General features: G+C 39.2%; 4 protein-coding genes across 9 annotated transcripts in view; 1 reads left to right on the top strand and 3 right to left on the bottom strand.

The window, feature by feature from the left end:
• The window catches only part of LOC149812276 (F-box protein FBW2-like), a 2,722-nt gene extending 134 nt beyond the window's left edge, over positions 1-2,588 (bottom strand). The window contains exons 1-3 of one of the 3 annotated variants that reach the window (XR_016428521.1): positions 1,506-2,588; positions 1,314-1,355; positions 162-902 (exon numbers count right to left, since the gene is read on the bottom strand). Coding sequence is in view for 2 of the 3 variants with exons in the window: in XM_089993139.1 (XP_089849265.1) it covers positions 212-902; positions 1,314-1,355; positions 1,506-1,822 (1,050 nt within the window). In the remaining variant the exon portion in view is untranslated. Of the gene's footprint in view, positions 1-70; positions 903-1,313; positions 1,356-1,505 lie in introns of those variants that run through there. The other 2 variants (XM_089993139.1, XM_089993140.1) reach the window with 2 other exon arrangements.
• A 10,589-nt stretch (positions 2,589-13,177) lies between these two features.
• Positions 13,178-28,030, bottom strand: LOC149812275 (uncharacterized). Of its 2 annotated transcripts, none has more exons than XM_089993345.1 (2): positions 26,800-28,030; positions 13,178-13,591 (listed from the first exon to the last, which is right to left on the bottom strand). In XM_089993345.1, the coding sequence occupies exons 1-2, from the start codon at positions 27,975-27,977 to the stop codon at positions 13,582-13,584; spliced, it is 1,188 nt and encodes a 395-aa protein (XP_089849471.1). In that variant the 5' UTR covers positions 27,978-28,030; the 3' UTR covers positions 13,178-13,581. The 2 variants fall into 2 exon arrangements, with proteins under 2 accessions (XP_089849471.1, XP_089849470.1); XM_089993344.1 differs by lacking the exon at positions 13,178-13,591 and adding an exon at positions 13,839-14,358.
• A 15,682-nt stretch (positions 28,031-43,712) lies between these two features.
• Positions 43,713-45,921, bottom strand: LOC149812274 (plant cysteine oxidase 1-like). Its single transcript, XM_089993016.1, has 5 exons — positions 45,816-45,921; positions 45,603-45,742; positions 45,352-45,514; positions 44,105-44,302; positions 43,713-43,813 (listed from the first exon to the last, which is right to left on the bottom strand). The coding sequence occupies exons 1-5, from the start codon at positions 45,919-45,921 to the stop codon at positions 43,713-43,715; spliced, it is 708 nt and encodes a 235-aa protein (XP_089849142.1).
• Positions 45,922-66,811: 20,890 nt separating this feature from the next.
• Positions 66,812-70,391, top strand: LOC149812273 (uncharacterized). Of its 3 annotated transcripts, none has more exons than XM_089993630.1 (2): positions 66,812-67,662; positions 70,136-70,391. In XM_089993630.1, the coding sequence occupies exon 1, from the start codon at positions 66,907-66,909 to the stop codon at positions 67,657-67,659; it is 753 nt and encodes a 250-aa protein (XP_089849756.1). In that variant the 5' UTR covers positions 66,812-66,906; the 3' UTR covers positions 67,660-67,662; positions 70,136-70,391. The 3 variants fall into 3 exon arrangements, with proteins under 3 accessions (XP_089849756.1, XP_089849757.1, XP_089849758.1); XM_089993631.1 differs by lacking the exon at positions 70,136-70,391 and adding an exon at positions 69,583-69,921; XM_089993632.1 differs by lacking the exon at positions 70,136-70,391 and adding an exon at positions 69,177-69,562.
• The last annotated feature ends 1,323 nt before the right edge of the window (positions 70,392-71,714 follow it).

The following is a 71,714-nucleotide window of genomic DNA, read 5'->3' as shown; positions in this document are numbered from 1 at the left end:
ATTTGAATTAGAACGAGGAGCAAGAGAAGCATTTGTTGCATAAAAACAATGAAATAAGAAGAATAACAAATTGTAAGAAAGACCAACCAGATTCTCATACAGAAGTGTATACAAACAGCAGAACAAACAGATATGCTACATATATTTATAGCCAAGACTACCTTCCAGGATGAAACAAAGAAGCAGCAGAAGAAAGAGAAACACAGACGGATCATGGTGATGCAGGCCAACCAATTCCATCATTCGTATCATCCGAGGCAACGTAGAGCCTCAGCTCCAGGCCTTCCAGCCCTTGATCATCATCCCACATATCATCAGAGCTCCCATCGTAATTCTCCAGCATTATATCTGCATCATCATAGAGGTCCCAGTCAAGACGATAATCTTCGTCGCCAATTGAGCCCCATTCGTCGTCCTCATCATCGCTGCAACCCTCCAGATAATGCAGATCATAGCGATCCACCACCTCTGGCCCCAAAACCTTCAAACCTTTTTCCTGTCTCTTGGCCAGCCACTCCTCCCCCTCCAATTTCACATCCCAACAGCCCCTCACATCCAGGAACTCAAGTTCCCGGCAAGCTGCGAGTATTGTTCGAACTCCGGTGGTCGTCAGCAGAACATATGCCATCTCCAAATGCTTGAGCTGAGGCATGGTCTTTGCAATCGCCAAGGCTTCATCATCCTGGCAGCTTCTATCCAATACCCCCAGTGGGTGCATTGCCCTCTTCAGAGATACTAGAGATTTGCAGTGTCTGCCAATGGCTTCTAGAGCTTGAGCTCCCATACTCTCGCAGTAACTCACGTCCAAGAACGTCAATTTCTGGAACTTCTCTGCAACTTGATCAAAAATGGCATCACCCAATCGGCTTTTTGGGACTCGGAGGCTCTCCAAAGAAGCCCCGCTAACAAATCCAGCAGAATCAATCAATCAATCTCTAACAGGGCAGAAATGGGCAGCAACAGAAACAAAAGAAACTGAAGAAAAGCACAAAAAATAGACTGAAGAGACATAAAGCAGGAAAATGCCAAGAAAGAAAGAGTGGTTGGTCCGGTTGGAGAAGAAAATATCGACATACCCAAGGGGGCAGAGACCAAGAAGACAAAGAAATAGAACAAACTCGATGGTGGGCAAGAAGACATCTCCAAAAGATGAACGTCAACATCGAAAGGTAGAAATGATAGAAAAGGGAGAACATATTGAAGAAAAACCAGACCCTTCTGCAGAGAAAAAGGTTGACACAAACAAGGATCTGTGAACGGACAGAAACAGGAAAAAAGATGAAACTGAACAAGAGAGAGAGAGAGAGACTAACCAAACATGTGCAGGCAGAAAGCGGCCAAAAAAGCAAGAGGGGCTGAATCCTTATGAGCTCCACACAACGAAAAGCGGGAGCAAAAAACGACCAGAAACAGAAGGAATTGAAGGAGACCAAAATCAATCCACAGAACCATCAAAAAAAGGCTATCAGAAAGAGCAGAGAGAAGATGAAAAGAATGGGACTCACTGGTCTGCTATCAGGGACAAGATGGCGTCGTCCGGGACGGCGTAAACGGAGAGCTTGCGGAGAGAGCCCGAGCTCCTGGAGAGGAGCAATTGAAGCATCCTACGCATCTGGTTGGGCTTGCAGTGCATGCACCACTCCTCGATATCGATCTCCTGCCAACAGTAGGGTCCAGCGACCACCTTCCCCCATGATTTGCAGACCCGGGGCATCACCGCCAGTGTCTCTTGCAGGGACAGCTTGCTGAAGATCAGGCCGAGAGCGTCGGGAAGGAGTTCCTCCCAACACCTGAGCTCCTCAGCCTCTCCAACACCGTCCATCCCTCTCTCTCTCTCTCTCTCTCTCTCTCTCTCTCTCTCTCTTTGAGATAGAGATGTCTACGACCAAAAAGAGAAGATGGAGAAAAAGATGGCAATAAAACAAAAGAAGATTGTAAGAATAAAGGAGGTGGGTTTCTTGCACTCTTCAGAAACTCGAAGATATATATTCCCCTTCCCTCTCTTTTGATTTGTAGGTGTATCCTGCTTCAATAGAAATGTCGAGAGAGAGAGAGAGAGAGAGAGAGAGAGAGAGAGAGAGAGAGATGGGTAGGCGTAGAATTTGATGGGGGAGGAGATTAAAAAAAGACTGAAAAAAAAGAGGTGGTAGAGGGAGGAACAAGCGGAAAAAAGCAGAGGTTTTGGGGTATTAACAAAACCGAGTTCTCCGCCTCGGAAGGTGTAAATTTCAGAAAAAAGCAACAAGAGAAAATCTGAGAGTAAAACGGGGGGATAAAATCGTGGGGAAGCATGCAAAAGTATCCCAACCAGCGTTTTGATTTGTTAGCAACAGAATCTCAAATTACCAATCCCTCCCCAATGCTGGATGTTGAAGACAGCCAACAGCAGTACACCCTCCATTATGAGTAGGATTGAAGCCAATCTAAAAGAACAGGATTGAAACCTTTTAATAATTTCAAAATCAAGCGAACGAATACAATGCTTAGGGGGCTGATTTGTCTTGAGATGAAGGCACATCTCAAGTTCAAAACTCATGGAAAGGCCTCGATTGTTTCATTCTCCTGCTCAGCCTATGTAAAAGCTTTCCATGTGAAAACTTTCTAAAAAAGTTTGAGACCCAAAATGCACAGACCATTGCATGGACTTGTTTTCAGCACAACCATGTGGTCAATTCAATACCATCATAAATCACCATGAACTGAGACGTCCATCAAGAGCGAATTTGGAGGGTTATCTTTGTAACTTGGTAAACTTTCAGAAGAAAACAGAGCGGTGAAAAAAAAGAAAAAGAAAGAGTGCATGAATCATGACAGCAGGGAGAGGGGCTCACCACTAAAGACGTGGGGGTGGGGGAGAAAGGGAGAGCCTGTTATTCACAGCAGACGGCCTTTTTTGTTTTCTTGTCCTTTTTTTAAGAACCTTCACGTGTCACCAATGGACAGTACGGTCGAGTAGGCGACCCCCATGTGATGGCCAGTTGGCCCACAGCCACAGGGTATTAACCCCACACGACGAGAGGTATGCTTTTCACTACTTACCACTGATACCAGCCGTTGATTTCATGTGATGGACGCACATTAAAGCATCAGCTCAGTGGGCCTCTTTTAGAGATGAACATTTGTGAAAACCTCTCTCTCTCTCTCTCTCTCTCTCATAACAGTGAAGATGGTAGTGCCTAAACAAACTGACTTTGAGCTGAATCTGTTAAAAGAAAGATTAAACAAGATTTTTACATGCTAAAAATGTATGACAGGAATTTAATCTGAACCTGAATTAGATCCAACAAAAGCTACAAATCTAAATATGACCCAAATATTAAAGGCTAAGATTTAGCAATTTCGAATTATATCCCAAAACATATTTGGATCCTACTTTAAGGATCCTAATCAGGCCAAATGCATATAAAAAACAAGCCATCGCTGTAGGAAGTATACAGCTTCGACCTTGTGGCAAAGGATGTTCCTCGTGGGTTTCTGATTGTGGTCGTCCCATGTTAAGTAACATACTACAAAAGCTAGAAACAGGACTTGATGATCGTGGGGTGTCAATGGATTGGATCTGGTTCAGATCTAGGTAGCTTCAAGCCTAGATCTGACTTTGAGGTCCTGTATCAGATACAGACCCGGGTTCAATAGGTCCACCATAAGAAAAACCATACTCTGGTTGTATAAGGATTACATCGGCCACATACCATAAAATAATATTTTCTAACCTTTTCACATTGAAAAAACACAGATCTTAATTGAAACTCGGACCGAGTCTGCTATGAAATTTCACAAACCATACCTTGCTCCATATACTAGTAAGACCCTTTGGATCTGACCCAAATCCTAATCGGGCCTCCTTTATTACCAATCCCTGACCCTATAAGCTATATTACGAGTGGACTCGTCCTAGTCTAACCCGACCCATTGACACCCCTTGAAGTAAAATTAGAAAATGAAAGTCAGATAATTTTTGGGTAATGTAGAAGCAAGGGTACCCAAGTAACTAATAAGAGTTATGAGGTTAGAGATTGCAGGAACCAAAGGACTTCTCCTCAGTTTTAGGTTTAGGGCCTGTTTCGTATCCCTAGCTGGGATGGGCGTTTATGGAATTTATGCATTTGAGGAGGTAGCAGCTGCCAAATCCATCCATTAGTGTAAATACAAAGGAGAAAGGGCCTCACTTTCTATCCCAAACGCATAAACGCCCATCCTAACGCCATGATTCCAAACATGGCCCTTAATGTGGGTGAGATGAGAGTTTGCAATTCAGTCATGGTCAGACCCTGTCAAGGCCGGTTTGGGTTGAATGTACATATAGCCAAAGACCATTAATTTTTCGGACCTTTTCACTTGAGCATTGAATGTATTGTCAGGCATCTAGCATAGACTGACTTGAATATCACAGTTTGAGAGAGAGAGAGAGAGAGAGAGAGAGTACAATCTTTTCCTAGATTAACACCTATGACAACCTATGGCCAGGGTGTCAACGGGTCGGGTTTACCCGGACCCGACCCATACACAAACCCCATAGGGTCCGGGTACGGTGATAAATAAGAAGACCTGATAAAGACGCACGTCAGGACCCAAAAGTCTGATTAATACATGGACCCAGGTATAGTTTGTGAAATTTTATACAAGACCTGGGCCCGACCGGAGTTCGGATTAAAACCTGTAAATTTTCAATGTAAAAATGATAAAAAAATATTGTTTTACCGAGTATGGCTCAAGTCTGGTTCATGTAGTTCTTATCTTGTGTGGGTATGATTTCTCTTAGGATGGGTCTGATTAAATTCAGGTTCGGACCCGATACCATACCCAAAAATTTGAGCTGGTTTCACCTGGGTCAGAACCAAACCGGACAGGTTGACACCCCTGCATGTAATAACCCAAGTCCCCCAACAACTTCTACTGAAACATGTTGGTTATAAGCCTTCTATTTATATTTACTGCTTTCCTATCTTAAAATGTAACAGAGAGAGAGAGAGAGAGAGAGAGAGAAATAAAAGCTAAGAGCAGAGGGATATTATTATAACTTAGCTGGTGTGGCTTAGTCCACCTCTCCCTTGTCACATTCTCATATAAGAATTTTTGGGTGCCTGGCTCTGTTCTGACCGATCAGGCAAACTGAGAACGCAGTTATAGCTGATTTCATATCAATTCCACGCCTACCATTGAGTATATTTCATATCAATGGTGCTATCAATTCCCTCCCACTCCCCCCCCCCCCCCTATTATAAAAAAATAAAAATTGATTCATGGTGGGTGTCGTGCAATCGAATGGGGACCAAGCCTAACAGGCCCTCCAGCAGTTCTCTAGGGTTTTCAACCTAGGTTTGAGCCCGAACCCACCCTGGGTCAACGTCTCAATGAGGAATCGGATGCCCTCGAGCTTGCCGCGCATTAGCCAGGTCTGGCAGTAGTCGTCGCCAAAGTCAATATCGTTGGAGTTTCCGTATTGGCGCTTCAGATCGACCCTTAATCTCACTGGCAGTTGTCTAATCGTCATCAAACAACAGACATTTTAAACATAACATCTGAGTATGGTCCAAACAAACATTGAACTTGAAACAATTGTTACGGAAGATCAGAGCCAATGTTTTATTCCATCTTTTTTGTTCATTTCTTGGAACTTTGAATAAGCCATCAAACATACCTTAAAGAAACCATTGAAGTTGATCATTTGTGGTACATAGCCACTTGTTTAAAATATATGGGTAAATATTTGGTGTTAATATTAGTCAAAAGAAAATATTTGGTACTAATAAAGATATGATTTTTTTGTTAAGGATGCATGATCATGTCTTTTCAACATAAGAATACAATATTTTGAGTCATAAAGTTTTGGTACATTTTGGGCCATTGATTTTTTGAAATCTTTGAAAAACTTGCATTATAAATCACATGATTTAAAACCTTTTTTCTACTTAACAAACTATGTAGATTATATATGTTGAGTCCTTTTTGCAAAAACAACTTCATTTTTATTCAATAGTTTTGTACCTTCATTTGTACCAAATATTTACCCATACACATGCAAGCTTTATGCTAGTGTACCTCAATTTATAAAATAATTTTCCCAGAAAATGCTACTACCATGTGGAGAAATTGTTAGCTTCTAAACTGTACTTGCTTAATCCAAACTTTAAATATATTTATTATGCACTAAAAAACATGCTTTGGATTGAATCAATTTAACAAGAATTTTTTATTTTTAATTAATCAAGTTTTGTGTGTAATATGAACTGGTAATTTTCTTTTAAGCTAAAAACACATTTAAATGTGAAAATTATTTAAACTAATACATGTTTTCTATAAATCAAAGCATAGATATCACATCTATGAATTTAGATTAAGCGAAAAACACGTTTAAGTATTTTTTTAAAAGGGTTTAAGACGGCCTTTGAGATAAGCGGACTGAAAGCTACACATTTCTCCTAGCATGTGTACTAAATTGAAAGTTTTATTGCACAAGAGTTTACATATTAATCTCATATGCGCAAGAATTGACAAGTACTATTGGTACCATAGTATCTAGTAGACTGCATCAATTTTTTTGAATGTAGTAAATCAAGCCTAGAGATATTACATGTTTGATTTATTTAATAAAAAAAAGGCTGTGTGGATCTAGAGATGGCAGAGGATCGAGGGAAACTAGGCCCTGCCCCTCCTCATCCAGTTTCGACTCTAGATGGAGGTTAAAATCAAAACCTGTGGGGGGATGGAGGCGAGGATAGACTTACCTTTTCTCCCGCTCTGCCCTGTCCCTGTCCCGATCCCCACCTTGCCCCAACCCCATCCCCAATCCTTCTTTAGAGATGGCAGTGGACTGAAGAGAAACAAGCCCTGCCCAGTGGGAATGAAGGACATGAACAGGGCCGTACTTGTGTTTTATAGGGCCTGAGGCGGAGGGAAAAAATGGGCCCCTTATTAATAATAGGAGTTCGGGGGCAGGGCTTTGAAATTTTTTTAGCCCCTATTAAAAATGAACTCCCTAAAAATAGGCCCCCTATTAATAGTAGGAGTTCGAGGGCAGCGCTTCATAATTTTTTGAGCCCCCTATTAATAGTAGAAGTTTGAGGGCAGCGCCTCCAATTTTTTTGGGGTCTCTATTGAAAATGGAATCCCCATTAAAAATAGCCCCCTAATTTTTTTTTTGGCCCAGGGGCCCTAAGGCTCAGGTCCGGCTCTGGACATGAAACGGGGATAGAGGTCAAAATCAAAACCGATACAGGGATGGAGGGCAGGATTTTGAGAGGGGGTGGGGGTGTAGACCTTGTCCCTCACCCCTGCCCTGGTTCACTGCCATCCCTACGTGAATAATGTAGTTGTGACGTGTAAACATGGTTTTTTAAGAATTTTAAACATCAAACATAATGCACCAAGTTTTTAAAATTGAAAGGTCCAAACTTTCAATTAAAACAAGTCAATCCAAAGTGATTTTCCTAATTAACAAGTACTAAATACATCTATTGGATCCTATTGAGCCGATAAAGCTCACAATTAATATTTTGTTTTAGATAGCATAGTACTAATTATGACACCATAAATTAACCCCTTTCATTTTCCCATCTAGTTGAAAATCATACATGCAAGATTTGTCTATCCAATCCATCTCTATAAATGTGTTCACCATGGTTTGTTTTTTAAGACATACTCGATCACTTTATTTCAACTTAAAAAAAAAACTTTTTGAATCGTTTACTTTGTGTACCTCTTGGACCGTGGTTTTAAAAAACCTTGAAAACATATTTACAATTACACGTTACAATCACATGATTAGGAATGGCAGTGGATAGGGAAAAAACGGCCCCACCTCGCCCCGCTTGGATTGGGATGGACGACATGAAACAGAGATGAAGGCCGGGATGAAGGTAAAAATTAAAACCCGTGTGGGGATGGAGGCAGGGATGAACTTACGCTTTTCCCCGCCCCGCCTTGCCCTACCAGTCTCGTTCTCGATCCTTCTTTAAGGATGATAGTGGACCGAGGGGAAACAGTGCCACTCTCTGCCTTGCCCCGTTTGAACTGGGGATGGAGGTTAAAATCAAAATCCATGTGGGGGATGGAGGTCAGGATTTTAAGATGGAGCAAGGGTGGAGTCCTTGTCCCCCGCCCCCACCCGGGTCCACTGCCGCGGTTTCTGGTAAGATCCGTTAGTGCAGGTGGCCTTGTAGGTTCAAAACCCAATGATATAATTGCTAGAATCCAGCTTGGGTACAAGTTTTTTTGGTGACACAAAAATCAACGGCTTTAAATGCACCTATTTTTTTTCAATATAAGAAAAAACATGGTTTTTTTTATTAAAAAAATCATAATGCAAGGATTGTTTCTCACTGAACCCAGCATGTTAAACACATTTATGAGGTTAGATTGAAACAAAACAACTTGCATCATGAGATCCAATTAGATTGTACCTGCAATTGATTGTATTAAGTATAAAACCGTCGTATTAGCGCAGACATTGCATTGAATACTCTATGGGTAATTGGGTCCCAGGCTGGGATTGGGTGATAGTGCAGCCCCAAAGCCCAAAAGGTCTCTGGGACAACCCAACTCAAGCAGTAAACACTACTAGACAGGTTGGGTTACGTGTACGGGCAAACAAAAGTTTCAATTGTGCCTGACCTGCCAAGCCTGGTAATAACTATGTTTGAAAGAGCCCGACTAGGCTCAACCGGATCCAAACCCAATAAGACTCGTGCCAAGCCCTAACCCGTAAAGGTTGGATCAGGTTTTCAGCAGGTCAGGGCTTGGGTCCAGCATTGGGTCGGATCTAGTCAGGCTCGTCCAATGTTTATCTTGTCATATCTGTAGGTTTGATCTACAAACACATTCCAAAAAAAAGAAAAAAAAATATTTTCTACTAAGGTAAACTGGGTAGAATATCACTTTGTACCTACCTATAACATAGTTATCCATTAGCCTGGTTAGTTTGATTTCAATGTAAAGAAAAGGCTTTACCTGAGAATTGGCCCACATTTTTAAGAAGCCACATGGGAAAGTTTTTTATGCAAAAGTTTTCATTAGAGCCATGAATGAGTTTACATATAAAAAATGGAAAGTGGTGGCGCAAACTGAGACCCACTTGTACCGACATGACACTTTCTCACGATGATGATTTCATGTTTATTTATTTCATAGCTCAGCACTTTCCTATGTAAGTTGCTACGAGGAGGCCAGTTTAGGCAAACTGGTTTTCCCATTAAAAAATGAACCAACGGGGGGATCAGGCCAGAGGTGCTCTTAGACGGTTAAATCTTAAGATGAACGGCATCCAAAACCTCAAATATGAAATGCCCATCACATAGTTAGGGTCTTCTTCATTCATTCCAATACACCCACCCGGTCACCCAAATAGCAGCTGGCTTGGGGGAGAAGGTGCTGACCCCTTCGTCGCAGGTTTTACTCTCAGTGGGTGTTGTTAGAAAAGTTTTAAAATTAAAATTGTGATGATTTTGTTTACTACCAAAAGTGCCTTGAAAAAGTTTAGTCTCATATCTAAGAGAGAAAAGTTTTTCAAGAGGTTTAAATAGAGAGTTTGTTATTTATTCTTTACTTTGATAAGCCTTGAGTCTTTAGGTGATTGACAGTTAAAGGTGGGTAACCGTTCACAGACATTTTCGTCTTATTTTCAAACCGTTAGGATTATGGTTATTAATCTCATTTATCTCAAAACATTTTAGCCTGAGTAGTCTATAAATCTCTTCTTTTTCCATCTTTTGGATTATCAGAATTTTTGACTCTCCAGTTTTCTCCTTTTTTTCTTCCTGGTTTGGCTTGTAGAGTTCATGTGTGGGAAATGTCATCTCTTCTTGCGAAGCAGTGACACTCTTAATGTTCAAGACTAGTTGTATCCTGAGAACTCAGTCGTAACAAAACTCTTTTTCACATCTTCGGAATTTCCGAAGTGGAGTGATTGAAGTTCTAAAGATAACGATCTTAAAAACGTGCCTCTAGGCTTGAGATCGCTTTTCTGAAATACATTCTATCACAAGGTTGGAATAACAGGTGTTTGGGTGCCTTTAACTGGTGGGTTCCATAAGAGCTTGGGTGTGGATGATCCCATAGAGAGCTTTACCTCCCAGGGGGCAGACCCATTAAGTGACTCGGAAGGTTCTTTGTCATAAAACAAATATTGTAGATGGACAACATGGTATAGTTTGAATGGCTCAATGCCAAGGACAGGGGTTGCCTTTTAGCTAGGGGTGGACATAAGGTCGGATACCTGATGGGTAATCAGGTACTGACTTTGTTGGGTCAAGTTTGAGCTGTCATGTGCCAAAGTATGTGTGGGATACATGTTTAAGATGTGAAGGGAGAAAAACAACCGGAGAGAGAGCCGAAAGAACAGTATGGTTTGGCTCAGGTTGAGGGTTAAATGATTAAAAGATACGTTAGAAGGGTATTTAAGTAATTTCATTATACCAGACCATGGTAAAGCCAGCTCAGTTAGGAGAAGCGTGCCTTTGAGAATTAGTTTCTTAACTGAGGCAGCTCTAAAATTTCAAAGGTTAAGTGTGCTTTTGTAAAGTAGGTGGATCGGGTGGGGGCAGGGACGGGGGACAAGGTCTTCACCTCCGCCCCGTGTCAAAATCCTGCCCTTCATCCCCGACTCCATCCTCGCACGGGTTTTGATTTTAACCTCCATCCCCGGTTCAAACGGGGGCAAGGCAGAGTGGAGCCCCGTTTCTCCTCGATCCATTGTCATCCCTAAAGAAGGATTGAGGATGGAGTGGGACGGGGATTGGGATGGGGCGGGAGAAAGCATAAGTTCATTCCTGCACGGGTTTTGATTTTAAACTTTATCCCCACCTCCATTCCTGTTTCATGTTCTTCATTCCCGTTCAAATGGGGCGGGACCCATTTCCTCCCAATCCATTGCCATCCTTATTCTAAATAGGTCGGAAATCAAGCCTGTTTTTATGAATTTTTCTATTTCTAAATGTGATGAAAAAATGGCAGAAAGTCAATGAACCTTACTGACCTGGGTACCTAGAGAGGCTAAAGTAAGATTCACAAAGTAGCTAGCTTAACCATCACAGCATACATCTTAAGTCGAAACTCAAGCCTTTTTCTTCCATGACCATTTACCATGTTTAGAAAATACAAAATCCAACAATAAAACACACATTTTAGAAGATACATAGTTGGCCAATTTGGCTAAACATGTGAGCCTCTAGATCTAGAGAGAAGGGTAGGTGCATCCATCCAAACAAGGGCATTTGATAAACTTCAACGTCCCCACATGCACAGGGATGGCAGTGCACCAGGGCGGGGGACAAGGTCTCCACCCCTGCTCCGTTTCAAAATCCAAACCCCCATCCTCGCACCGGGATGAATTTTAACCTCCACCCTGCCTCCATCCCCGATCCAAATGGGGGCGAGACAGAGCGGGGCCCTGTTTCCCCTTAGTCTATAGTCATCCCTTGAAGGATTAGGGATGGGGCGAGGCAAGAGAAAGTAGGGATTGAGACGGGGACGAGGTGGGATAGGGAAAAGTGTAAGTCCATCCCCGCATGAGGATAGATTTTAACCTTCATCCCCGCCTCCATCCCCGATCCAAACAGAGCGAGACGGGGCGGGGCCCCGTTGTCCCCCGCCATCCCTACACACGCATGTTTGTTAGAAAGCAAACTCTGAGAGGTGTGATGATGCCTCACATACCGATAATTATTGCAGTTGGAAGATGGTGAGAAGGTACTACTAGTCCAAGGCAGTCACGGATAGCTGTTGATTGAAAGAGATTGGATAGACAGCCTGTGATGCATATCTTGACAAGACAAATCATGGGGATGAATAATATAATCTCAGTTTGAGATTCTTCACCCTGTATAAAGGAAAACAGGAAACTTTAAGCTTCTCCGAGTTCTGAGCTCCACTCTTCACAGGACATCAGGACACTGTTTCAGGGTGGTCAGTACTCAGAGAACCCCTGTAATCCTTTTGTAGCACTGATGGCAAAGATAGTGATGGCTGTTCATGCAGTACAACCCTCATCAATGAGTTCATCATATAATAATAATTTTTTTTCTGGCAGAACCGTATTTTTATCGACAATTAATTAGGGAAATATTTTTGCAATTTCATGGAGGATCAAACATGACTCTTGCATTAACAAATTTCATCTGTTGCAACTTTTTTTTGATAAAAACATGAAAGCCATTTTAAATTTTCTCTCTCTCAAAGGGGTAAAAGGTAAAAAATAGTGAACAGAACTGTGAAAAACACTAGGTTCCACCAATACCGGACATAATACAACCAACGACATTTATGAGGCTTTTGATTGTGCGGACAGGACTGTGTAGAACGGACCGGGCTGAACACTGCTGGATGGGCATGGAGGTGTCCTAGACAAATTGATTTTTTGTCCCAAGAGTTCTGCTCCTTTTTTTTTCTTAAATGCCTCGGAACCACTGCTCCAATGGGAGGGGTGGAACACTGAGACACCACCGCTGGCCGTACAAGACACCATGTTTCAGGCATCCCACACGTCAGCCGTTTGTACCGGGCAGCAGCAACCTATAGACCACATCAACAACACGTTCAGATTAGGGATGGCAGTGGACCGGGGTGAGGGCAGGGCAGGGAAGAAGGTCTCCACCCCCCCCCCCCCCATCTCAAAATCAGGACCTCCATCCCTGCACGGGTTTGGATTTTAACCTCCATCTCTGGTGCAAACAGGGCAAGGCAAGGTGGGGGCCCATTTTCCCTCGGTCCATTGCCATCTCTAAAGAAGGATCGGGGATCGGGATGGGGCAGGCAAAAGCGTAAGTCCATCCCTGCACGGGTTTTGATTTTAACCTCCATCCCCGTTTCATGTCCTCCATCCCCAGTCCAAACGGGGGAGGCAGGGCTGGGCCCAGTTTCTCCCCGGTCCACTGCCATCCCTAGTTCGGATTGTTGTTGCTTGGGATACTCGGGGTGCGTCACTTTTTCAATTACATAAGTTGCCACCATTCGCACAATCTGGTAACCCAACGTTTTAGACTTGCCCAAAGAAACAAAATTTCAACTTTCACCACCGTGGCCTTCCATGCTTGATAGCCTTGATGCTCCCAAAGATCAAACATTTGTAGGACAAATAACGTTTCCATGATACCCTGTGTATTATGCATAAAAAATCACAACCAACCTCCACCAAATTAATGTGTACATTATTGCTTAGATTAGAAACCATGAGACAGGAAGAGAGAGGAAAGTGAAACTCTCATAAAGCAAATATTGAAAAATAAAAAGAAGCAATCAAAGTTTGAAAATTAGGACCATACAACACTCGGTTATTTTTCAATAGTCTACAAGTGAGTTCTAAGCATGTGAGCAAACGACGATGGTTAAGATTCCGATGTAAAGGCACACTTCATCTCTTCTTGAGGGTATCTATACAAAACCGAAGGAAAGGATTCAAGAAATGTGATTCCAAGCAGGTGGACAACAAACAAAACCACATTTCAAGTGTGAAAGTATTGAGAAATAAGAATGTCATTCTTTGATAACAAAGCTAAGGGCACTTCGATAAAGAGTGGACATGAAACAAAGGAGCCTGCTGCATGTTCCAGGATTTCTCTGCCACTGAAGGAAAATGATAAGCAAAGCTCATTCATCCCTGAAAGTTAACAAGCACCACATCATTATATGTTGTAGAAAGTAGAAACTGCTAGTCATACTACGAAAGGTAATCTTCCAAGTATGGGAATTGCACCTATAAGACGCACCACAGCCAATATGGAGCAACAAATATAGCACAGCAAATCCAAGTCCCAGGAAAGATCAGAAATTTTTTCTTGGAATTCCACAATAAAAGGAACTTACTCAACAATAATACATACATCAACGTCTATAACAAAAGCCAGAAATTACACTTGAAATCTACTAACAAAAGCCTCCCAAGATCCTCAAGCATGTTATCAATGCTAACAATTTCGAAACACAGAGCTGTTAGGCTGGCAGCCTATGGATGATGAGACCCTGGGCTGGGATTCTGTTGTTTGATGCGTGTGAACACCTAAAGAAGTTACAGAAAGCATTCTCATATTGAAAATACTACATAGAGAACTTTTGCAAAAAGGAAACAGCTCTTGTAACCTTCAACTGCAGTTCAGTTGTGTGTGTGTGTGTAAGTAAAGCTAAAAATCATGCATACTTTTACTCTCTTGAAACTTCAAGCCAGACCATAGGTTCCAGGTCATACAATTTAATAAATATGAACTAATAGGCCAAAGACAACCAATGATTTGGGATGACGGTCACAGTCCCAGCCATGCATTTAGCTTTTCAATATACTTCATCTGCTCAATATCTGTTCTTTCTTTGCATCCCTTCTATCCAATGTTGTGAAAAGTGTTGAGGCGTAGCGAGGCGCTCCACCAAAAACTGAGGCAAGGCGTAAAGCGTAAGCCTCAATTTTTTTTTTTGAAAACTTACAAAAACTATAAATAAAATATCTAAAAATACAAATAAATACACAACCAATAAGAAATAGAAAATCTCAAATAAATACTAAAAAATATGAGATTAACACGTAAAAGTAACTGATAAACTGATTATATCATTGAGAAACTAATTATATAACTTAGAAACAAATTATATAGCTGTGAAAAAAACTACACAGCATAACAGGATTAACAGCAAAATATAATGTCCTAACGCATATGCATATCTGTTTTCCACACAAATACACACAGATTTATATAATTAATTAAATATATAACATATATAATTGAAAAACTGATTATATAACTGAGAAACTGATTATATAATTGAAAAACTAATTATATAACTTAGAAACAGATTACATAGCTGTGAGAAAAATTACACAGCATAACAGGATTGACAGCAAAATATACAACATAACAGGAAAAACAGGATTATGTACAGGATTGGCAGGATTAAATACACAGCATAACAAGATTAACAGGATTGAAAAAAACTACACAGCATAACAGGATTGGAAGCATAACTGAAAATAGAAAAAAGAAAAAAGGAAGGAAAAAAAAGAAGAAAAAGAAAAACAAAGAGAGTGGCGGGCGAGAGCTCAAAGGAAGAGGAGAAAACATAACATGAAAAAAATGGAAAGGAGAAAGAAAAAGGGGAAAAGAGAAGAAGATGAAGAGGAAGAGATAAAAAGAGGAAAAAAGGAAAAAAACTGTGTACCTCTCTTCTTCTTCTTCTTGTCGAGAGAGAGAGAGAGAGAGAGAGAGAGAGAGAGCAGGGACAGCGAGAGAGACGAGAGAGCAGGGAGCAAGGAGAGTGAGAGAGACGAGAGACAAGAGAGAAAAAAGGGAGGCCCCCGACCCTAATTAGGGTCGGGGGCCTCCTTATTTGCCTCCAAAAATTGGTCAAATTGGGGCTTTGACCCCATTTGGCCATTTTAAAAAAATGGATGCACCTCGCCTTGAGGCGTACACCTAAAGGGCCTTGTGCTTTTTGCATGCGCCTCAAGGGACAAGGAGCCTCACCTTGAGCGGAGGTGCGCTTTTTTGCGCCTTGAGGCGTGTTTTTAACAACACTGCTTCCATCTGAATGATTCCTGAAAGAGAGTTATCATGTCCTTCTGTGGAAGGCCCTAAGCCACTTCTTTTCCCTTCATTTCCCCTAGGAATAATCCCCTGATAAGCAACAAACCTGCCTGGCAGGGGTATTATTGACATCCAAGTTAGAATATTGAGTACAATCACGTTATTTGTGGTGTGTCAATGCAGGTGGCAAGAAGGTTTTTGGTTGTATTCAAACAGCTAATTTTTATCAGCCTATTTTGGCTATGTTTGGTGAATATTTGAAATAGCGAGGTAGAGTCATGCATTTGGGATCTTATTTCTGAGCATTTATGTTCGAAGAGTTGAGTTGAATTAGTCTTCTTTGTGTGTTGCTACATAGTGTGCTTTGTTAAAATATATGTACTCAATACCTGATAGGGGTATTTTAGTCATTCCACAGTTGTTTTAGAAACAACTGTTTTCATTAAATAAGTTATTTTTTATTTATTTAATTTTTATTTTTTCCTTTTTTGTAATTGCTCTTTTATCAAAGCATTGGGGGTCCCACATGTAGTCGTTGGACCCACAACGATCATAAATATGACCGTTGGGGGCTCCAACGACCATATGTGGGAGCCCCCAATGGCTCTCACTTCCTCTCCTTTTTTGTATAAATAGGGGGTTTCCCCTCTCTTGTATTTCATGGCTTGTCAAGCCCTTATTCAATAAATTTCATATATTTTTTATGTGTTGCCTCTTTGAAGGCTTCTAGTGTTGTCCCTTGGTGGACTATTTTTATATTCCCCATCGTGGGTTTGTGCTTGTCCATTCATTGGACCGTGTGAATTCATTAAGCATTCTTGTTATATCTTTCTGCATATTTTCTAACATGGTATCAACGCCACAGAAATTTTTAGATTTTGAAAAGCTTCCACCTCGATTTTCATGCTTCATTTGTAAAGGTGTGTTATCACCTTGTTCTTGCAAGGAGTGTTTCCTTACTTGGCTAGGTGTGTTTCATCACTTGCCAAAAGAGTGTTTTATCATGTCTCTATCGGCTACAAGAGGATTTGGTTGGAAAGAAGGACTTGAGCAACATCGTTGTATTGTATTCTCTCTCTTCTCCTTGGAGTTACTTGGTATGTATTTTTACATTTTCAAGTATTTAGCCCATGCATTACACATGAGAAAAACACTTGTTTTTCTTTATCATTATATATATATATATATATATATATATATATATATATATATTGTATGATTAAAATAAAAAACAAAATGTATGTTTTTTTGAATTTTTTAGTATTTTAATCATCATTGAACATGTTTTAAGGAAACAAAATATATGTATCATGTTTGAATCTCAAAGCTTTTTCGAAAATAACTCGAATATATATGTATATATATACATATATATATATATATATAATCATGAATTATTAATTCTAGATGGTTCGTCAATCATATTCTTATCTTAAAATAATTTGATAATGATGTCTTATTTCATAAAATATATACATGCTTAAACTTGCATACATACTTAAACTTATTGGAAGCATGTCTTTTGTATGAGACATGTGGCTTTAATTTTTGCATGAGTGCTTTTGATCTCTCTATGAGAATGTATGCATTTGGTCTCTCATATGATTTCTTTTATCTATTCATATGCTTCGGTTAAACTCTCTTGTGTTATCTTTTGTAATGAGTATTTTTGTATATTTCATTACAATAACTTTAAGATGTTTTTTCATAATACAAAACTAATTCTTAGATTAATAATGCTTGAGAATGATCCTAGATTTTTGTTCATCTCTAGTTTGATTTTTGGATGTCTTGAATACATTTTATAATGTTAACTCAATTTTCTCTAAAAATGTGTCATAATCACACAAAATAGATTGCATTATGAATAAATGATTGGCATAATTTAATAGCCTCTATATAAATTGTTGGATTATCTTTCAAGTATTCATGATTAGTAATAATTGTGTCATGAAAGGTCATTCTAAAAACTTTATATGCATTATTTGCTTAATATTTCTTGTTGTGTTTGTCTCATAATATACTTTTTTAAACTTCATTTTGAAGAATTGATTATGTTAAGCATGATCCGTGTTTATGCAAAATTGTTGTCATATTGTTGTGCATATGATTGCACTTTATCTAAAATTGATTATCTAACATTATTGGATCTTTGATTTGACTTTTTCAAATCGGCTCTCTTTATAAAATCACCTATTTGAAAAATGATTTTCGTAAGTGCTTATTGCCTTCTTATGGCATTTGTATTGTCCATCACAAACTTTATATAATGCATCAATTTTCTTGGCCTTGTTATTATTACAGAGATGTTTGTTGGGGTGAGTTATGTGCACCTCGTGTTATGTCTTTTTAGATTGTCAACTTGTACTTTGAATCTAAAAGACATGTTATGTGATCTCTGATTGTGAGTGTGGTATCACTCGTTTATTCTTTGGCCATTGAATTTATTATGGATGCTCTTAATTATATGTACCTCTGATGGATGTCTAACTTTTGAAACCATAGCGTTTCTTGATATATTGAAAAATTGATATTTTTTACAAGCCTTCTTGCCTCGATTGACTCTCCTTTTATGCCCCTCATCTAAGTGTCATCATATGTAGACAATAATTGTTTGTTCATTGTGTATGTTTTTAGCTCATTGTTGGTTGTTTGCTCTTGCTCTAGTAGCTGATACACTTATTTTAAGTGTCATTATATGTAGACAAGAGATGTTTAGTCACACCTTCGTGTGTGCTTTTTGCCCATTGGTGGCTTTGTACTCTTGTTTTAGTCGTTGAACATACTTGATTTTGAGCGTCATTATATGTAGACGAGATGTTTATTCACACTTTCATGTATGATTTTTAGTCCATGATTGGCTTTTGTACCTTGTTCTAGTCGTTGATACACTCATTTCAAGTATCATTATATGTATAGACAAGAGGTGTTTATCCACACCTTCGTGTGTGTATTTGGCTCTTTAGTGACATTATATTTATATTTTTGTTCTAGTCGCTTATACACATGATTTGTGGGTTTTTGAGGTCTAATGAGGTGATTGCTTGTAGTAGGATGAACTATTGTTGAGATTTGCATGTATCATTCCATTTATCATATGGGATTTCTTTCTAAATTTTAATCCTTACTACTTATTTCTTCCTTGCATAGAAAAATATTTATCGATAAAAGTTCATATCATTGATATGCATATTTGGAAATCACTTTTACATTTTGGCATTTACCCTATAAGGAATTTGGGTATGTTGCACATTAAGTGTTTGTGGTTCTTCGGCCTTCTAGTGGGTTTTTGTATTTTCCCAATATTTCATTCTAAGATATGTGAGTCATTATTAACTTATTTATTGATAAAATTAATTCTTTCTTCATTATTGATTTATGTGTATTGAACATGCTTTAACTATATAATGTGTGGTCTCTTTTGTGCCCTTGTGCATATGGTCTCTTTAAAGACTTACTCATATTTGTACTCCTTTGCGAGTATTTTTTTGTGCCTTTATGCACTTAGCCCCCTTGTGATTCTTGTGGGTTAATCAAGTCATCTTTGGACTTGATCTTATTAAAAATATTTTCACAAAGTCATCTTTCGAACTTGATGTTCTTTTAGTCTTGATGACATTTTCACAATTATGCATAAAAGTTATGTATAATGTATGTATTAGCATGGAGTTAAGTAGCTCTTTCTTATGCATGGAGCTTATTGCTCTTCTTCTTTTAATAAGGATTCATTGTTTTATGCCTTTGTGCACATATCTCTTTGTGGAAGTTGGTGCCCTTCGTATGCATTGTCTCTTTGAAGACATTATACATTGCTTTTTTTTTAAGACTTTTTCACATAGTATTAAAATGCTTAAGTAGTTTTTGATAAATAAAGATTCATTATCCTATTATGATCTTCCATTTAGATATTTTTATGAGATTTGTTTGAAATATCTCTTTATAGACATTTTTTTTGAGAAATTAGTATGTTTATTTCATCTTAGTGGATCATGTCCTTTAAAATAAGATAATTATGATTTACCGTCGTCCTTGAGGAATGCTGCCTTTTATCTAATGATTTGAAAAATTGTTACTATCTTATTTAAACCACTCTTGCTTTTCAATATATTATTGTTGCCACTCTTGGGTTAGAATATTTTTTTTCTTGTATACTTTGAGTCTTCCTTTGGTTTGTTCTTTCTGTGCAGGATCTTTAAGATATGATACCCTCAGCATAGAGATAACCAATGAAGAGACTTGGGGATGATCACCAATAAAGGCCTTTTTGAAGACTTAGAGTTGTACGAATTTTCTGAAATACCATAAAGAAGTAGTTTTTCTTTGAAGACTGGGACTTCTTCACTAAAGCTCTCCGTCTTTTTTTCCTACTTCACAAACTTTTGGTCATCTCCCCGTAAAGTTTGAGGGGGGTATATATATATAATGTGCAATACCCGATAGGGGTATTTTAGTCATTCCACAGTTGTTTTAGAAACAACTATTTTCATTAAATAAGTTATTTTTTATTTATTTAATTTTTAATTTTTCCTTTTTTGTAATTGCTCTTTTATCAAAGCATTGGGGGTCCCACATGTAGTCGTTGGACCCCCAACGGTCATAAATATGACCGTTGGGGGCTCCAACGACCATATGTGGGAGCCCCCAATGGCTCTCACTTCCTCTCCTTTTTTGTATAAATAGGGGGTTCCCCCTCTCTTGTATTTCATGGCTTTTCAAGCCCTTATTCAATAAATTTCATATATTTTTGTGTTGCCTCTTTGAAAGCTGCTTGTATTGTCCCTTAGTGGACTATTTTTATATTCCCCATCGTGGGTTTGTGCTTGTCCATTCATTGAACCGTGTAAATGCATTAAGCATTCTTGTTATACCTTTCCGCATACTTTCTAACATGCTGTTGGAAGAAGGCTGCTTGCATTTGTTAGGTGAAAAGATAAGAGAAATATGGTCAAATATGAATCTGTTCAGCTGATCAGAGTAAAGTTGTGGAATGAACTATACATATTGGGATTTCAGTTTATGAAAAGCGTGAATAGAAGGGGCTTGGAGATACAAAGATGGAACCAAGCATAAGCCAACTACGGGATTTGCAAATTATGCAAATGCTACTGTTGAAAAGTAAACAATGCACATTGCAGAATCATGGTTGTTGGTTTCAGTTGAACAAATCATAGATATCAATTTGACTAAATAGAAACGAAAGATGCTTGGAAGCTTTTGAAGGAAGCATATCATCATGCCAAGTAAACGAGGAAATAAAGTATCAGTTGGTCTAGGAGTTGATAGGATTTATACAAGAAAATAGATCTTTTCAAGAGTTCTATTCCTTGATTCAGCAGAAATGGAATTGTATACACCTTATGGAGTCTCCTTGTTCTTCCTGCAGTGTATGGAGTAAAACTTGCATAGGAGAAAACAACATTAGAGAAGAAGCAAAAATTGTAGAGTTTCTTATGGTGTCACGACCAGAGTTTGATGGTGAAGAAATGCTATATCTCATAGGGTAACCTTGCCTTTGCACAAGCGTTAGCTTTGCTGAAGAAATTGTGTGAAGTTTGGTCAAAGATTGTGAGAGTAGTAAGTAGGGAAAAGTTATGCTTTGCTACTGATCTATGCATCCTTCTTGGTACATCTCTCATTTCATGAAAAAGCAAGAAGTGACAAAGGATATCACAGTTTGAAATAGCTGAGGGCATTGTGCTGTGACACAGACCACTGCAGAGGTTGTATGGATATGTTTACTGCTTACAGATTAACATATTCTAATCTACTGCATGGATCTCTTTGAGATGCATTGAAAGTAGGGCTGTCAACAGGTCGGGTACCCGACCCACCAGGGTGTACCTGGACCCGCTCAAATAACAAATTGTCAAGTTTGGGTTTTGCTGGGTCACGAAAATGAAATCCCAAACCTGGATTCATATAATTTCAGAAGCTTACTTTTACTAAAAATACATATAAAACACTCGGGTTGAATTGGATACCCGGCAAAAAATATAACTGAAACACGGCCCACATATTGCTCGGGTCTGGTTCAGGTTGACCCGAATATTATTTGGGTCAGCACTATGATTTCAAAATATGACTTATCCAAAAGATCCACATGAACATTCACATAAGGGACTCGTCAAAAAAGAGTCAATCCTCAAGCACTAAAGGCAATATGAAAAAGTCAATGAAAATTATACAGTCTTCCAGAAAAACAATGATACTGTCTGTGATACATGTTTTCAATAGGCAAGTTAATGATAGCCCTTGGTGAAATCTGAAACCAAGAACCCTAAAGTTGGTTTTTTACTTATCCAACCACAAATTTTGAAACCAAGTGATGCCTGCAGTAAACAATAACAAAAATAGCAGCAGCAACAACAACAAATTCCACTACAAACCAGTGGACTAAGAATGCTTTCATGTAGGGTTCCATACCATTCATAGTCACACTTCAAAGCAATGTTGTATGTATCGTTATTTTTTAGAAAAACGATACGATACACACTCATATTGTGATACTAGTGTGTATTGTATCTGTACGATACAGGCCTGTATTAGGGATGCACAACGAACCAAGCCGACTCGGTGAAGCTCGTGCCCATAAATGAGCCGAGCTTGTACAAAGCTTTGAGGCTCAGTCTAGTATACAAGCTGAGCTTGATCAGCCTCTCGAACTTGATAAGCTCGAGTAGGCTCGATAAGGCTCGATAGCACAAATCGGGCATTTCGGACCCGACCCGACCCACCCCTCCACTTTACGGTGCCACAGACCCAAATAAAGAGCTCTCTCTCATTTAAAATGCTAAAATGCTGCACAACCAAACTCTCTCTCTCTCCCCCCTTTAAGGGCGGTGACCCCTCCCTCTCCCTCTACTTCCCAACAACAAGCGAAATAAGAGAGAGAGAGAGAGAGGAGTGTCGCTGCTGAGCGTCACCGGAGGTCATGTACCACAATGTTGAGCATTACCGGAGGCCGATCTATGTCAGACACTCACTAAAGGCCGACGCCCTCTGGTCTGCCCCTTTCCCTTTCTCTGCAACCCGATCTCTCTCTCTCTCTCTCTCTCTCTCTCTCTCTCTCTCCCTAGATCAATCAATTGAGCTCGTCGAAGATCTATGCCCTCTGATTTGCCTTTTCCCCTTTCTCTACAACCCGATCTCTCTCTAGATCAATCGATTGATCTCGCTAGAGGCCGATGCCCAGTGGTCTGCCCTTTCTCCTTTCACTGCAACCTGATCTCTCTCTCTAGACCAATTGGTTGGTTAGGGTTTGATAGTTTTTTTTAGGTTGTTTTTTAGCTTGGGACAGCTCGGTCGGCTGCGCTCATAACGAGCTTAACAAATCAAGCTCCACTCGGCTCAATACTCGACAAAAGCTGAGCTTGTACACGTAGTTACTTGGGTGAGCTGAGCTTGTACACGCCAAGCTTGTCTTGTGTGTATCCCTAGTATGTATCGTACGATACATATTGTTACTTTTTAGAAAAATGATACAATGCACACTCGTATCGTGATCCGAGCATGTGTCGTATCTGTATCGTGCAATACACCTTCAATGCACTTTAAAAAGATCTTAATCACAATTTTTTCTTTATGAGTTTTAAAGACCTCTTGAGGGTCGATTCCCTCATTTGTGTAGAGGTTATTAGAGAGGTATCCACGCACCCTAGGAGTTGTGAGAGCGATTTGTGGGTCAATCCGTGCACAAGGGAAAGGATTTTTGCGATTTCATCAAGAGTGCATTTCCACCATTTTTCCACTCAAAGAAGTGGGTTAACATAAAGAACCTTATTTTTTGTTTCTTATTGAGTTTTTTTGGGAAGATGACATCAAATGATTCAACATGGCAATAGAGCACTCGAGTAATGAGTGAAATATACTTTATGGTTTCATTTTGTCCATTTCATCATTGTTTCATGTTTTATGATTTTTAGAATTTTTGCTATTTTTTATTTTTAAAATTTTTTATTTTTTTCAAAATGTAAGTTTTTTACAAATATTTTAAATTTTTTGCTATTTTTTTATTTTTTAGATTTTTTTGTTTTTTTCAAAATTTAAGATTTTTTACGAAATGATACGATAAGTATCTTATTTTGGGTCTCACCGATTCGGGTTGCGTTACAATACTTACAACCTTGTTTCAAAGGTGTTTTTGCCGAAAATGTACAATCAACAAAAGGATATGACAATAAATTGCCTACAATATCAATGTTGTATGTATCGTACATACGCTACGATATGTATCGTATCGATGCAAGGGCACGATACAATACACACATGTATCTCGATATGAGTGTATATTGTACATGTATTGTATGTATCACACGATATGGGGTCGTATCATACCGCATCGTACGATACAATACCGGTGGGCTTTAAAAAAGGAAAAACCAGGGTTTTAAGTTTTTGGGTTTTAAAGGGCTTTTGAGGATTGAAACCAGGGTTACCGGAAGCGCCTAGCTAAAAGGGGAAGCGCGCTTTGGAAGGGCGAAACGTCGCTCTTCCGAAGCGTGGGGGGAAGCGTCCCCCTTTTTTGGGAAGCGCGCTTCCCTTTAATGGGGGACGCGCTTCCCTTTAATGGGAAGCGCGCTTCCCATCATGCTTCCCCCACGCTTCCCCTGTTTTTTTTTTTTGTATTTTTTATTTTTTTTTATTTTTTCGCTTCCCCCTCGCTTCCGAGACGCTTCCTAGGTCGCTTCCGAGACGCTTCCCGAATCGGTCCTAAGTGGTCCCACGCTTCCCCGCTTCCTAAAATTTTGAAAGTGCCTCGCTTCTCGCTCCCGCTTCCCGTATCGCTTCCCGCTCCCGCTTCCCGCTCCCGCTTCCCGTATCGCTTCCCGCTCCCGCTTCCTCAACTGGCAACCATGATTGAAACCCTCATTCGTATAGCAATACTAGACAGCTTCCCACGCACCCTAGGAGCCGTGAGACCGTTTTAGGGGGCGATATTTGCGTCGGGGAGATCTTTCGTGATTTCGTCAAGAAAAAGTATATTTTCACAATTTTTTCACCCCAAAGAAGTGGGTTCAAGAAAAAGAAAACCTCTTGAATAAAGAAAACATTCAATCAATAAATGTAGAGGGAGCTCAAGACGTAGATGACGAAGACCCCACGTATATTGGAGATGATTTGAATGTCGGAGGAGAAGAAGAAGATGATGAAGAACAAGAAGAAGATAATGATGATGATTGATGGTATACTTCTTAAAAATTTGGTTATGTATTGTAATTTGTAACTGTTAAGTATTCATAAACTTGATTTTTTTTGTTTTTTGATGAATCTTGTGGCATGTTCTTAATTGAAGATATCACTATTTTGCATTGTTCTTGTGAGATTTGATGATTGATAATGTGTTATGTAGCTCATGGAGAAATCAATGTTTCACATGTGATTTTATGGTTGCATTTTGTGCATTTCATCATTGTTTTGTGTGTTACAATTTTTTTTTTCATTTTTTACAATTTTTTTAAATTTTATTTTTTCAAAATTTACAATTTTACGATATGATACAATTCGCATCTTATTTTGGGCCCGACCGATACGATACCTACAACCTTTTATAGTATAACAAAATAATTCAAAGATATTATTAGAAATTCCATTGCTGAAACAATAGCATTTTCTCTACCACTAAAGACTATATTAGCAACTCCTTTTATACCATCAACTTAATTGAACAGTATAGATTTAGCAATATAAATAACTCCCAAGGGAAGCGACCTTATGGAAACTAATTGCCACAAACAGCAACAATTGAAAAATGTTGAAGAGAATCAAGATAAAAGATGAAGAAACCATTATAAGTGTAGATTGTTAATGGCAAACCTTTGAAGGACATGTTGACATGTATTACAAGAGAGAAAATGGGCCTTCCAAGTTGCCAGATATGACAACCATAGGATACCAACAAACGATGCTAGAAGAAAAACACATATGAAGAGTAGCAAATATATAAACCAGAGCATAAATTCACTTCTACTTCTACATGGAGAATACTAGTCAGATATATACACGTATGACTCATTAGAGGCATGAAGCAGCTTGAACAACAATAGCGTATACTTGGTGGTTCAAATTTGTGTCAGCAAACCTTCGCCAAAGAAAACTGTTGTTGATTCATCAATAAATAGTAAATGCCCAGTCCTTTCATCAGAGGCTTTAACAGAAGAAAAATGGTTGCATCATCAAAATTTTCAGATTCTGAAACATCAGATACACCCAGCTGCTTCAAGAAAGAGGGTTACAAAATTACTGGTGAAAATCTTTGTAAGGATGGACCTGTCTACCGGCATTCTTCAATTGAGACTCTTTTTCAGAAAGAAAAGAAAAAATTAGTTTCTTTCACTGCAAAATTTGTTTCCTGTCTCGTCTATATGTTACACGTAAATGAGTATCTACTGGTAGACTTACGGGTCATATTACCAGTCTCTTGAATAAGCACTTAATTCCTGGTTTTCCATTAATGGAACAACACCAGGAACCTCCATTGATGAATCTACCATAAACTTTCCGCTGGCTTCAGACCAACTGTCCATGACCACAACGTGATCTCCAGAGTGCTCTCCCGGACACCAAGCCGATAAACTCAAGCATGCTTTTTTACCAAATGAATAATGAAAACTGTTCAAAGCATGACAAACCAACACCAAATTGAGAACCAGTATTCTCTTTGCTGGGGTGCACATCATAGCCAGCTGCAGCGGGATTCTATGGGCGACAAGAATTTCTTTTTGGTGATATCGAGGAACTGTCTTTTTTTTCTTTTCTAAACCCAATAAATAAAGTCAGGTATAAAAGTTTGTTTTCGCAGCACTTACCACTCGACTTGTTTGCTGAACCAAGCCACACGTCCAAGGTCAATAAATTCCAACCCGTACTTACTGATAACAAATTTTCCTCAAATGCCAGGAAAGAACACTCTAGCAATCCAGAACAAAAATACCATCAAGTTTCCATAGTCCTAACCAAATTTCATTCAGCTCGAACAAATAAAAACACCACCATTAAAGAGAAGAGAGAGGGAAAAGAGAACACTGAAATTTCAAACTGCAACACTAAATCAAATTACTGCATCCTACATCTTTCAACTCAAAAACCAAACCAACGAAAGTGTATCTGGCTCTCTGATGTTCCTCACTAGCAACAAAATATTTCGACACACATCATAGAATACAGTCAAACAAATCATGTACATTTAAATGAGTTTGAAGTTTAACCCATCCAAGATTGTTAAACAGCAACCAGATTGTCGTAAATGGAACCAAAACATTCAAATCTACACAAATGTATCAATTTAATGAAGACTTACCACTTAATGATCCAACCAAAGAGAAAATGCTGCATGATCGGCACCTTCTCCAGAACCTCCGCCTTGTACATCTTAAGCATCCCACTATTCACCTTGTTCCACATTGGCACCCCACTGATATCGTCCAGCATTGGCGAGTGCTCCGCCAACACCCCCTTCTTCACCTTCTTCACGAATGCCACGCACGCGAGGTACATGTACTCGTGGGAGAAATTATCCAGGATATCCTGATTGTGGATCGACTTCGGCTTCATGTACTTGTGATCGATCAACTGCGACGAGCCGAATATGAATGGGAGGAAATGGTAGTCGTCGAGCCCCCAAACCCCATGCGACCCAGCCGGTTCCAGCCAGTAAACCGTCTGCAGCTTCCTCATCAACTCAAGGTACTTCACGAAAACTCTGGAGACAAGAGCCTGGTAATCCTCCTCTGCAACCACGCCCAGCCGCGCCAGGCAGTAGAGCCACGCCATGAAGTTTGTCTCGTGCCCGGTCCCATAGTCGATCCTCGTCGAATTCCCGAAACTATCAGCGAAATAAGGGAAGATCTCCACCGCGCCCGATCCGAGATCCTGGGGGAGGACCCTCACCATCAAACCCTCGCTCTCGGTAAGCCGGCGATGCCAATCTCTGTAGGCGAGGTTCCCGTAACGGGACGGCTGGTCCACCGGGGGGATCTCGTCGACCCAGCCGATCATGGAGTTGAGGATGTCGACGATGGCATTGATGACAGGCGATTCGCGGCAGGGGTCGGAGGTCTTTCGCCCGCGGATGGACTCGCTCAGGCCGACAACGAAGCCGAGGAAGTTCCTGCCGGATTCGGAGGCGTGGAAGCGACTGATGTCGTCGGGGGACTGGATGCGCTTGACGGGCGGCTGGAAGAGGAAGGGAGGGGGGAGGACGGGGACCTTCTGGGCTTGGGGAACCGGGGAGAGGATGATGGATTGGGTGTTCGGGGAGGAGAGAACGGCCGGGGCTCTGATCGGCCTGTACTGGTTCTGGGGCGGCGGGGAGGCCCACCGCGCAATGGGTCGGCCGCAAGAGAAGCAGGCACCGCCGTCGCCGGCGCCGGCGCCGGAGGAGCAAGGAGTATGGGGGATTTGCGAGTGGGAGGTGTGCTCTAGGGTTAGGGTTTCGTCCGACCGGCGCCGATCGTCTTCCCCTCGTTCGTCCGCCATTTTATTTTTCTTTCTGTGTAGAGAATCGGTGGAAAGGAAGGAGCAAAAGAAACGGCTTGAAGTAAAAGCTGAAGAGTGAGGAAGAGCTGGGTGCTTTGCTTTCTAATCGAGCTTTGCGCAGGATACCATCTGAGCCGTTTGCTTTTGAGTATGGACGGCTAGGATCTACTTTTGCCAACCCCTTCGTGATGATGGAGTCATCGTGAGGACGGAGCTTATGACTACTGGGGGCCATGAAAGGAGGCATGAACCCATTTTAACAGTAAAGCTTGTGTCCTACCACATATTTCTCATGGATATGTTTGTTTCATCTCTTTCAAGAAAGAGGCTCTGTTTCTTATGAAAGTGAGTCTTTTTCTTAGGAAAGGACATGAAACAAATGCCTCCCAAGAGTGTTACCAACTGAATGTCTGTCAATGTGTAGCTAGCGAGGAGTGTTTTTCTTTGACCTAACAAAAAAATAAGTATGATGTTGTTGGCAATGAAACCTTAGGGCTCTTATAATTGCAGTTATTATTTCATTCTAATTGGACCCAATTACCATCATTCAATACGATATTTATAAAATATCGTGGTGTATTCAACAAACGATATAATCTCGATAATATTGAAAAAACAAAAAATATCACAAATTTATTGCAAGCTTATCACACTATTATTTTTTATTTGTTAATTTCAATTATATTATATATATTTCTTTTTAAAATTCTATCTATGTCAATATCTTTACAAAAAAACAAATTTTTTAGAAAAATATTAGAATTTTTTTCCATAAAATTCCTAACACTTGATATTGGGCACAATTAATATTCCTTGCCGAAATCACATTGTAAGGTTTGTAAAATCACATTATGTGGGTGTGGAGATTCAAATGGGTAAGAATTCCAACTTGGATCAAAAGCGAGACACTATCGGTTTCATAGGGTTTATTTGAATTCATCAGGATTATTTGTGTTTTTTTATAATTATTTAGCTGGATATGGGTTTTTGGATCATGTTTTGGATCTTATTTTAGTATTGGATCTATCTTAAGTCCATAATATGATTAGAGTTTTTTAGGATTTATCTTTATTTACTATAAATATTCATGTAGAAACAGAGAAAGGAAATTGATGAATGAATTAGTGATGAATTTTAGTGAACAAAGATAAACCCTAATCCTGCTATACTAAATAATTATAAAAAACACAAATAATCAAGATGGATCCAAAAGGATCCTATGAACCCGGTAATATCCAGCTCCCGCTCCCGCTCCGGGATCATTTATGGGTTAGCTAGGAGAGCACACTGTACCCACATTTCTTTATGTCATTAAAATGCCTTAATTAATAATTATGTTGACTCTTTAAGAAGTATTCATATTCTATTACTAATGGTCATATTTACTTGGTTGACCCGTGACCACCAACAAGCAGATACACAATTGTAGAATCACTATAATATGAGAACTAAATGTATGAGCCACAATTTTTATGATTTTTTTGTTCTTTTCTCTTGAATCTAATAGTACAAAAGTGATATGCATGCTTGGTTTTATAAGAACCTGCTCTTGAATCATCCAATTTTGATGCATAAATAAATTTTTTTTAAGACTTTAAAACAATGGCTCATAATTTTCATAAATATTAAGCATTCAAAAATTGCATTTTTTTATCAAAAATACACAATCCAATGGTTGATTCCTAGCAAATTCACCATGCCAAGCACATCCACATGGTTGGATTTGAAAAAAAGTATTGGAAATGCTTATATTTCTAGTTCTCATATTCTAGTGACCCTACAATTGTATGATATCAATTAATTGTCATATATTTATTTGGTTGATTGGCGACCAAAAACAAGAAGATATATAATCACATACCCTTCTCTCAATTCACATCATTCATGACATGCACAATTCATCAGTGCAGCCTACAAAGGCAAATGACATAGATGAGATGTGGTCGATCCTCCTTTGAGCTCATCATTTTTGACGTTAGCCCCTTCACTCGACTCTGCCCTTCCCCGTGTCTCAGTATGCTTGGTAAGCTCGTAAAATGTATGATTGCACATCACACTATTATTATCACAACACATCTTGGTGGAAGAAGAAACGAGGATGCCCATGTCACATAAGAGACTTCTAAACCACACAATTTTAATAGTTGTCATCGTCATGACCCAATATTCAGCTTCAGTGGATGATAGAGAAATTTTTTGCTACTTCTTATATCTCCACGAAATGAGGGATTCACCTAAAAAAATGCAAAAATCAGTAGTTGAGATTCGATCATTGGGATTTAGAAAATTTGTCTAGCTAAATCTTTTTGGGTATACATACCCTTAAGGAAGAACCATGCTTTATTGGCTCTCCTAAATTTTACAATGTTGGCATAATTTTTAATATCAACATTGTTCATGTGGCATATGAAATGAAATGAGGATCTTCCAAACACGGACTTAAATCCGCAGGAGAAGGTGTCTAAAAAGACACTAAAGCATAACCCTTAAAAAAGGGTACAATGGGAAACAAAAGAAATAAAATATTCTTTTTATTGATATGAAAAACATCAAATGCTTAAGAAGGACAAAGTAGTGTGAATGGGCTAACGTCAAAAATGATGAGCTCAAAGGAGGATCGGTCACATCTCATCTATGTCATTTGCCTTTGTAGGCTGCACTGATGAATTGTGCATGTCATGGATGACTTGAATTGAGAGAAGGGTATGCGATTATATATCTTCTTATTTTTGGTCGCCAATCAACCAAATAAATATATGACAATTAATTGATACCATACAATTGTAGGGTCACTAGAATATAAGAACTAGAAATATAAGCATTTTCAATACGTTTGGCGTTCTCCTCATCCAGACGACACCCATGATGAGCTCAGGCTTTAGGTCAACGGTGAGCAAAACCTTATACAACGTAAACTGAATGTTAAATTTGGGCAGGCTTGCCATTACGAATCTCTGATCACTTTCTTTATATAATAGGGGAAAGCGGCTGTTACGCACGTAACTTTCATCCACCACTAATGATGTCAAACCGGGTCACCCAATGGGTTGGACCCAGATTCGTTATGTCCAACAGCCTCAACTCCTAAGAGAAGCAAATTTATATGTTGATAATTGGAGAAAGGATATTGGAACTGATAATTGGTGATTGCCATTGTCGAATCTGAGTTAGAACAAATTGACTCCTCTTGGGCAAATTTTATTTGACGAGGCTGCAACTTCACTTTCAAGCCTTCAGTTGGGCTTCGTGTGGAATTGTCATATTGTGGGGTCACGATTGGCGGAGTGGCTCAAGTCGGTTTTGACGTCCCTAATTTCTCTTAGCTAATCCGCCTTCCTCAAGGGATGATTGCTTCATGACGACGCCCTCATTTTAAATGAACTGGTTCACTCTTTGGAACGAACAGGTAGTGTTCTTTTCATTCTTAAGCTTGACATCTCAATATCTTCATGACATGGCCCTCCCAACTCATTTTATAAAAATGAATTGCGGAGCCCGTTACTACTGCCCAAATTGTCAATGGAGAACGTGGTGCTTACTTTGCCGATGAAGCACGGTTTGGGACAAGGCTGCCCTCTCTCCCCCCTATTGTTTAAGTGAGGCACTTGGTGTTATCTTTAAGAAGGCAGATGCCTCTAATTTTATTGATTAGCTTCCAATTGTTGATTTAGATTGCCCTTCGCTACTTCAATATGAGGACAATGTCTTGTTGTTTGGTGTTGCCAGCCCCTCCCAAATGATAAGTTAGTTATTATCATCAACACACCTCCTCATCATGTGCGTCTGACAGAAATTTTATTTGGGTGTAGAGACTCTTGGCTTCAGTTAGACTATTTGGGACTCAAAGTTTTGCAAAAGAGACCCCCACATGAGATGTGGTTGGCTTTGGAAGAGAAAGTTCATGCTCGAATGAAATCTTGGCACGGGTTATATCTCTCTAAACCCGGTAATGTTATCCTTATTCGTCATGTTCTAAGTTGTCTTACAATGCATCATCTAGTTAATTTTCATTTGCCCAAGAATTTTAAGTCAAGATTGAATATGATTTTCTCAAACTTTCTTTTGTGGGGGAGAGAGGAGGATAAGGTATAGAAAAGAAAGAGCAGAAGAGAGAACACAAGAAATAACGTGGTTCAGTTCAATAAGAACCTACATCCACGTCCCAAACAATCCTTGCTCCTCATATTTTTATTGAAAGCCAAGAACAACTTAAATACAAGGTAAGTTAGGCACAACCAGAAAGTAGCCTAAATCTTAACGATAGATTTGCATAGCTCAATCCCGTCGGATTCGTCGATACTCATTTGATTACTTTCAGTTTTGATATTCTTGAAATCGTGGATCTGATTTTGCTTGACAATTTCCTTGGGATGGGGGATACGGTTGTTATTCCCAGGATGACAAGGCTGATCGTGATCTGTCTTGTTACTATCTTTAGCATAACTAATCTTTCTAACAGCCTCCCTCAAATCAAGTCGTCTGCACAAGCCAAGATTATTTCTGAGTTGTTCAAATTGCCTTTTGCCAAGAGATTTAGTAAAGACGTCTGCTAATTGATATTGAGATCTGATAAACTTTATAGCTAGTTGCCCTTCAGCTACCTTTTCTCGCACATAGTGAAAATCAATCTGTATGTGCTTGGATCTGTTGTGAAAAACAGGGTTGATTGTCATATGAAGTGCACTCATATTGTCACAATGAAGTATAGGAACTTTTAAAATTCGAACTCCAAGGTCTTTAAGAATAAGCTGCAACCATGTCATTTATGCTGCTGTCAAGGCCATGGCTCGATACTCAGCCTCGGCACTTGATCGAGCCACGGTCCTTTGCTTTTTGGCGCTCCAAGACACACAGTTGGACCCTAAGAAGACACAGAATCCAGACGTAGATCTCCTTGTAGTTTGACACCCAGCCCAATCAGAATCAGAGAAGCCATATAACTCGAGAGAACTTTGAGATATTATATGCAACCCAAAATCAATAGTTCCTTTAACATATCGAAGGATTCTCTTAACAATGTGATAATGGCTCTCAAGAGGTTCATGCATGAATTGACTGACATAGTTAACAACGAAGGACAATTCTGAATTTGTGAGTGTTAAGTATTGCAAGGATCCAACAAATTTTCCTTAAAAGGTGGGATCACAAAAGGGATCTCCTTGTTTAATATCCTTATATTTCTCACTCATAGGAGTTCGACAAGGCTTGCAATCAAGCATTTTTGCCTTTTCAAGAATGTCGGTAGCATATTTTGTTTGACTTAAAAGAAGTCCACTCTCCTTCCAATTGACCTCTATCCCAAGAAAGTAGTGAAGCTTTCCAAGGTTTTTGACAGGAAATTCTTGTTGAAGACTTTTGACAAACTTTTCTAAGAGGTTAGAATCACTCTCAGTTAAGACCATATCATCAACATAAATTAAGAGAACCAAAATAGCTTCGGATTCATAATATATGAACATGGAGGGATTAGCTTGACTCACACGAAATCCATGATCCAGAAGAAATGTGCTTAGTCGGGAAAACCAGGCTCGTGAAGCCTGCTTGAGCCCATAGATGGCTCGAGATAATTTGCAAACATAATTGGGATGAATAGCATCCTCATATCCAGTTGGTTGTCTCATGAAAACCACTTATGAGAGAAAACCATGCAAGAATGCATTTTTAATGTCGAGTTGTCGAATACTCCATCTTTTAACTGTAGCAACTGAGAGAACTATCTGAATACTATTGGGTCGGATAACAGAGGAGAAAGTATCATGGAAATCGATGCCATCTACCTGAGTGAAACCCTTGGCGACAAGACGTGCCTTCAGTTTTTCAAGAGTCTTGTCGGCCTTCAATTTTGTTTTAAAGACCCAACGATATTCATATCTGGGGGTTGATTGAACAAGCTCCCAGGTGTTATTGGACCAGAGGGCTTGCATTTCCTCGTCCATGGCTCTTTTTCACCCAGGGTGAGATAATGCCTCTTGAACACTCATGGGTTCTTTGGGTATATTTGGATAAAGTTCATGCAAGTTGGCATATTTAGGACTGGGCTTAGAAATGCCTGTCATAGATCTAGTTATCATGCTTCGAGGAGGGGTGACATAATTTTCATGAGTAACGATGGACTGACTACTTTGGTTCGGTTCTTTAATGGACCCTTGAGTGGGTAAGTTTTCATTCTCATCTGGAATGGAAGGAACTAATAGTTGAAAGTATGCTGAGTTGATCTTTCATTTTCGAAGTTGGTCTCATCGTCAGGTCGTGATCCTTGATCAACGATAGGCTCAATATCTTCAACAATATTGCGAGCTTGAAAAATCGATCGACTTATGTGGTCATTGGAAGCTTCAACATCTCCACGGTTGGTACGCCGAGGATTAGTATAGCTGATGTCCGCCTCGCATGAAGATGAATCATAAATCTGCCAACAATCCATATCTTTGAAAGTACAATAATTTGTCTCAATGGTACTTGTATCATAAAGAGAGGAAGGAAAAGTGCTTTCATCAAACACAACATGTCGAGAGATACAAAATCGTCCAGTTCCAGGATACAAACAATATATCCTTTGTGATAAGCACTATAGCCATGAAAAAAAAGCCAGAAATCTCGGGTCAAATTTATTCTTGGTGTAGTCCCTTAAATAAGGAAAACACCTGCACCCAAAAACCCAGAGAAAAGAGTAATCCGGTTGCTTATGATTCAACTTCTGAAAAGGTGAAATCATTTGAAGAGTTGATGAGGGTAATCGATTGATTAGGGAAACAACTGAACTAAAAGCTTCAAACCAAAATCTCTTAGGGACGTGAGCATGAATAAGCATGGTCAATCCAAGTTCAACTATATTTCTATGTTTCCTTTCGGCCACCCCATTTTGTGATTGAATGTGGGGGCAGAAAACTGTTGTTTGACACCCATGCTTCCAAGAAGAGTAGAAAATCTTTGAATAGTGAATTCGCCACCTCTATCTGATTGAAATATTTTAATGTGTTTGCCATACTGCCTTTCAACATAGGAATTAAAGTGAGAGAAGCATTAAAAAAAATCTGACTTCTTTTTCATCGGATAAAGCCAAGTAAATCTACTGAAATCATCAACGAAGATAACATAAAACTTATATTTGAGATGAGAGATCACTAGGGTAGGTCCCCACATGTCAGAATGAATTTTTTCAAAAGGTTCTTGACTAACATGATCATGATCCATGAAGGGAAGTCTACACGATTTTCCCATTTGGCAACTAAAACAAAAGAAATGGTTATCTATTTGAGAAATAACATCAATATAATTATTCTTGTGAAGGTGTTGCACGATTCCCACGTGCGGATGCCCGAGGCGCTCATGCCAAGCTTTAGCTGAAACACACTTAAATCGATGAGAAAATAAAGCTACTGCTTCTCCATGAAGAGAATATAGTCCTTCGCTTTTACTCCCCTGCGCTATTATCTGCAATGTTTTCCTATCCTTTATGACACAACCAATAGCAGAAAATTCAAAGTTATAAGGCATATCGCTAGTGAGTTGACTAACTGATAGTAAATCCTTCTTTAACTCAGGAACATAAAGAACATTGTTCAGAGGAATAGGCATTTTTGAAGTACCGATGGAGGTTTCTCTGACATGCGAAATGCACATATATTCACCATTGCCGATCATAACAACATATTTATCATGATAGGGGTGTAAGTTTCGAATTTTACCTTGATTGCTTGTCATGTGAGCTGATGCTTCTGTATCGGTGAACCACTCGGTATCCTGATTATCAGCAAGGGTCATGACAGCAAGAGCCGTATGAGAGGATTCAGCTTGATAGGAGTGGTTGAATTGTTCAAAATATTTGATAGTCGAGTGGTATCGCTTTCCACAAATCTGGCAGACAATGATTTCCTTACTTTTCTTGTCATCATTAGGCTTAGAAGATTGCTCAGAATTGATTGAATCCTCGCCCGCGTGTAAAAAATTGGCCACCACGGCCGCGCCGGCTACTTCCTCTTTGATTGATCATGGCCATATAGGGAGGATTGGCTTGAATCTTATGTCGAGCATCGAAACTCTGAAGAAGAGGAACAACATCCCTATATAAAGGAACCAGTGGTTTTAACATACTGGTGACAAAGGATTCATATCCTTCTCCTAATCCTTGAAGAAGCCAAAAGACACAAGCTCTATCTTGAACGGGTTTTCCAATAGCAGAGAGGTCGTCACATATGCTCTTGAATTTTCTGACATATTCAGAAAGAGGATCATCATTTTTCTTCAAGGAGGTTAAGAGCTGAGTTAGGTGAAACTCACGCTCTTGAGATTCTTGAGCAAAAGACTCAAGAAGAGCATTCCAAATATCTCGAGACGTGTCTAATCCAACGACAAGTCCCAATACACTTTCAAATAGGGTGCTAGTTATCCACCCTTTAAGGAGACGATCAGATTTCCGCCATGCAACAAAACTGGGGTTGACATAACCTTTGGACGACGTTCCATTGTCTTCAAGAAGGAACTGTGATGGAGTTTGAACTTCTTCTGTTATAAAACCTTGAAGGTCCTGGCTTTTAATGAGTGCCAAGATCTGCGTCTTCCACAAAAGATAGTTGTCCTGATTCAATTTCAAAGAAACAAAGTTCGACACATTAAGAGTCGAAGGATAAGGAAACTGGTTTGAAGATGACATAATGAAAAATCAGAGAATTTGCTCTGATACCATATAGAAAAGAAAGAGCAGAAGAGAGAACACAAGAAATAACGTGGTTCAGTTCAATAAGAACCTACATCCACGTCCCAAACAATCCTTGCTCCTCATATTTTTATTGAAAGCCAAAAACAACTTAAATACAAGGTAAGTTAGGCACAATCAGAAAGTAGCCTAAATCTTAACGATAGATTTGCATAGCTCAATCCTGCCAGATTCGTCGATACTCATTTGATTACTTTCAGTTTTGATATTCCTGAAATCGTGGATCCGATTTTGCTTGACAATTTCCTTGGGATGGGGGATACGGTTGTTATTCCCAGGATGACAAGGTTGATCGTGATCTGTCTTGTTACTATCTTTAGCATAACTAATCTTTCTAACATAAGGGACCAACCAAGTGGGGATGGCAGTGGACCGAGGGCGGGGGGAACGGGAGCCCACCCTGCCTCACCCCCATTTGGACTGGGGATGCAAGTAGAGATTGAGGTTAAAATCAAAACCTGTGTAGGAATAGAGGCGAGGATGAACTTACGCTTTCATCTACGCCGCCCCGTGTCCATCCCGATCCCCGCCCTGCCCTGGCCCATCTCCATCCCCATCCCCATCCCCAATCTTTCTTTAGTGATGACAATGGATAGAAGGGAAATGGGGTCCCGCCCCATCTCGCTGCGTTTGGATCGAGGATAGAGGACGTGAAACGAGGATGGAGGTTAAAGTCAAAACCCATGTGGGGATGGACTTACGCTTTCACGTGCCCCGCCCCGTCTCGCTCTGTTTGGACCGGGGATGGAGGACATGAAATAAGGATGGAGGTTAAAATCAAAACCCGTGTGGGGATGAAGGCGGGGATAGACTTACGCTTTCTCCTGCCCCATCTTGACCCCCACCCTGTCTTGTCCCATTTCATCCCCAATCCTTCTTTAGGGATGGCAATGGACCGAGGGAAAACGGGGTCCCGGCCCGCCTCACCCTGTTTGGATTGGGGATTAAGGCGGGGATGGAGGTTAAAATCCAAACTCGTGTGTTGATGAAGGGCAAGATTTTGAGACAGAGCGGGGTGAAGACCTTGTCCGATGTCCCCAGCCCGGTCCACTGCCATTCCTGCAACCAAGGTACTTGTCAATTAGAATGAAGTCACACGCCCCTTGCAGTGTGGTGGTTTGGCTATTAAATGTTATCCCTCTTCAATATTGCACTTCTATGTCGATGGTGGTGAAGGTTTGCGAGAGGCATCTTTCCTTGGCTGATTTTCTCAAACGCAAATATTGATTGAATAAGCCACCTTCCCAATGAAGTAATTACTGCACTTGGAAAAGAGGCTCTCAAGTTTGGAAGGCTATTTTCTATTTTCAAGATTTTTAAAACTTATTCCTCGTAGTTGGCCCATTCTGATGACAATAACTCTTGTTCTCAGGCATTGACATAAAGTGATTCATTTTCTGTGGCGTCTTGTTATGCGACCCACGATGACTTTTGGTATGGATTGAATGCCTAAAAGATCTTTTTTAGGTAAGGGACCATCATTCCGAGCTCAAATTTTTGGCATGGCTGGGCATGTGAACACTATTGATCGCATTAAAAAAATGGACAATTCAGATTGCCAACCCATGTTGTTTGTGCGAACAAGCACTCGAAACTGCTGAACATATTTTTTTGGTCTTGTCTATTCTTTCAGTCAGTTTTTAAGTTGGCTTGGAGTAATTTACATATTCAGTTGGATTGGGAGAATTGCCTTAAAAAGTTAATTTCTATTTTTAATCGATATGATTCATCCTTGAATCAACAATTTTTAATAAATATTAAAATACTTAAATTTAAAATTTTAATATTATTTTAAAAGCTTTAACATGTGTCACGTTCTGATTGACACATAATAATTTTAATTATTTTTGACTGATTCAAAACAATTCACTTGAGCATGGGTATAGGCCGATTCACCTGGATCCTTGGCCAAACGATAAAGGGCCGATACCGATACTGACAACATTGGGAAAGGGCATCCACTGACGTGCCATGGTATAAAGAATTTGGCCTCGATCACTGGATATGCCTTATAGTACAGAGTCCATAGACATGTCCAATTGTGTGAATGGCAAAGTTATCTGTGTAAAGAGAAAATGAATGAATATAGGAGAGCAGATTAGGCCCAACGAAGGAACCATGGATGCCGTTCATCTAAAAGATGAATGGCACCCAAAACCCATCAAACAAGATGGTTTCCACCAAAGATGGGACTCAAGAAATTTTTTGATGCCATCAATTTTCTAGATGAACAATATCAATTGTAGAAAAATGAAGGGTTGGAATTCATCCAAAACATTCACCTTTTAGTATATTTTTGGGCACCATTCATTTTTTTGATGGACAACATCCGAGAGGCCTTGGACGCTTTTCTGTCCAAGGCCCCTTACACCTGATTTGCTTTCATGATCAATTATAATTAAACCAAAGTATCAGCCCTGTCACATGCATACAATTTTTAACAAACCCGCAACCTGCTAAACTACCTAGTCTGGCCAGTTTAGCAGTCAAAGGCTGAGCACCAATATTTTTTCATGTAGTGAATCATTTCATTGGCTCTGTGCATCACCTCATACACAAATGCCTAACGAAGCTGATCAAATGCTTTTTCAAATACATATTTTATCTTGTCCATGTCACTTATATGCATATTCATCACATACCTACTAGCAAGCGTCTAAATGTCTTAGCTTCGTGTACCATAGAATATATTGTGACTCCATTGGCATGCCCAAGCATAACCTTGTTACATAAGGAACAGGGCCTTGTGACCCCCAGTCCGAATATCAATTAATGATTGTATGTCATATAAAGAGCACCACCCAGACTCATTCGTCGACTCTTAGGCATTCTCTTACCTAGTCTCGAGTTACCATATTTTGTTGAAACCACTTAAGGTGATTCTTGAAAGAATTAGCTCTGACCCACACACAGTCTAGTGAATCCAAACGCTACACGTGGAAAACTCATCCAAATTGAGAGGTCCTTTACAAAATCCCCAAAGACAACATCCTCTGATATACTAACACTGCTTGACCAAATAATATTCTACGTCTGTGTCGCCACACACCATCGCACCAATGACAATATCGTTGTCTATCACATGTCATGCTACCACCGCACATTACCAATCAAGCTAACACATACCACATATTTCTACACTCAATGCATTTTTCACTCAATAAAGCTCCACACTGCACATGCCCCATTCCGAAAGCTCGATTCAAGACAAATCCACACCCTGTGTATAAATCAAGAGCAAATCAAGTGATATGCCAAATCACCAACATTTGGTGTTCTAAGATCATCACCATTGTTTGAAGAGATGAATAATGGCTAGTGGAACCACTGCTATTGATGTCATGTGAGCCATTATAGCAACTCAGAATGTCACCAAGTTGATAAGATTTCATGAGTTAGAAACGTAATGCCTAAACTGGATATGCTTTCTGATGAGCAAGGGGAACCAAGGTGGTATCTCATGTGGTAAGCGGGGTTCTGTTCCAAGCTGAAGGCATATTCTAATACCTCTGCCACATGGGGCTTAAGAGATATCTGGTAGGGGTCTGCCTAACCCCAGCTTTTCTTTTTAAAAAAATGATGAATTCACTGAGCAAGGCGGTTTTTCTCTGGTACATATGATGGATTAGCAATTTTGCTATATCTTTTTCATTTTCAAACTAAAATTGAAAAAAAAAATCCCTTGTTAAGATCACTACTTCCCCAATCCCCCAGAAAATCAAGATCCAACCAATGTATTTTTTTCTATAAACAAGTCAGCTCCAACTTAGCTCGTTTAACTAGAACTCATTATGAGCTCGCCACGAGAATGAACCAAGCTTAAACAATTCAAGGTTTATTTTAAAAAAAGTTGTGAATTCATGCTGGTATCGTATCCCCTTTATCAAATTTGTGTCTTGTTTACATCAATGTGATGCAAAATCTATGTGGCCTGCCCTCATTGCCACTGGTTCTTACAACTGAAAAACCTCTCTCTCTATCTCATGCGAGTGATGATAGTTCATCGATTTTCTTCCCCCAATTGTGTCTGACCATGATCAGGTGATCGTGCAATGGGGAGGAGGCTTTAGATGAGTTCATCGATTTTCTTTCGAGCAGTGGTGGTTAACTGAACCAGAGTTTCATTCAATGGTTGAGGGGTCGTGGACTTTGAGGGATCATGAAGACATGGCTGCTATCCGATATCAAAAGAAGCTTTTGCGCCTAACTAAGGATATTAAACTTTGGTTGCAAAGGCGGTCAACCAGTAAGTTTCATGAGATGGCTGAATGAGAGGTAGAGATCTCATCATTGTTCACCCTATTATCTTCCACAGAAGGATTGTCGGACGCGCAGTTGAAGGGGTTGCAAAGTAGACTTGCTGATCGGACGACGTTATTGAAACATTGGAGGATAAAAGAGGAGTTGAAATGGAAGCAGCGTGCTCGGGTGAAATGGTTGGCAGCAGTGAATGAAAATACTCATTTTTTTCATTCATTTGCTTTCGATCGGTTTAGATGAAGTATCCTTCAATCGATCACAATTGACGGGGTGTTATAAGAAGGGCAGAATCTTGTGCCAGCGGTCTCTAACTATTTTGAGAAGCTTTATTCTATTCTGCCAAAGACGGGGGGTAATATTGGGCATGAGTTATTTTCTTCTTTTCAACCAAATCAGGTCTTAACCTTGCAACGTAGGTTTTCGGAAGCAGAAATCATGAATGCAATTAAAGATTTGTCGGGTGGGAAGGCACCGGGAGTAGATGGTTTCCCTGTAGATTTTTTTAAAGTTTTTTAGAGAGTAGTGAAGAGTGATTTGTGTACAATGTTTGATGAGTTTCATCATAACTCTAGACTTCATGTCGGATTAATCTCCCTTATTCCAAAAGAAAGTGTCACCACAAATATTATGCGCTTCTATCCCATTTCCATAATGGGAGTCTTGTACTGTATAGTCGCAAAGGTCTTAGAATCAAGACTAAAATTGGTGGCATCTAATCTATTTTTTGATTTTCAGTTTGCTTTTATTTCAAATAGGAGAGTTCAACAAGCATTTATCTCGGCTTCAGAGGTCATTCATTCCATGCATGCGAGTCATACTCCTTACTTCGTGTTGAAGCTTGATTTTAATAAAGCATATGATTCTGTGTACTGGCCTTTTCTTTTGCAAGTGGTGAATCACATGAGATTCGACAACCATTTTTTCAGATGGGTGTCAAAGCTCGTTACCAATGCACAAGCCATGGTGTCCATTAACAGAGTAAAGGGTGATCAATTTTCATTGCGGTGCGTTCTACGACAAGGATGTCCGTTTTCTTCATTTTTGTTTAATACAGTGGCAGAAGGACTTGCGGTGGTTCTTAGACGAGTGCAAACAAGGGGTTTCATACAGTCGTTGGATATCTAAGGTTTTTCTGGGCATATTATACAATATGCAGACGATATGCTAGTCTTTTGAAGGGCTTCACTGCAGCAGATGCTTCACGTAAGGCTTATTCTCATGTTTTTTTAGCTTTGTTCGGGCTAAGGCTCATTGAAAATAAGTGTTCGGTCAAGCTTCTAAATGGCGATCTGACCAGTCAAAACGCGGCGAAAAAAAATTGCAACTGCGCTTTAGGGCCGTTGCCGATCAAGTACTTGGGGCTCCCTCTACAAGTCAAGCCAACCTCTAAAACATCTTGGGCACGAGTTGTTGACAAGGTGTGTCTTAAGCTTCAGTCTTGGCGTGATAGATATTTGTCTCTTGCAGGCAGAATTACTTTGATCAGACATGTTTTGTCAGCGATTTTGAAATTCTTCATGTCGGTTTGTGTCATGCCAATCAACGTTGAGCAACAACTTAAGCGCAACCTGTCAAGTTTTTTGTGGCGTGGTGTAAATGAACCTTATAAGAGGCACTTGGTGGGATGAGACTCCATCATTATGCCAAGGACTATAGCTGGCTTAGGAATTTTTGCTTTGCGTAAAAGAAGTGTGGCATTGGTTGTGAAGGAGTGTTGGTTGACTCATACTTCATAGGATGCATGTGCAAACTTCTTCCGGCTGAAACATAGTCTAATCGATTCGCTTGTTGTTCTTCGGGGAGCTCGTGGACCATACACATTGCATTTGAGGAAAATGTGGTTTAGGGCATCGCGTTTGTTTCTTAACAGGGATTTGAATGTGGGGGTAGACAGATCTTGGCTTCAATGGGCAGTCTCAAATGCGAGAGTTTTCCAAGTCCACAAGGTCTACCATTCTCTTTTACCTCCAGGTCTGGGCTGGATCTCCAAAAATGCTTTATGGGCGAAGGGACCATCTCCGAGGACCAAGGTATTTGCTTGGTTGATTCTTCATGTCCGAATACAAACCCATAACAATATCAAGAGGATGGGGTTTCAGTTTCCCAGTTGGTGTGTGCTTTGTCGACAGGCTGAAGAAACCACACAACGTCTTTTTTGGTCGTGTGAAGTGTTTCGAGAACTGTTTTCTATAACTTGAAGGGCTCCATCAGTTGTTGTGCGGGAGGGCTGCTTTGCATTAGATCTTATCCTTGGCTCTGCTATAATTAGACGCGACAAAAAGTTAAGGACTATTTGGAGAGTTTGGTTATTTACAGTGTGGTGGTTCATATGGATGGCCAGAAATGATGCTACTTTTCGAAATGTCCCGTTCAACCTTAATCGTTTGACTCATAAGGTCTTGACTGATGTGTATGTTATCTTACGCATATATCTCAAAGACCTGACTCTGCCTCCAACCGATCCTCATCTAGATGTCTGTGGTCCTTGATGAGTTTTCTGTTTTGTGTTCGGGTTTTTCTGTTTTTGTGTAGATGGTGTTTTCATGTTTTGCTGCTTGTGGGACTCAACTCTTTGTTGAGTTTCACTTTTAAGTAATGTTGATCACTTTTCAGCTCATGCGAGTGAAAAGAGGAGTGCATATTATAAGATGAACGAGGAAGCCTCTCGGTGTAAAATTTAGAAACTAGATATATACTCTATGGAAAATATCAAACAAAGATATGTACACATACAACACATTCCCATCTCCCCCCTTTCATCACTCATCATCAATGACGCCCATGAGTTTAGGCCCAAGATATGGCGCGCCTTCCACCGTCAATTCTTCAGGCAACTCCCTCTCTTCCAACACTGCATACCCTGCAAGAACAACAAAACAAAACCATCTATCAATCAGCCGATTAACTTATGAGAGAGAAACCAATATCATGAACCAAATCAATCAACCAACTTGACATCACTAAGCAACCACACTTACAACTGTTAAATACCTTAGTACAGTTTTGAAAGGGTTAACAATAACTATAGTTACTGTAAATATCACTTTTTAGTTAAAAACCTTGCACAGCTAGAGAGAGGAAGAATGAGGGTGGTCTTCTTCATTATCAAAGAAAAGAGAAAAAATGACATGAGGGAGGGAAAGAAGCCTACCGGGTAGGGTTGGGATGGGGAGGTCGAAGAAGTAGGTGGAGGGCCTGTCGTGGGAGTAGGGTGGAGAGAGCACGTCAAGGAAGGCGGTCGGCGTTAATGCGGTGAAGGAGTGAATGTTGCCGCCGCTGCGTGGAAACAATACACTGGGCTCGCACGGCGCTTCCAACACCTCGTTCACTGCCAACCCAGCCAACCCAACTGCACCCATTTAATAAAACGTCATTCTTTGGTTCATAATTTTCACATGGTAACAGATAAAGACGAAACGGAGGAAAAAAATTACTTTTTCGAGAATAGATAATTAAAAGTTTTCTGACATCATTTTAGTTTCAGTCACACTCACTTCATTAAGTCGACACCAAATATGTTTGCTGGTATGAACAGAGATGTTCATAAAGTATCAATTAGGATATATAAAGATCTTTTAAGGGTTAAAAATGAATGACTTAGAATTTTTATAAATATTTAAGCATAAAAAATAGTATTTTTTAAACCGATTATGATGTTCCAATAGATTCTTAGCAAGTGGATCACGCTGAATGCTATAGGGTTAGATTTGTAAAAACCTATAAAAATTTATTTTCATAATGCATTTGTAAAAAACCTATAGAAATTTTTGTTGATACCAGTAAAATTGGTAAATATATTTTAGTTACCGTATATATATATTCAAAATTGGACCACAAATGTGAACTCTGTAGTTTATTAGTATGTATTAGATAGAAGTTTTTTATGTTTATACATGTCCCCAAATTAAGGTATTTAAAAGTCAATGGTTCATAATATATCTAAACTGGACAAGAATTTATTTGTTCTCATCAAAATAGTTCAATCCAAATTCCAAGCCAGTGTTTGATTAAGGTTTCAAAAATCAATAACCTACAAATATTAATTTTTTTTTAAGGTCCAAATACAAATTTTCATCCAAAATGCATCATCTAAGTGTCTATTTTTAGTAAATCAATCATGTTGGGATCAAAATAAAATAAAAAAACCCAAAATTTAAATCAATCATGTTGGGATCAAAATAAAAAAAAAAACCCAAAATTCATTAACATGCTCCATTTAGCACCGTGCCCATTTTGCAGGTCTTCATTTCATATATATATATATATATATATATATATATATATATATATATATATATATATAGAGAGAGAGAGAGAGAGAGAGAGAGAGAGAGAGAGTGATCCTATATGTACTTGACATCTCCCAATCTTTTGAAGTCTAGTGCAGCGAAGACTGACCTGTTCTAGTGTGACGATCTTCCATATGAGCGATTTTGGTGGGAAGAACCCAATCGTAGGCCTTGAGATACATGGAACCATAGAGCATTTTGCTAAGCACGGTCATGCCCGGATGATCATGCAAGGGTAGGGTTGCTCCCGCCGGGAAGCAGAACACTCCCATCTGACAACACAATCATACACCCCCGTCAACTTTCTACCATTCCTCACTTTACAAACACACAACCAGCTCAACATCCAAAACAACTCACCGAGAAATACTCTGATTCAAAGATATGAATATACGTGATGCTCGTCAAGGATAGACCATCTACCAATCTCTCGTAACCAGTCGACTCTGGTGATCGGTCACCAAACTCATTGATCCCAACGTCAGATGCTTCTATTGAATCTGCACAGTAGAATGACACAGTTTTAGAGAGAGAGAGAGAGAGAGAGAGAGATGATGGTTTTAGTTTTGTTACCTAAGAGGTGTCTTAGCCACTGGATCTGTCTGTAAGAAGGAGGCTCTTGGTCTGTGAAAACGTCGTTGCAGGCATCAAAGAGACGCTGTATTTTGGTGGTATCCATGATTGCCATTTCTTGTGCTGTATAAACTAAAGATATTGGTTCGATCTTTTTAATTTCGAGGCGTTGAAGGGTTAATTATATATACGCTACGCCGCTGCTTGCAAAAAACCCGTGGTTTTGGATTTTAACTGCTCAACGGAATTTCGAAACCGGGGGGCGACTACTCCCTTTAACACTTTAACGATGGGCCTCTCTCTCTCTCTCTCTCTCTCTTAAAATAATTTATTTACTTGTACCACATGTTTCTTTTGCACACTTTTTCAGTTAAAGAAAGGGACCCAAACTCAATGGGATCGAGCCCTGCCAGCTGGTGGGCTCGCAATACTGTGGGAGATGGTCTTTTGCTCTTTATGGGGCACTTTATTGATAAAGAATGGGATGTTGACTCAAGATCACATAAGTAATTACACCACCTTCAACGCAGTTCTCTATGGTTTGGGATAAAATATTTTCAGAACAAGAAAAAAAATAATTAGCATTGGCCTTTATTTATTAAATGAAAAGGTTATTAATTAACCGAGGCAGTCCACTAAGAGTCAAGTTCAAGACCAACTTCGCTCGAACCAAAATTTTCTTGATCGAGCCTAGTCTTGGCCAACCTCGACATGGCTCACAAGCGGGCTCAATCTCCATGCTTGATGTTAAATGAATCTAGCAGGAGTGAACCGGAGTCCTGTCTAGACCGGACCTGATAAGACCAAGTATTTGAATTTGACTACGTATTTTTTACACACTTTTTGGTTTTAATAGGGTAGGAAACATCTTAGATATGGATCGGGTCATGTTTGCCCGGATGTATTCCGCTTGAGACTTATTTTTATATCCGGATACTTTTTCTTTTGATCCCTACAGTGGAGTTCCAATCTGATTGGATATGAGTGCCTGCGGGGTACTGGGTTGGCTGAAAATGATAAAAACCTGTTGATTTTAACGTGAGAAAAAGTAAAACGGGGTTGGATAGATTCGGAACGAACCCATATATGACTAAGACCACGCCTGGGTAATTAAGGATATAATAAGTTATCAATATACAATAATGTGGGTCTGATCCGGTTTGGACTCATTAGAAGTTAGAACTCCAAACCCATTTGCATATATTCTTAGACCTCTAGTAGGCCCAAACACGTTTTGTCCATGGTAGGGCAGACATGAGAGTTAGCCCTAAGTTTCATCAAGGGGCCTGTGGGTACAATAAAGTAATATATTTCTTCTTTACTTTTTCCAAGTTCATTTAGGGTTTGCGTGGTGTTGCATGCAGAAGGTGGACCCCACATGCAACGGTCCATGCACACAGTGATGCTTTGGACCACGGGTAGTTGGTAAAACCATGAGTAGCCTTTTTATCATTTTGCGTGGAGCAAAAGCACACTTATTTTTTTTGAGTTGGGGGATTAGCTGTTTTTATCGGCATATTGGACGAAGTTCACGGAAATGTTAACCCCATTTTATCGGTTAAATTGAAAACCGGGGGTATCCTGATTCTGGTCAAAACAATGACGTCCTTTTCTGTCAATTATACAAAAGCGTCTACCCTCAAGATTTGCCAGGTGTGGACGACAAGGCCTTACTCGTGGTCGACCATCTGTGGCAGCTGACGTGTTCATACTTATCCATTCAGGCGCAAGGGTCCAAAATGACAAGAAGTGACATATTTATGTAAGTAAAGACAACAAAGTCCCTCCTTTTGAATTCCAAGAGCAGACCCTAATCTATTCCCTCCTCCCAGAGGTTAGTGTCTTCGAGTTCTTGACCGTCGGTTGGGGCATCCCCGCACTAGTCTCTCAAGATGGAGGGCGATCAGGTACCGCAGAACAATGAAAGTGTGCAAACACATTGCACCTGATCCTTCCTCAGTTCCTGAACACCTGTGGCACTAGCAACCCTTTTTAATTCCTCAATTATCATCATGGCTACCATCATTCAATAATTACACTGTTTCTTTTTTACCTAAAACTTTTGTGGGACATAGATTTGAAAAGATCATGTGCAATATGATTGCACAAATATTTGTGCATTAATTACCTCATCACCCTCTATCTTAAGGACATGGCCTTAGGGATGGCAGTGAACCGTCCTAGGGCAAAAGACAAGGTTTCCACGACCTCCGTCTCAAAATCCTACCCTCCATCTTCGCCTTTATCTTTGCACGAGTTTAGATTTTAACCTTCATTCTCCTTTCATGTCTTCCATCTTTGGTTCAAACAGAGCGAGGCGGGTTTAGCCCTGTTTTTCCTCGATCCATTGTCATCTCTAATGAAAGATTAAGATCGAAGCTAGGCGGGGATGAGAGACAGGACAGTGGGGGAAAGCGTAAGTCCATCCCCACCTTCATCTCCACACATGTTTTGTTTTTAACCTTCATCCCTATTTCATGTCTTTGATCCCCGATTCAAACATGATGAGGCGGGACGGAGCCTATTTTCACCCTATTCACTGCCATCCCTACATGGCTTGTGGGTAGGGATGGCAGTGGACCGGGGGAAAGCGGGGCTCCACCCCATTTGGACCGGGGGCGAAGGGTATGAAACAGGGATGGAGGTAGGGACGAAGGTTAAAATCCATCCCCGTTCGGGGGTGGAGGCGGGGATGAACGTGCACTTTTCCCCGCCCTGCCCCATCCCCGCCACGATCCCTGCCTCATCTCCGCCCCAACCTCGCCCCCAACCACTTTTCCCTGCCCTGCCCCGCCTCATTCCCGTTTGAACCGGGGATGGAGGACATGAAACGGGGATGAAGGCGGGGTGGAGGATAAAATCTTGAGGTGGGGCGGGGGTGGAGACCTTGTCCCCCGCCCCGCCCCACTGCCATCCCTACTTGTGGGGCCGAGGCCCGATGGAGGGCAATCATGTGCTTAATGCACAAATTTTGTGCCATGTGATTGCACCCGATCCTTAGAGGGGAAGGAGAGGACAAGCCTACAGATGATTAGGACACTGGTGAATACGGACACCTCTACTTTTACCACGTAATGCTTTTGCACTAAGCAAATAGTTTGGCTTGAAAATCTTTGGCTCCCTCAAAAAGCCCCCACACAACAAACAGGCAGCAGCACCCTCTAAAAACAGTGGATTTGTAAGGGAGAACCAATATTGTCAGTACCTGCCGATACTTATGCGTATAGGCAGAAAATCGATACGATACTAACCTTAATCAGTTATTTTTTAATAAATATAAAAATAATTTAAATTAATTTTTAATATTAATTTATTGGTTTTAACATGCGTCACATTCTGATTGACACAATATTTTTAATTATTTTTTATCAAATTCAGAACGATTCACTTGAGAATCGGTATGGTGGATTCACCGAATCATTGGCCCAACGATTCAGGGCCGATACCGACACCATCGGTGAGAACTGCTCCTTGGAAACCTTGCTCTTTTCAACAGGATGCAGAATGTACATTATTATAATGAGAGAAATAACCAAAACGGCCATGACAGCCATCGTAACAGGTAATGGCGACATTTTGAACATATCGTGATATATTTTGGTATTTTCAAAACCCGATATAATCTCAAACATCATGTCATTTTAAAATATTAAGATTTTTATCATGATATTATTGCGTTGTTAACCGAATATTAGTTTTATAATTTTAATGGCTTTAATTTATTTTTATATATGCCGATGTTTTACATGAAAAATAAAACTTTTAAAAATCTCAAGATATTGTCACTTTGCCGAGAGAATCCTACCATATATATATATATATGGAGACAACTTTGTGGGACTGAAGGGTAACAAAACAAAATGGGCTGCCCATTTGTGGGGAAAAAGTGCCAGAGTTTCCAATTTCTGGAAATAGATGGGCTACGGGCTGTGGTTTTTCGGCAGATACAAGCTTAGAGGTGTCAATGGGTCTGGTTTACCTGAACCAAACCCTATAAGGTCCGGGTATCGGGTCAGGACTCGAATATCCAATTAATACATAGACCCGGGTATAGTTTGTGAAATTTTATACCAGACCTGTTTCTGACTCGAGTTTCGATTAAGACCCATAAATTTTCAATGTAAAAATGATAAAAAAATATTATTTTATTGGGTATGATTCGGGTCTAGTTCATGTAGTTATTATTGGGTCTGGATATGATTTCTCTTATAGTGGACCTGATTAAACATGAATCCAAATCCAATACTATATCCGAAAATCAAGTCCAAGTCTGGTTTCACCTGAGTTTAAACCAAACCCGACCCGTTGACACCCCTATACACGCTGGCCAAAAGTGCTAATGAAGAATCTAGCAACTTGTCGTCCACCTTTCGGCAAAACAACGGCCAAGATCTCCTGAAAGGAAACCACCGCGGTATCCAAAGTGTAAGGTGGTACCCAATGTTTCAGATATGGGGCGATGGTTTTTTAGGTTGATGGTATTAGGGGATTTGGACAGGGGGACCAACGCTAGCCACTAAATCAACACGTGAGCATACGTGGCCTTCACTTTTAGTCGAAGCTAACAAAATAAAAAAAGAAAAAAATAATAAAAAAAAAGAAAAAGGGAAAAAGGATCTGACACCTCAAAGGTTTGATCTCTTTTCCTATATAATACAAAAAAAAAGAAGCAAAGATGTGACACTTCAAAGTTCGATCTCTCTTTTCCACATTTGGTACTAATTAAGGTACAAAACTATTGGGCTAGGAATTAAAGATTCAATCTCATTAATTCAATCTGACCTAATAAATGTATCAACATGATTGGTTTGTATTAATTCAATCTGACCTACTAGATGTGTTCAACATGGTTGGTTTTATTAAGGATTGAACCTTGAATTATATTTTTTAATGTAAAAATTTTGATTTTTGAAAGCAACAAATTGTATAAAATTATTGAGTTGTAGGTTTAAGCTTTATCAACTCAATCTAACCTCATAGATATGTAAGTAAAGGTTTGTTTGCAAAAGATTAAACTATGAGTGTTAATGGGTCGAGTTTGACCCAAATCTGACCCGTACCAAACCCTAGAGGGTCAAGGTTTGGTGACAAACAAGGAGGTCCTAATAGAATTCAAGTCAGACTCAAAGGGGTCGATTAATATATAAAGCCGGGTATGGTTTGTGAAATTTCATACCATACCCAAACCTTAGTGAAGACTAAAATCTATAAATTTTAAATGTAAAAAATATTATTTCATTGGGTATGGTCCAAGTTCATGTAATCTTTATAGCACTCAGGTAAGGTAGGTTCGATTGGGCCTGGGTCCGAACTCGATACCAAATTTTCAAATCAAATATAAGTTTGGTCTCACCTAGGTCACGGATTGACACCCAAACATTGGACTGTGTTATTTCGATCCAAAATTATGATTGTTTGAGTCAAGAAATTTTAGAGCATTGTATACCATTATATTTTGAAGCCCTTAAAAAATGTACTTATGTGTCACAATCAAATGATTCAAAACTCATTTATGAGGAAACAAATATTGTAGATCACATCCATCATATTCATTTTTGAATACCTTTTTTCTAATGCACATCCATAAAACTTAATTTATAAAAAAATCTAAAACCTATGAAATTTTGCTCAATAATTTCATATAATTTAGTGCCCCCCCTCCCCCCAACACACACACACACACACATATATATATATATATGATTTTTATTTTTATTTTAAATCATTTGTATTTACAAACAACTTAGCAACTTCCAATCTTTTCATTTTTTTGTTCAATCGACCAAATGGATGTGATCTACATGTTTTTAATGTAAACCGACTTTTGAAGCATGGAAATCCAACATGTGTACAAGTTTGTAAATGCACCATTTTTTTCCAAATCAAGAAAACCTATTTTTCCATAAAAAAAACACCATCCAAGGGTCGTTTCTCACTAAATCAAGTATGTTGAACACATCTACAAGGTTAGATTGAGTTAAAACAACTTGAATACTTTGACGACACCAACAGAGAGTTTAACTTCCACCCAAAAGCAGAGCTAGAATCCTTGTTATTCAGAATATGCTTCCTTTTTCCCTAAAAAGATAAGACATTTTTTCATCTATGGTTGTCTCCATGGACAAGGAAGGAACTAGGAATCTAAACTAGGGTGGGTACAAATACACAATATTTAACACTCACTTTCTTTGATAAAAAAATATTAACATTCATTTGTTAAACCTATTTGACTATTTTTTAATCAAATCACTAGCAAATCAAAGTTTTTCAAAATATTCCTAAAAGTACACTTACTAATGGTGAATTACTAGTATTTAACAAATGAAAGAGGACTTGGGTAATTTCAAATATTCAATATATGTGAAGTGAAAATAATGAAGTTTGTAAGCATGCCAATAAATTTAATGACGAGCTTCATTGATCTAATATTTTAAAACCTTTTGATAAATGTAGTCCCAAGTGTGCAATATCAATCTGATATCTACATTCCAAATATATTTGAATGGTCAAACTACCTTCACAAAAGTATAGATATATGAAAGACCAAAAAAAATCATGCAAAACACACACAAAAACCCTAAAATCCTAATAGAAATCAAACATAAAATCATGATTGTTGCTAATTGAAATACCGATTGAAAAGAAAAAAGAGCAAAAAAAATGATTAAAACCCTAATCAAACATTCATGTCATTTGAAACAATGCAATCAAAAACCTAAATCATAGATTTCTCATCTATGTTAATTGATAAAAAACAAAACCCCAAGTATTTTAACCAAAATCAAGCACTCATTATTCATTTTTTCATGCTTAATACTAATTTAAAAAGAAAAATACATAAAAATCCTAACCATAATTAAGCATTAATATCATTAAAAAAACAAATCAAAACCTTAATTCCTACAAACATCATAAAATATAAATTTATGCTAATTGATAAAAGAGCCCCTACTATTCTAATCAAAATCAAATCATGCAATATTTATGGATTCATGCTTACTTGTAATTTAAAAAAAAATACAGAAAAACTATAAAACCATTACTAAACATTTATGTCATTCTAAAACAGACTAAATCAAACCCTAAGTCCTAAGTTCCTGACAAACATCATAATTAGATATGCTAATGAAGAAAAAATAAACAAAACCCTAAATTAAATATCTATATTATTAAAAACCCAAAATAATAACTTAAATCCTAAAAAATCAAAGTATTTAGAGTAATCAAAATCGAGCACCCATTAATAGAAACATGCTTAATGATAATTGAAAAGAAAAATGGCACAAAAAACTAAGACCCTGATGAAACATTCATGTCAATTGAAAAAAACAATTTAAAAAACAAATAAATCCCTAATATTCTAACAAAAATCAAGCATTAATTATTCATGTCTAATGCTAATTGAAAAAAAAACACAAAAAAATCCTCAAACCCTAATTAAACATTCATGTTATTGAAAACAAAAACTAAATAAAAAACCTAAACTCTAACAAACATTATAATTCATAAATACCCTAAAATCAAAACCCTATTAATTCACGATTCAATGAATATTGAAAACAAGAAATACTAGAAACAAAGACCATGCCACGACACCTGATGAAGGGCATATGTGGGAGATGTTGTCGAACGTTGGACGACTGGACGTAGTCCAATAGAAAACCTGGACACACACACACAAAGAGTTAGGATTGGGGGATGCAAGCACTTGAATGGTTGAGTCTGAGTCATGCCCACCCTGACCCAACATTTTACATGGTTAGGGTGTTCATTGCCACCCTGAGGATCGACCTTTAACCATGTCAGGGTGGGCACGTGCCCACCTTGACCACAAAATCCCCTTAGTAGGGTCATTCAAGTCAGGGTGAGCAGTGCCCACTGTGCCCCTAATGTGGCTCTGCCCTTGTCGGTGAGTATATATGACAATTTTTTGTCTGCCCACTTGTATAACTGGTGGGGTCCTGTCTAACCCTATCTTGTCTATATATAATATGCAACTTCTAGACCATTCATCTCCTAGATCATCCTAGACCACTTTAAAAAGCATATTGCATGTATTTTTTGTTCAATCGAAATACATAGATGTGATCTCTACACTTTATTTAGTAGAAAACATGTATTAATTTAAGCAATTTTCATGTTCAAATGTGATTTGAGCTCAACAAAAAAATCAATGGTTTATATTATTCCAAAAACTTGATAAATTAAAAATAATTTTTTTTGCAAAATTGATTTGATCTAATGTATGATTTTAATAAGTAATGATAAACACTTCTACAAGTTTAGATTAGTAATAAAATATAAGTAGCACTAGAGGGACAACAATGCAAAGATGAGGTTGCAACACTTACTATGAACAACACAGATTCACAGATTTAGAAAAGCTCCACATATGGATAGGTTTATATATGTCAGATGTGGTGGTAATATTCAAGATAGACAACAACAAAGTGATAAGTCCAATGAGTAGCCAATTGTTGTGAATGAGGAAAATATTGTGAGAAGATCATCAAGAGTTCTTTATCTCATTGAAAGGTGGGCCAGCTATGAAAGCTTCAGCCCTGACATCAAGTTTTCATTTCAGAATTGAAAAGCATCAAGAGCCGAAATTAATCGCAAAAGCCTGCAAAATTTATAGATGGATTGAAGTTATGAATAAAGGAATGAAGGCTTTAAATGAATGTCAGACATGGGGGATTATCAGAAGGCCAAAGGATACAATGTGGTTTGTTGTAAATGGGTATTTAAGATAAAATATAAGTTAAATTAAAGCATCAAAAGATATAAAGCATGTATCATAATGAAAGACTTTAATCAATAATATGGGTTGAATTTCAAAAAGACTTTTAGTTCTGTAGTAAAGACGGGGACCGTAAGAATTTTTTTATCCCCTTCCCTAGATTATGGTTGGTCATTAAATCAATTGGATGTAAAAAATGCCTTCCTTCATGAGACACTTAAAAGATGTATATATGAGGCAACCACCTAGCTTCAATGAGAAAGATTTGGATCTTATGTTTGCAGGTTAAAAAAATTCATATATGGGTTGAAACAAGCTTCAAAATCCTGATTCGAAAGCTTTTCTGATGAAATCCAAAAGCACGACTTCAAAAGGTCATCTTTGGATCATTCATTGTATATAAATAGAGACATGGATATGATCACTTTGTTACTTATCTATGTCGATAACAATATAGTCGCATGGAGTTGTGAAAATCATATCCAAAAAATAAAAAATCTTCTTAGTAGAAAATTTTAAATGAAAGATTTAAGGAGGTTGAAGTATTTCCCGAACATAAATATACTCTTGATTTATTGGCTAAGACAAGGATAACAAATTGTAAGCCGTCATCAACTCCGGGTACTATTTGTCAAAAACTAAGTTCTTATGGTGGAAAGATTTATGAGGATCCTACTAGGCAATATTTTTAATATTTTGCTTCAAAGTCTGTGAGAGAAAATTCTTACTTTCCTTTCTTCTACTCTCACAAGGATATCAAACTAGTTCAACGTTGATTTCTCAAGATGTAGCCAATGATCCATATGTTTATGGATCAAGAACTATCACAAACATAAATAAGCTCTCCAGAAACTGACAAGGTTATAACCCAATGAGCCATAAATCAATACTATAACACAACTTCATCGACCAAAATTGAGAGCATTCGATCTACTTTCTGCCACAATTGTGATACTAAAACTAGCCATATATATAAGAAAAATAAAAGCCTACCCAATAGAAAACCTCCCAAACCTATTCATTATCAAATTTTTAGTGTTTTTTTGAAATTCTGACCTTACAGATGTGATCTATGCACTTGTTTTTATAGGAATCAGTTCTTGGAGCATTTGATTCATATGCATAGATATGTTTTTATAAGGTTTTAATAATCAATGACGTATAATTTCATAAATTTTCAAGGCTCCAAATACCATTTTTTTTCATCCAAAATGCATGATCCAAGTATTGATTTCTAGTAAAGCAATCATGTTGAACACATCCATAAGGTTAGAATTTAAAAAAAAAATAATGAAAATTCGATAAATGTTTCTTAGCAGGTAGGTTTGAGAGGTTTTCTATTGGATAGGTTTTCATTCCCCTATATATATATATAGTAAATATTGGCTACTAATAAAGGTATAAAACTAATGAGTTAGAAATCATAGGTTCCAGTTGTATAGACTCAATCTAACCACACATTGGTTTGTTTGCTATGTATCAAGCTTTGGATTGTGCTTTTGTGATATAAAAATGTGATTTGAGTTATGAAATTTTGACACATTGTGGACCATTGATTTTTAAACCCCTTTAGAAACCTAATTACTTGTCATAATTACATGATTCAAAACAAGTTTTCTACTAAACAAATCATGTAGATCACATCTATAACATTTAATTTAAAAAAATCAATATTTTTTGAAGAAAAAAGTGATTTCTACTCATTAGTTTTATACCTTCATTAGTAGCCAATATATATATATATATATAAGGTGGTAGTTGCTAACCACATTTCTATCTAACTGCGAGTTAATTGGGTTTTTTTCAATGTTTTCTTTCAAGACATCAAAGATGTGTTCTACATGCTTGAATTTATAGGAATCGATTCATGGATTATCCTATTATGATACAGAATTAGGTTTTTTATAAGGTTTAAAAATTGACGGTCTAAGATTTTCATAAATAAAATCACATTTTTAATGAAAAAACATGATATAAGTGTCATTCCCTAGTAAATTAATCATGTTGAATCCATCTATATGGTCTGATTTAACGAAAATATGAAAAAACCCAGTTAGCTAGGCGGTTAGCTAGAAATGTATATAGCAACTACCATCTCCTCTTTCTCTCTCTCTCTCTCTCTATATATATATATATATATATACTTTGTCATCAAAGAATGAAATAGATTGTCTACACACAGTGAGAGAAAGTGTGCGTATGCATGCATGCATATGGTTATATGAGACAATGGCTGATTGAGCCATAAGGAAGGCGTGGAGCTCCTTTGATGACAGAGAGAGTATATATATAGGGAAATGAAAACCTCCTCAATAAAAAAAACCCTCCCAAACCTTCCTAATAGTCATTTTATTAGGTTTTTGGTGTTTTCTCAATATTCTGATCATACATATGTGACCGATATGCTTGTTTTTATAGGAATCAATTCTTGGAGCATTTGATTTCGATGCATAGATAGGTTTTTATAAGTTCCAAAACCAACCGCATATAATTTTTATAATTTTTTGAGGCCCCAAATATCATTTTTTCTATCCAAAATTCATGATCCAAGTATCAGTTTATAGTAAATCAATCATGCAGAACACATCTATGAGGTCAAAAAAATACCATTTTTTTTATTGAGGAGGTTTGGGAGGGTTTTCATTGGGAGGTTTTAATTCCCCTATATATATGTGAAAAAATAAAATATGAGAACTAATGTGAACAATGCTTTTTATGATTTTTTTTTCTCAAATCTAACCATGTCGATGTGATCTACATGTTTGGTTTTATATGAATCGCCTGTTGAATCATTGATTTTGATGCATAAACAAAGTTTTTTTAAGGTTTTTTAAAATAAATGGCTCATAATTTTCATAAATATTCATAATTCATGATTTTCATAAAAAATACACGAGTCAATGATTGATTCCTAGTAAATTTACCATGTCAAGCACACTCAAAAGAAAAAATATTGAAAATGCCCATGTGTTTCTGGTTCTCATATTTTAGTTCTCATATTATGGTGACTATATATATATATATATATATATATATATATATATATATATATATATATATATATATAGAGAGAGAGAGAGAGAGAGAGAGAGAGAGAGAGACTCTGGCTCTCTGTCGTTAAAGCAGGAAACATATTTACACACGTGTACAGTGAGAGAAATTGTGCGTACGCAGATGGTTATATGAGACTGGTTGATTGAGCCATCAGAAGCAAAAGTGACATGAAGCTTATTTTGCAGTTGGACTTTAGCCCCCCAAAGTCACTGACAACCGCCTCACAGTAAACAGAAAAAGCTGCATTTTTCTTGAGAGAGAGAGAGAGAGAGAGAGAGAGAGAGAGAGAGAGAGAGAGAGTCATGTCAGGGGGTGCCTTGGTGGATTACAAGATTATTTGGGCATCACTCGATTATTCTGCATCTGACTTAGGTTCTCATTTTTTTCCTATTCTCACTCGTTATATCCAACAGCTGATCACCAGCTTGACACTGAAACCGAGATGCTCTAGTGAAGGCAAAACCTTGCTGGGTCCCGGTAGAGTCAGAGCCCTGAAATTGAGCCGCACCCATCATCATGGTAGGCCCGACTGGTGCACATTGTCAACCAAGCAGCATCAACATGTACCGCAACTGGCTCAAGTGTCGTATCCAAGGACAACATCATGTGATTCAGCTTAAGCGTAAGTCGTAACTTGGTATTATGGTTAACCCTAGTGGTACCATTTTGATTTTATGAATCATATTATATATAGTTTTTGTGAACTTCTGAGATTAGGTGGCTTGCATCTTTCCTTACTGATTTTTTTTTTTTAATATGCTTCCATGAGACACCAACATCTCATCTCCCACATTGAAAGTTGATCAGGTTATACCCTTCAATTTCTCAACAATTAATGTTCCTCTAACGTGTTGATTGTCATAGTAAAAAAGGAAAAAAATATTTTATTTTTATTTTTCAATAATTAAAGAAAACCACCTCACCCACTCATGAGATCATGACTGTGAAAACCCTAACTGGCGCCCACAAAAGAGTTCATGCACTCAGATTCAGCCTTGCATCAAACGATGAACCATGCACAGAATAGGAATGCAAACCGTTCAGATTTTGGATCAGAAAAATACATTGAGGAATCGGATCCGGTTGGATCTAGAGCAGCCAAAATTCGCAAAGGTCCCATCCTGAATCCCAACCATTTGTGACCCTAGCACCGGAAATACTTAATGCCTCTTCACATGACATGGGGAACATCGATAGATGTCATATGTTAACTTTCTTAAGACTCAATTGCTTGGTTGATTCGAGCTAGATCACTACAAGAAAAACGTGAATTAGCGACAAACACAATCTATCGTCAATCCGTCGCTAAACTGTTTAGCGACAGATTGGCGATAGATAGCTCCCATAGCAGATTTTTGGTCGCTAATTAGCGGCGAAACTCATTTGTCGCTAATTCGTCGTTAAACAGATTTTTGGTTACGAGTGAGCCTCTATATAAGAGGCCCACAAGCCTCTCACCCCTCCGATTTCAATGAGAAAGAGAGAGGGAGAGTAGGGAGGCAGAGAGAGAGAGAGAGAGAGAGAGAGGGCACGAGGGTGAGGTGCTCATCGTCCTGCTAATGAGAAGCTGACAAAGGTAAGCCCTTCCCATGTTTGTTTTTCATTTATGTTTAAAAAAGGTGAGGCTGACACACATGGTGGTTGTCGGGATCATGCAAGGGAGGCAAGGAAAGGGGGGCGCCCTGCCCCAACCGTCGGCAACCGGGTGGTTGCGAGCGATATATTACCAAGGGAGAAGGAAGAGAGACCAAATATGGTCGAAACAAGGGGGCGCGACTGAGAGCATTTGCTCTTTGTCTTGGTAATAAATGAGACTTACTAAGTTTAGGCAAGCCCAGACTGACTCGGATTAAAAAGAAAAAGAAACAAGTCAGAGAGCTTTTTTGCTCTCTGTCTCGGCTAGTAAATAGACCAACTCTGTTTAAGTCTGAACCAGGGCCAAGTCAACCATGCCACTTGGACTGGGTATATATACGTATATTGAGAAAACTAAGACAGTGATCGTCTCAGTTTCATATCATGAAACGAATCAGGTTTGGCTCCAGTACATACCAAACCCATAATAGATGAGATGTGGATCTAGTTCAGATCAAAACTAAAATTGGATTGGGTTTAGATCCATTTGGGACCAAACCTGGAATGCACCATGTCTGGATCTGGGTTTAGTATATAAGATAGAGATTGAATCTCCATCCAGTTTGAGATCCAAGATAGAATAGATTGGATCTGGATCCAATCTGTAAGAGAATCATGGACTAAACCCATTTAGGTTTAGTTTAGGCTTGACTCCGACCATGCTAGGTCTGGGTTAGGTTTTATGTAACCATGCTAGGTCTAGGTTAGGTTTTATGTAAGGTTATGACTGAACTCAACACAGGACGAGTCTGATTTTAGTTGAGTGAGAGGTTATGTTCAATGAATCCAAAAGTATGTGAATGGTAGAAAATAAGTGTGTGTGTGAGAGAGGGTGGGGTGAGGATTTAAACCTCAACCTCTCACAGGAAGAGAAATACCCCTAACCAGTAAGCCAACCTGATTTAGTTGGTTAGGAGTAACAAATAAATTGTACGTATACATGTTTTGGGTATAAGTACCTGACGTGGATTTGGGTCAGAACTGGTTCAGAAGTAAAAAATATTTATAGTGGGTCGACTGGATTCCTTGCAAATCCTCATATCCAGATTCATACCCAAGTGAGAAGTAAAATGATCATTTTTCTCTTGTTATGCCTACTTTGGTAAAACGGGCATAACTTCACACCTCGAACTCGGAATCGGGTAAGGTTTGGTGCATTGGAATCATGATGCTGAGAGGAATTTGTTTGTCTTATTTTCATGACCAAACAGACAGCACAAAAGATAAGGTTCGACAGACCATTCATGAAAAGGGTACTTTAATAATTTTATAAAAATATGAGAAAAGATTGTTTAGAAATTAAGTGAGTCTTTATGTACTAAACAAATCCTAATATTACTACAAGAGACTCGACTGCGTGTTAAAGTACAATACTTGTATTCGAGGTAAGGAATATTATAAACATGTTTAGTTAATAATGCATAATTTGTTTGTTACTTATACGAGTTAGCTTACATGAAATCATGTTTGTTTGAGAACATAGTTGTACCTTGTATATGATGCAGTTGCATTCCAGAAATGTGTTTTAAGCTACACAAGAGATAAAATGAATGCATATGAGTTTGCTGTAATGCCAAGAATGATTTCATGTATTTATGAGTTTCAATATAATTTGCATATTAAAGAGATATTATATTTTAGACAAAAATATATACAGAGAATGTAGAACTATATGCATGAGAACAAAATTAAGTATTGAAGTAAAGTTTTTTGAGTCATTTCCTTTAGTTAGTTACTGAAAGTTGAAGTTATCTTAGCATGCTAGACTTAACCCTACAAATTCTAAAAGAAGTAATGGATGAAAATGGCTATCTGATAGCCGTTAGAGTGAGAGCTGCAATAAGTGTGGGCCGTCGGTGATTTTTTAATGTAGAGACACTACATCTTTTAAATGCTTAGATTTTTGGTGAATAATCAGAACCTTAGGAAGAACTCAAGAAACTTAGTTAAAATACAAAGAAAATAATGAACTTGCGGCAGTTCATGTGAGAAAGCAACGAGTTGCATAAAGCATCCTAAGGATTGTGTTTCATACAATGATTGAGACTCTAAGAAGACCAGGATATAACATGAACCACAAACCTTGGGAAGTAGGTATAACTCTCTAGTCTGACTCTCTGGCTAGCTTTCAGTGAATCTTCTTTCACTGCAATACCTCGTGATTCCTGTGAGATCATAAAGAGTGGTTCATAATCTGGACAACATTATAGAATTGAATTATTTTACATGGGTTGTTACACCCATAGTTGACTATTACCAGTATAGCCAATCTAGATAAAATAGTTAGCATTGAGTAAGTGCTAACTTATGAGTATTGAAAGAATTAATAAAGGAAATTAAAAGAACAAACATGTGTATTGTGACATGTAAAACTAAACTAAAATTAGGGGCTTATAGTCCATTATAGTTGTAAGTCAAAATCCTCAATTGTTTATAAATGTTTCTTACTGAGTTGTAGACTCACCACCTTTTAATAATACCTACGAACTCAGACTCGAGAAGTCTCGGATCGGGGTGTTACATGTTTTTTGTCTTTAAATGGATTCTTTGATAGAAATGAGAGTTTAGAGTTCCTTCGCGTAGATGCACTTCTCGCTTGTGCCAACTCTAGCTCACAACAATTCTAGTGGGGAGATCTCCAATGACATCCCTGTTCCATCGGGCTAGCCTACTCTTCACTTCAGATAATTTGCTTAACAATTTAAGCATAAGGCAACCAATTAATGTGATGTTTCGTGCCTAATGCACTATTTCCTTGCAATATGTTCTCGACATAAACCTAAAATTTTTGAAGGGAGTTCGCCGATGGTGGGGGTGGGGGTGGGGGTGGGGGTGATGGTAGTGTTTTTTAAACCATTGTGATATGATATACCCCTTGAAGAAAGTAAGCTTAGACGGGTATGGGAAAAAATCGCGAGCCACTCAGGATTAACGAATGTGTGATCGATTTTGCTAGTGCAGGAGGAGGAACCAACTTGGTTGTTATGCCAAAGTGAATTGGACGGTGTCATTGCTTACTTCGATCCAGCAACATTCCTCTACTGTGTTATAGAATTCCTCCCTGACAGGCTCCGAGTGAGAAAAGCCCACTCCATTTCTCTTGAAAGTGCAAGGTGCATTCTGGTCACCTGCAATGATCCACGAAGGGTCCCGTGGATAGCTTGATAACATGTTCCACAGTTCCCTTCGTTGGAGGACATAATTATTGGAGCCATAGAAGCCTATAGCAAGAACTCGATGGTCAATCACAACAGTGTTTGATTGAGATATAGTGTGCAGTACTTGAAGAGACACATTTGAACCATCTCAAAAGCAAACGATTCGACTATTAGAAGAAACATCAAAATTGCCATGCCATGCCATGCCATGATAGGCTGACAAACTCCTTCAAAACTCTAGAAACAACATCCTTCGTGATTTTTGTTTCAAGCAAGAACATCACATCTGGTTTGCAGCAACCGAATTCATCTCTGATCTTTCTATTAGCCCAGGCACGACCCAAGCCACGAATGTTCCACACAACGATTCACATCAAGTAACAAAAAAAAAGGAGATCTGAGGGTATAACCATGCGTGGCCCCTCCTAATTAGTTTCTGTCATCTTGACCTCCAGAGATTGGTAGGGGGGGGACCTTTGCTTTTTTACCCTTGTAGGTTAAAATAGGACGTTAATGCATTGAGGCTGAACCATCCTGTGGGTTACATCTTTGAGTGAAGATCGAGGGAACAAGGGTTTTTGGTTTGACCTGAGATGTTCCCTTCCCTCCTACAAGGCCTTTGAGATCTACTGAGCCACCATTAGCCTGTCTTGCATCCACTAACTGAAGCAACTCTCCCCTCGGCCCTTTTTCAGAGTGAGGACTTAAGCTTAAAGCCTGGGAGAATTGTTACCAGGTCCTGATTGATTTGAAGGGAGAATTGTTACCAGGGACTTAAACTGGGTTGGTTTGATTATTCATCTCTATTGAAGGGCACATGTTGGTTTGGTTATTCATCTCTATTGAAGGGCACATGCTTCTCCATACTGACTGGGATGAAATTAGCACGACATGACGATCAACCATAATTTGGCAAAACATGAAAATTGTACTCACACCCCAATTCAAGGCTCTCAAAGGGAGCCTTTCCCTACTTGGAGCAAGAAGAAATAAAGCTTGCATTGAAGCTCTATTTGGGAGCCTTGAATGGCACGTATTACAGTTTCCAAGCACCTTCTGCTGATTGGGGGCAGTTGTATTGCCAAAATACTCTGTTGGGGATGAAGTTTTTGACTCCAAACCCCATTTAAATACCATTCACAAGAGGATGCTTTTTTGGCAAGTCCATCCTCAACACTGCTTTAGCAATAGCATGTATATTTTGGGGCAACACCACATTTTTGTAAAACCATATTTTGGCAATAGATGGAAATGGTGCTTCCATCCAAGTGCATGGCTAGAGTAGGGATGCAAATGATTCGCGGATCCCAAACAGCTAAATGCATGGAGATTCAAAACAGAATCAGATTTGGAATAGCCAAAAATTGCAAAACCTTCATCTTGGATCGGACCCATTGCATCCCTAGAGCCACATGTAATTTCAAGAATGTGTATAGGGGTGGCAATCGTGGTCGGGTTGGCGGGTTGACCCGACGGGTTGGCGGGTCAGCATACCTCAACCCGAACCCGACCCGTTTATTAAAGGGGTCGGTTGTGGCAAACAAGAACTCAGCCCGTTTAATAAACGGGTAACCCGACACGACCCGCCAACCCATTTAATAAATGGGTTGGGTCGGGTAAACGGGTTCTCAGGTTCACGGGTCGGGTTGGTGGGTCGGCAGACGGGTTGACCTGCCCGCCTAACCCGTTTATTAAACGGGTCAGCCGGGTTGGCGGGTTGGCATACCCCCAACCCGAACCCAACCCGTTTAATAAACGGGTTAGGCGGGTCGACCCGTTTATTAAACGGGTTGGCTTAAGCCCAACCCGAACCCGCCTAAGAGTCGGGTTGGCGGGTCGTGTCAGGTTTTGCCACCCCTAAATGTGTATGTGTGTAGAGCAGAACATATCAGGAGAAAAATTGCCTGAAAGTTTAAAATGATAATTTTTTGCAAGATTTTTCAAAATATCATGAGATTTATGAAAACACATAAATACTGTGATTTAAACACGATATTTATGTTTTAAACAGCTATGTATTGTGAAAAAACCATGTATTTTTATTTTTATATATTCTTTATATTGTCAAGATTTTGCCAAAAAATGCTAGATTTATCAAAAAAATTCAAATTCTCGCAAGTTTTTTGAGAAAAGAGGTTTTATCATTTTTAACGTTTGTCGTGGGGTGCGGGGCGGTGGGTCGTGGGTGGTCCATACTTCATGGGGCACCCAGCCTGGTGCCCTCTTCTGACCTTATGGGTTTGACATCTGACAAAGGAATAACGCTATAAATGAACTTTCTCTTTGCCAATTCTTAAATTCGACTCTCCAGCCCGACCTGAGTAGGATCATGATTGGGTCACCTAGTGGTCTGATAGGATTCTCGGGTCATTCAGAGTAGTGTGAGAGCAGATCCAGTACTTGGTCCAATGATCAAATGCTGGGGCCCCTTTTTAATAGGGAGCAGCCATTATGTGGCGCCAAACTAGGGATGGGCGGGGGCTTGGGACAAGGTCTCCACCCCCGCTCTGTTTCAAAAATTTGTCCTTCGTCCCTACCTTCATTACCACACAGGTTTTGATTTTAACTTCCATCCCTAGTTCATTTTCTGCATCTCTAGTCCAAACTAGGAGAAGCAGGGCGGAGCCCTATTTTTTTTATCCTCCCGCTACTTCTGCCTTCCACCGTTAGAAGAAGAAGAAGAAGAAGAGAGAAATGAGAGTTCATGCGGCTCGTTAAATGGAGGAGAGAGGAGAGATTAAAAAAAAAATTTATGTTAGGGTTATATATATATATATATAAGAGAGAGAGAGAGAGAGAGAGAGAATTTTATAATATGTATAAGGGTATACAACAACAACAACTACGCCTTCATCCCAAAACAATTGGGGTCGGCGATATGAACCAACAAAGAAAATCATTATGTGTCTTCCACATGAATCCTTCTCCTCCATTCATTTCTATCCAATGCCATGTCCTCGGTGAGGTTCAAAGCATTCATATCCTTTCCTATCACCTCCATCCATGTCTTCCTAAGCCTACCCCGACCTCTTTTAACTAATATATTTTCCCATTTCTCCATCCTTCTAACTGGAGCATCATTAGGCCTTCGTCGAATATGTCCAAACCACCGTAAACATTCTCTCTCATCTTATTTTCAATGGGTGCAACGCCTACCTTCTTAGGTATCTCCTCGTTCTGAATCTTATCTTTTTAACACAAATCAGGGACAGAACGGGGCGAGAGAAAGAGTAAGTTCATCGTTGCACGAGTTTTGATTTTAACCTTCATCAATAGTCAATTCCCAGTTTCATGTCCTCCATCCCTGGGCCAAACGGGGCAAGGCAAGATGGGGCCTCGTTCACTCCCGATCCACTGTCATTCCTATGCCACATGGTGTTGGGCCCCTCACATTGGATCTGTTATAAAATTTTATAATATGTATAAGGGTATAATGATAATTGTCTTAACTGTGAAATGGGTGTAGGAGAATGAGTAAGTCCATCCCTGCCTCCATCTCTGCAAGGGTTTTGATTTTAACTTTTATCCTCGGTCCATTCTTCGTTTCATGTCCTCCATTTCCGATCCAAAAGAGGCAAGGCAGGACAGCCCCGTTCATGCCCGATCCACTGCCTATGCCCGATCCAGAGGGTTGGGCCAAACACAAGTGGTCGGCCCCGAACAACAGATCTGCTTTGCCCCTCAAACCTTGTGACCGCCAGTTATTGGATCCAATACCTTGTAAGGTACTCAATTATCCGATCACTGGATTTCTTCTTGAGTTGTGTTCATGTCCCAAGGAGATTGCTTCCTCATGCCCATCTTTTGGTTTGAATATAGTTGTCGGGACTCTAAAGAACCTCCATTTCAATTAGGGATGCCGGCCCGTTATTAGCCAAGTTGGATCCGATAGGCCTGGGTTGGGGCTGAATAAAATAGGTCCGATTAGCTAATTGGATACCGGGTTCTCGGTTTATAAAATTTCAAATCAGACCCAAATACAGCATCTGGTTTATGCTATCCGTAACTCCGTACCCAAACCCTGATCTGGTTCTGCCCAACCGAGGTCTGGTCGGATCCAGTACCCGAACTTCAAATCGGACACGGTTCTTGATCAACAGATAGCGAGAAGATCCAACACGTTATATGTAAACAGAACTGTCTGATCCTATCTACTCCAAAGTTCAAACGATCTTCTCCCGTCTTCAGTCTTCACCTCCAACTTGCTGTCTAAAATGTTCTTACTAAAATACCCTCATAAAATTTAAAAAACTTTCTTACTCACGGTTGACGATTCTGCGTCATTAAGAGAAAATGAATCCCATTTATGTAAAACGCTCAATTCCCTCCTTGACCACGAGGACAGCCGATGTAGACGTTTGGGCTTTGAACCAGACTTAAAATGCTCAGTCGCTGGAAAATTCCTTACTCCCTTCACATTACCTCTCTTTACCCGGCGCATTCGCACCGGAAAACCTTCCCAAAATTCACCCCTATCGCCGGGAAAAGCACGGATACGGTAACTATGGGTGATGGTTCTTCCCATCCATCTTCATCTGCTGGAGATCCGAGCCATGACCATCACCACCACCATCATCATATTGGAGTGAGCAAGCTCTCACATAAGATTGGGAAGATAACACCATCATCATTATCATCATCATCGCTCCATCATCATCATGGCAATAACCATGATGACCATCACCATCGTCCTCCCGTTTACACCATCGACAAGAGCGATTTCCAGAGCGTCGTGCAGAGACTGACTGGCTCTCCGTCCTCCGAGCGGTTTTGCGACCCTCCTCCACCGTTCCGCCCGCCGAAACCGCCAAGCTCTCGCCTTCAGAGAATGAAACCGCCGCCGTTGACGCCCATCGCGAGAACCCCGCCGGAGATCTCGCCGAACCCACCGGCCTTCCTCGCCGACCATCTCCCGGCACCGCCGAGCGCTGCCAAGCATACCACCATGGGGTTCCTTGCGAAATCGACGGTGGGCTCGATCCTGCCGAACCCACTCGGCTCGAACCCTGGGCCTACCTCGCCGGGTGTTCTTCCCCTGCCGCTGTCGCCGACGCAGTTCCTGCTCCTGTCGCCCACTTGCTCGATGCAGATGCGATCTCCGAAGCCGCTCCTGCCTTCGATGTCGCCGAGCTCTAATTCGAACCCGGATTTGATCGATTCGGGATTCCCCTTCTCGCCGTCCTCGGCGTGGGGCGGAATTCTGCACCCATCGTCTCCGGGGTTCCTGCGGTTGCCGATCCCGAGCTCGAAGTGGTGACCGGTGAGTTCTCATCGTGTTTGGCCGATGGCCATTTTTGTTCTTCTGCAAATTTTTCTTCTTTCTTGTTCCTTTTTTTTTTTCAGTTTAAGCATTTCTTGTTGTGGAATTGTTAAGCTGTATAGCATTTCTTTCTTACAAAGCCCCTTATTTTCTGTTGATCACAACAAGGGTTTTGGGTGACATGGGTCTGCACCAGGCACTTAGTTTCCGTCAAAGGCTGTTATAATGTCAATTAGTCATGTGAATTCTACATCAGATCTTGTGGGTTTCGACTCAAATGCACTAATCTTGTGAGCCATGTTTTTCACAAGTACACACTTTAGGCTATTTTAAGTTTAAAAATAGAGGAAACATTGCCTATTGCTTCTCTTTTTGAAATAAAATTAGGATAAGAAGAAGGATCTCATCTTATGATGCATCACATGTCAATCCTAGCCGTCTAACCCAATGCATCTTGGTTGTCCAGATCCGTCCACATGATCCTAGCCATCCAGATGCATTCATAGGATCGAAGCATGCGATCCTTTTACTACCTGAAATCCCTCCTACAACCTTGAAACAGAATCATGATCTATGAACTTTCTGTCTGATGGCCCTGGTATTTCCCAAAAGGCATCCACCTGGAAGTCAATGATGAAAAGTTTGCTGTTAAGGGATACATGAATATCTTTTCCTTCATCAACCGCCATATTCTCTTCTTCACTTGCATGCTTCCATGCTTCCATTTCACCATCATTTCTTTATCAGATTTTGGCCTTCGTGGATTGCACTTGCCAATATAATGAACTGCTTGTCAGTCATTAAGTGGTGTTTAATATAGCCTTCTGATTGCCTAAACTCGTTTGTATTTGCAATTTAGGTAATCAAAGGAAATTTTGATGCTTCTTTCTACAACCTGTGGTAAAGGAACCAGAACACCACTTTCCAAAAGTTGTGTTGTTTTTCTCTGGTATGAATGTGATTTCATCATGTTCGAAAAATCGACAATTTTGCTTGAGCAAGAGATTATGCTTGAAACCATTTTGTTCCTGGGCAATTTCCTCAAAGATTATGGAGATGTCATGATTTTGCAAATTGGTGATCTCCCGCTTTGTCTCGTTTTGCTGATTAGTCTTAACCACCTAAGTTCATTGTACAGAAAATCTCTTTAAATCCTCGTCATGTCTCTCCTTTGTTTGTCTAAAGTTCCAATTCAACCCAAGTTTTCAAGTGGTGCATTGTCAAGACTTAAAAGGTTATACACATTAAAAAGTCACCAGTGGTCTAACCATTCTGAAATGATTGACCAGCCAGGAAGTGCTTGTTGGGTGCTGCAATGTAGTATTGTTCTTGTAACCACCTCTCAGTGATTAATTAGATTGGGCTAATTATTGGTTTAGTTGGTTCATGCTTCATGTTCTCTTTAGATTTCCTTCCATAATTAGTTGCTGTTTCTCCTTCATACACCCCATTTTGATGCTTCAAACTTATGATAACGATTTGACCAAGAGTCCAAATGTTCAAAATTCTCTCAGTTACTTCTTGGTTGCAAGGAACATCATAATAGAAATGTTTCATGATGTTTGAAGCATCAATGCTATCACTATGCCTCTGAAAACCTCGACAACTGATATGGATCAATCAAGTCCACCGATTTGGCTCAGCCTGCCTTTTGAATCTGCCGAGACATGGAGTCTGATCCACTTCTGTTAAGCTCGATCAGTTTAAATGGGTTGAAAAAGTGGAGATATGTGCGGGAGTCGGGATGTGAGATCAAAGTTTGATCATGGATGGCCTTAAATTGTTTTATCTTATCTCATTATAGTACAGATTTGCCAATTCTGTGTTAGTGAATGGATGATTCTTAGCCTATATGGGCTGGGATGTATCAAGTTATTATATGTTTAACAATGTTTTTCTGCTGCTGTATGGTCATACTAGGGCTTTAGCAAAGTTCACCTTTCCGACTTCTGGTCAATGAAATATTTGCTCGTGCAAGCCCTGCTCTTTTCTGAAAGCCTGCTTAGGCGTTTGGACAGTTTCTCTAGATTGAAAATCAAGTTTCTGCTTCATCTTGAATGATATTTCAAGTTGAAAACTGATCTGGTCTATCATTAGGCTACTTCTGGGTTGGATTATTTTGGGTTCCAACCAATCCTAGACATGATTTCAATATGTTAATTGGAAAAAAATATGAACAAAGATGAGTTGGAATCAGATATGGCAGGTTGCACTCTGGACACAAACCTGATCCAATTTGCAGCAGCATACGCATACACGTTGCAGGTAGAGATCAAATATAGGAATTACTGGTAAAGTGCATTTTTTTTATCATTGTTTCTGTTGAAAAAAAATCATATGAAATCATAATTTGGTGAGGCGGTCAGATCAAATAAGCTCAACGTCCAGCTGATCTGAACTTGATTTATTTTTTATGTTGGTATGTATGCACTATTGGCGCATTGCTTTTTAATGGTTCGTGTTCATGTTGCAGATTCGGGAGTCCAGAATTGTAGTGTGGAAAAGCAATGATGAAAAGCAAACAGAATATATGACTCGTTTGAGGAGAACAAACTTATCAGATTTAGTTGTAAAAATTGAACTGCCATTACAAATTCTAGAAGTTAGCGCTAGCTCATTGTGAAAAGGTAGTAAAGAAACAAAATGGTTTCTTTTTCTTTTTCTTTTCTTGGATTAAAATGTTGAAAACTTTTATGGTATATGTATGTGATTAACAGCATTCAAGTAAACCATTGGAGTGTTTTCTTCTTTCCTAAGACTTTATTGGTCAAATGCAATTGTGTTTCTCACATTATATCCTGTCATCTTCGTGCGTTAGTTTCTCTGTTTTTCCCTGATTTCATGTTTGCCGTGGCTGTTTTTTTCCTTTTGATGACGAAGGAAAACCCTCACCGAGAACAGGCCTACTTAATGGGTCCACTTCCGCCTGGGTGGAAAACTCGACCACCCAGTATATATTAAGTGCCCCAACTGTGATAAAGCAACAGCAGCCCCATACGCTAGCTGGATTTGATCCTAAGCCTTCATCACACAGGACCCTGCTAACCACACCAGTAACCACTGCGACGGTGTATGTGGTGGCTGTTATTTTCCTTATTTTCAGCATCCGGTTTGAGTAAATATGCGCAAATAATTGGTTATGGTAACCATAGTGACAAAAGTGAAAAAAATGGCAAAATCTCGGCAGGCAAAAAACTCGGGAGATTTTGAAAATTTTCATAAATCACATTCTTTCAGCAAAATCTTCAGAATAAAAAATATAAAAAAATAATTTGTATAAGAAAATATAAATAAAACACATTTAAAAATAAAAATCTTGGGGGTTTTCATGATAAATATCTTTTACAAATATAAATTTTGTGATATTTGTCACGGTTTGAAAATCTCACAAGGAATTGCCGTTTTAAACTTTCAGGCAATTTCTCGCTATATATCGGCAAGATTTGTATAACTCTCACGATATTTGTCATGGAGCTGGTAACCTTATCGATTCTGTTTTTCTCATGCATTGTCCTCCAAGAGCCAAAAGCACAAACCGCACTAATGGTCAAATCAGGACCCGTAGTTCACAAGTTGGTGTATCCCACCCAACCCGAAGTTACCCGCACATTGTGATGCAAAATACTCGACATTATGCAAGTTGACCAAGATCAGATCAGATAATGAGTTTAGATCAGGTGCAAGTGATTGAACACTTTAAGTGCTACAAACACACCCGTGCTTAAGTGAGGTTTGATCCAGTGCCTTAATCTCAGCACCCTCACAACCACCCTATTGGCCAGACGGGCGAGCAGCATTTACACAGTAATGACACCATTTGTTAGTACTCGGACCATAACATAAATACCAATGTTGTCAATATTCGTGCGTATCGTCCTGTATCGGCAAAAGCTTAAACCCCTGAATTCGGCTATTTTTTAATAAACGTAAAAATACTTAAAATTATATTTTAATATTATTTTAATAACTTTAACAAGTATCAAGTGAACACGTAATATTTTTTAGTTATTTTTTGGCCAATTCAAAACTAATAATTGGCCAAACGATACAGG

The sequence above is a fragment of the Nuphar pumila genome, chromosome 17 (assembly GCF_984573655.1).
Source record: "Nuphar pumila chromosome 17, dmNupPumi1.hap1.1, whole genome shotgun sequence".
NCBI lineage: Eukaryota > Viridiplantae > Streptophyta > Magnoliopsida > Nymphaeales > Nymphaeaceae > Nuphar > Nuphar pumila.
The sequence above is the reverse complement of the archived record's forward strand: the minus strand, read 5'-3'. Positions and strand labels throughout refer to the sequence as shown.

Bases quoted from the DNA above. Each gene is read 5' to 3' on its own strand.
- LOC149812273 (XM_089993630.1), top strand. From the start codon at position 66,907: ATGGGTGATGGTTCTTCCCATCCATCTTCATCTGCTGGAGATCCGAGC.
- LOC149812275 (XM_089993344.1), bottom strand. From the start codon at position 27,977: ATGGCGGACGAACGAGGGGAAGACGATCGGCGCCGGTCGGACGAAACC. The intron at 14,359-26,799 runs GTAAGTCTTCAT...GCCTTGCCTCAG, and splicing joins TTTGGTTGGATCATTAAGTG to TTTTTGGTGGAGCGCCTCGC.
- LOC149812274 (XM_089993016.1), bottom strand. From the start codon at position 45,921: ATGGATACCACCAAAATACAGCGTCTCTTTGATGCCTGCAACGACGTT. The intron at 45,515-45,602 runs GTGAGTTGTTTT...TTGTGTTGTCAG, and splicing joins TTGAATCAGAGTATTTCTCG to ATGGGAGTGTTCTGCTTCCC. The intron at 44,303-45,351 runs GTCAGTCTTCGC...AAATGGGTGCAG, and splicing joins AGATCGTCACACTAGAACAG to TTGGGTTGGCTGGGTTGGCA.